The 71,267-nt window shown below is 40.6% G+C and overlaps 1 protein-coding gene across 2 annotated transcripts; it reads left to right on the top strand.

Moving 5' to 3' along the window:
• Positions 1 to 19,896: 19,896 nt before the first annotated feature.
• Positions 19,897 to 54,071, top strand: SLC19A2 (solute carrier family 19 member 2). Of its 2 annotated transcripts, XM_069094738.1 has the most exons (7): positions 19,898 to 20,338; positions 28,874 to 29,473; positions 40,879 to 40,920; positions 47,866 to 48,088; positions 49,719 to 49,911; positions 51,060 to 51,201; positions 52,059 to 54,071. In XM_069094738.1, exons 1-7 carry the CDS (start codon positions 20,120 to 20,122, stop codon positions 52,185 to 52,187), a joined length of 1,548 nt encoding a protein of 515 aa, XP_068950839.1. In that variant the 5' UTR covers positions 19,898 to 20,119; the 3' UTR covers positions 52,188 to 54,071. The 2 variants fall into 2 exon arrangements, with proteins under 2 accessions (XP_068950840.1, XP_068950839.1); XM_069094739.1 differs by lacking the exon at positions 40,879 to 40,920 and having other exon boundaries at positions 19,897 to 20,338.
• The last annotated feature ends 17,196 nt before the right edge of the window (positions 54,072 to 71,267 follow it).

Genomic DNA, 71,267 nt, shown 5'->3' with positions numbered 1-71,267 from the left:
TCTCTGTCTCTCTCTCTCTCTGTCTCTGTCTCTCTCTCTGTCTCTGTCTCTGTCTCTCTCTCTCTCTCTCTGTATTTCTTTTTATTTACTTATAAGAGTACATATTTTTATCATTCTCATCTCCAATTCATTTTCAGTAGGAGCTGCAAAGTCTTGAGTAATCTTAACTGTAATTTTTTGTTGCTTAAATTTGTTCTTTCTGGATGTTTGTAGTGGATTTTGGCCAAGACATTCCTATAACTTTTTCTTTTGGTGTTCTTTTAAGATGATCAGTGTATTCTTACTGTTTTTACCTTCTAGTTCTAAGAGATCTGGGCAGTTTTTATTTATGAATTTTTTGAAATACAGTACCCAGACATTTTTTAATCACAGTGTTCATGGATCCCATTTATTCCTAAATTATCTCTCCTTAACTGGTTTTTCAAGTCACTTGTATTTTATAGCTGATACCTTACATTTTCTTTTATTTTTTTCAGTCTTTGGAAGTTGTGCTACTATTTCTTGCTATCTCACAGAGTCACTGATTTTTATTTGATCTATTCTAGCTTTCAGAGATTCCATTTTTTGGGTAAGTTTTATAAGTTTTTCTTCAGAGTTATTTATTCTTCCAATTTTTCTTTCTTGTATAGCTTTTATTTCATGTTTTATCTCTTGTTTACTTTTTTCTATATATTCATAGAGTCCTTGTGGAATTTGTTTCCCTTTGAGTCTCTGCTGTGTTATGGAATTAGATTTGCAGTATTTTTTCAACCAACAAGCATTCAAGTGCTTATCATGTACCAAGCACACACACACATACACACACACACACACACACACACACATATATCTTTGTACAGATACAAAGAAAAGCAAAGGGACAGATTCCTGAGAGCAGTCACTCTGTCTTCATTCAACTCTCTAGCCAGAGGGAGAAGAAATCTAAGGACCAGGAACCTTTGTCCAGAGAAAGACTATCTGTACCCCTCCCCTCCACTATTTTCCTGATCCACTCGGAATACTGGCTACAGAAAGAACTTTCCGGGGACAGAGTCAAGATGGCAGAGTAGAAACCGGACTTCCGTGGGGCTCCAGCTCACAACTCCTCCAATTCATGTAAAAGGTGACTCTGAAGAAACTTTGGATCTACAGAACCCACAAAATGACACAGAGAAGCTAACCTCCCGCTGAGGACAGCCCGGCAGGCTGGCAGGAAGTGGCCAGCACAGTGCTCTGGGAGCCAACACCGCCCTGCAGGAGCCCGAGGTTTTAGCCCTAAGGCAGGCCTGACCAGTTACCTGCTGGAGGGAGTTCAGAACACCAGCAGCTGTGGCAGTTTCCAGAATTATCAACACATAGATGCTAAGGACATAGTGAGGGGTCAGTGCAGTGTGGACTTTGGGATCCAGTAATTGGGAGTACTTTGGCTTTTGCCCCCAGGGCGAGAAGTGGCTGAGGCACCATGGCCCTGCCCTGCAGCCACAGCCACATGTGGCAGCTTCAGCTCCTGGTCTGCAGATTGACCAGTCTGAGGGGTAATTGCTCTTGCTTTACCCTGCTTGGATCTGGATTGCAGTCTAGGGTGGAGGTCCTGGGGTGTGTGACTATTGCCAGAGCATGTGGAGGCTTCAGAGAGGGCACCCAACTAATACCTTTGGCAGCTGAGAAAACCCCACCAGTTGGTACAAAGCTCCCCTGTCCTACTGTGGCAAAAAGCCCAAAAGTCAAGTAATTGAGTGGCAACATGAGCAAACAAAGGAAGCAAAGTAAACAGAGCAACCCAACTCTACACTCCTATTTTGGGGACAAAAAGGATCAAAGCATGGAACAAGAGGAAGACAGTGAAGTCAGAACTTCTGCACCAAAAGCTTCCAAGAAAAATATGAGCTGGTTACAAGCCATAGAGGACCTTAAGAAGGATTTTGAAAATCAAATAAGAGAAGTGGAGGAAAAATTGGGAATTGAAATGAGAATGATGCAAGAAAATTATGAAATGAGAGTCAACAACCTGAATGAAGAAAATATTACCTTAAAAAATAGACTAACTCAAATGGCAAAGAGGCTCAAAAAGGCAATGAAGAGAAGAATGCCTTAAAAAGCCAAATTTGCCAGATGGAAAAAGAATCTCAAAAGCTCACTGAAGAGAATCATTCCTTCAGAGTTAGATTAGAGCAAATGGAAGCTAGTGACTTTACGAGAATATCAAGATACTGTTAAACAGATCCAAACAAATAAAAAAAATAGAAGGCAATGTGAAATATCTCATTGGGAAAACCACTGACCTGGAAAATAGATCCAGGAGAGATAATTTAAAAATTATTGGACTGACTTAAAGCCATGATCAAAAAGAGAACCTAGAAATCATCCTTCAAGAAATTCTCAAGGAAAATTGCCCTGATGTTTTAGAACCAGAGGGCAAAATAGAGGTTGAAAGAATCCACCAATCACCTCCTGAAAAAGATCCCAAAAAGAAAACTCCTAGGAATATTATAGCCAGGTTGCAGAATTCCCCGATCAAGGAAAAAAAGTATTACAAGCAGCCAGGAAGAAACAATTTGAATATTGTGGAAACACAATCAGGATAACTCAGGATCTGGCAGCTTCTACACTGAGGGATCAAAGGGCTTGGTATACAATATTCCAGAGGTCAAAGGAGCTGGGATTAAAAGCAAAAATCACCTACCCAGCAAAACTGAGTATAATGTTTCAGGGAAATATATGATCATTCAGTGGAATAGAGGACTTTCAAGCATTCTTGATGAAAAAACCAGAGTTGAATAGAAAATTTGACAATCAGATACAAGAAGCAAGAGAAGCATGAGAGGGTAAACAGGGAAAAGAAATCATAAGGAACTTATCAAAGTTGAATTATTTACATCCCTACATGGAAAAATGATAATCCTATATGAAACTTTTCTCAGTATGAGAATAGTTGAAGGGAATAGAAATATGTGTGTGTGTGTGTGTGTATACACATACACACACACATACTATATATGTCTATACAGGATGGTATATGGGCGTATTAATACATATGTGAATGTGTGTATATATGTGTACAGGTATACATAGAAAGAGGGCACAGGACAATTTAATAGGAAGGGATGATACTTAAAGGTGATATTTAGAGGTGAGAGAGGAATATAATGTGAGGGTATAGAGAGAGACAGAATGGGGTAAACTATCTCACATAGAAGAGGCAAGGGAAAATGGTTACAATGGAGGGTAAGAATAGGAAGGCAAACAACCTTATTCTCATTGAATTTGGCTTAGGGAGGGAATGACATACACACTAAATAGGGTATCTCACCCTACAGGAGAGTAGGGGGGAAGGGGATGAGAGGGGGGATGATGGAAGGGAGGGCAGGCTCGGGGGGGGAGGAAAGTTGGAAGCACCCACTTTTGAAAAGGGACAGGATCAAAGTAGAGAATATAACAAGTGGGAGGTGTGATAGGAGGGAGGGAAATATAGTCAGTCTTTTACAATATATCTACTATGTTAATGTTTTGCATAGCTACACGTACAACTATACTGAATTGCTTATCTTCCCAGTACGGGTGGGTGACAAGGGAGGAAAGGAATGAATCTGGAATTCAACATTTTAAAATCAAATGTTTAAATAAAATAATATATATACTATTATTAATATTATTTTACATGTAACTGGGAAATAAGACATACAGGCACTGAGGCATAGAGATCCACCATGCCCTACTGGAAGGTCGGAGGGGGTATGGGAGAATATATGGTAGAGAGCAGATTGTAGGAGGGGATATTTTGGGGTGGTGGGTAGGGGAAAAACAGGGAGAAAATTTGTAACTCAAAATCATGCATAAATGAACGATGTAAACTAGAAGTGAATAAAGCATTTGATTAAAAGAAAGAAAAGAAAAGCAAAAACCAAATTATGATAAGAAAGCTTCCTTGGTGAGTATAGAATCAGAGAAAATGAGGATTTGAAGCAATATTTTCACCTGTTACATTAAACATAATAAATAATTATCCAGCTAAGAATTTTATGCTGAAAGGCAAGGTATAGATGCATAGGTATTACCTCTCTGGGTCTAAGTAATCCTTCTTGGGCCAGTGAGTTGCTTGATACTCGGTGGAGTTTTCTTTGATTCATTCATCTCAGAGTTAGTTATCCTTTTTAGCATCTAAGGACAGACTTAGAAATCTTAGAACCCTTGAGCTTGGGCCCTCTGAGTCTGAGATAGGTCCTCTGATTCATTGGTCACTGCCTACCTTGAGCTTCCAAAGACCCTGGAGCATTCTGACCTCCACAGGGTATCTCAGGGGAGTCATCTATTCTTATTGACTCTAGACATAGAGTATTGCAGGCTACATATGTCCCTAGCTATTTCTGATTGTGTTAGGATGTTACCCTTCACTGGTGCTGATTTTGCTGGGTAAGGGTGTTGGGGCACTGTGCAGACCTGGTATAGATGCCAGTTACTCTAGTTTCTCATTGGATTCCTTGATCATTATTGATCAGCACAAACTTTAGGGTTTTGCTGTGGGAGTTGGGCAGCCATCTTAGCAGTGTTACAGTCCTTTTAAAAATATGTGTTCATCTCTGAGCTCCTCATGTAGCCAAATCTGTCTCTTTGGAGAGTTCCCTCTTTTTTGGAAAAGGCACTGCCTTTGGTGACAGAGGATTTGGAGTTCTAACAATGACTTTGCTGTTTATTGCTCAGGTTACTTCACCTCTGTTCTTCAGTTTCCTCATTTGTAAAATAAGGGACTGGACTTCCCACACAGACTAGGAAGAGAAAGAATGCCTAGGGAGAGTTGGAGTAGTTGCTATGTATGGGCTACATATATGAAACAATACAAAGTAAGCTCAAGAGGGATAGAACATTAACAGAGCTGTAAGGTGGTATGTTGATGGAATCTGGAAAGACTCTTTTAGGAGGTGGTACCCAAATTGTTTTGAATACAGCTGGGGGTTCTTCGAAGTAGGGTTCTTCTTTCAAATTCCTTCATAATCGAAATGTAAAGGAAATAGTCAAAAGGAAGGAATCCCTGCTCCTTTTCAAAGGTATCAGAGAATGGTGGGATATGCTACATTTCTATATAAATAAAGTCTTCAAGAGAAGAGGTAAAGCAAAATAGACATTCCTAACTTTAGGATTTTTTTAGTAGAGTGTGGATTTTTTTAGAGGCTGAAGAAATTGGAGTAAAACTAGGGAAAATCAAAGACAAGTCTGTCTAGACAGAGTCAAGGTGATCAAGGAAGAAAAACAGGTTAGGCAAGAATAAAGGTATTTCCTACAGACCTCTTAGAGTGTATAAGAAAAGGGACAATGTTAGACTTAAGAGAAAAATATTGCAACAGTGTTGAAAGAGGAGCTGAGAATAATGGGAGTGCTTTATACAACTATTTCAATGGCAAGAAAAAAGAAAGGGTATGACAATGCCAAAGTACCAAAGGATTAAAAAAAAAAAAGTGAATCAATAGACAGCATCATAGGTCAGGAAGCAAGCACTGCTATCAAACTGGTGAAGAAGGAAAGTGTCCTTGGGTTTGATGGCCTTCTTGCTGAGTTCAAGACTTTCAAGAACTTCCTAAGACCTTTAGCTGCTGCTTTCAATGTGACAAAGGAGGAGGAAGAAAAAAAGATTGGACCATTGAAGAGCTTAATATTTTTAAGGGTGGGAGGAACCTAGCTATTAGAAATCACAGGCCACTAACACTACTAAAAATGAACCGCATGAGTTTGCAAGAATACCTAGAATGATAAAAGAAAGGTATATTACACAAAATGTAGTCACTAAGGTGTGGAAAAGCTGCTTAGTGTTAGGTTGACTTAAGAGAAACTAGTGGATATGAGGAGATGGGGAGATAAGAAGGTTAATTATTATGTTTGGATCACAAAACAAACAAACAAAAACACCTTACTAGACAAACCCTGACTTCCTCCTTAAAGCAGAAATGTATTAGTCCACATAAGTTGCTGAAATATATGATGACGTTTTAAATAGTAAAGCAGAGAAAACTCCTATAATATATAGCCCCCTCTGTTTGACTTCTGAAGTCCTATATAACCTGGCCCAAATCTATTTTTCCAGTCTCATTGATTATCATTTCTCCTCCCATGCTCCAGCCTAAGTGTCTTTCTCTATGCCCCTCATACCACACTTCTCCCATCCCCATGTTTTTGCATTGGAAGTCCCACAGGCATGGGATGTATTTCCTCTTTAACTCCATTTCAGATTTCCCCTCTTTCTTTAAGATAGACCAAATGACATCTTCTGCACAAAGCCTCTCCTGATCCCAGCAACTGCTTGTGCCCTCCCTCCCAAATTACTATTTCATATTTCACTACTTTGTACATATTTATGTTAATAAATTTTATACATATTCTGTGTATTTTATATGTTTGTGTTGTCTCCTCCATTATAATGTAAGTCCATTGCACTAAGTAGAGAATGTTTTATTCTTTGTATGTGTATCTCCTACACTTAGCCCAGTACTGAGTATATAGTAAGAGCTTAATAAATACTATCCTGGCTACCCTTCTCTGAATTCACTCTCCCTTATTGGAGGCCTTCTTAAAATATGATACCCAGATCTGCACACAATACTTCATTTCCACTATCACCTTCTTATTCCTAGAAGATATGTCTCCCTTAGTGCAGCCCAATATCACTTTAACTCATTGTTTTTTGGCTGCCACATCACACCATCCACTAAGACCCCAAGTTCTTTTTCAGATGAATTGCTGCTTAACTATACCTCTCCAATGTTATACTTGTGTCCAGTAAAAAAAAAAAAAAAAAGGCACAGTACCTGGTACATAATAAGTGATTAATAAATGCTTATCGACTAACTGACTATTTATTATACCTGTGCAGTTGACCTTCTGAACATAAGGGTATGACTTTACCTTTAGCCTTATTAAATTTCATCTCATTTGATGAAGCTCAATACTATAGCCCAGAGGTATTAACTTGCGGTATGTTGGGCTGCAAGAGACCTTCAAAACCCCCTAGTGCTGTCAGAATCATATTAAAATGTAATTTAGGAAATGCTTAACAAAATAAATAAAAGTGAAATACCAACAAAGATAATGTTAATTTGTAGTTTTCTAATTCAATATGTGGCCCTGCAGGGATCTGTTTCTATCTGAGCTCTAATCTGTAGGTCAAGATCTTACTGGATCCTGATTCTATCTTCCAGAGCATTACTTATCTCTTCTAGCTTTGTGTCATCTGCAAATCTGTGCATGTTGATCAGATTTGCAAATTACACCAAGTTCATAACAGGCTAAGCAGCAAGAGGCCAAACCCAGATTCCTAGACCAAGCACTCCACTGGAAACCTCCTTCCAGGTTGACCCTAAACCATTAACAACTACTCTTTTTTTTTTTTTTGACAAAAAGTATTTTTATTTTGACATCTGAAATAAGTGTTGACTCCTCAGGACATGCATAGCCTTTGGCATCTTTTCCAACTTATTCATCAGCTTGTTGCACTGTGCCTTTCTCAGAAACATAGATGCCATCCAAAAAAATTTCTGATATCCTTGTTTTTGACTGGTCTGTTGGATCAGGGCAGCTGAATTTGAAACTAGTTCAATATCATTTCCTCCAAGACTTAACTCATCTTTTTGGGCTTGAGAAACAGCACAAGCAACACCTAGTGACATGCACACTTTTTTCACCCAAGAAATTTCTGATTTCAACAAGCAATCCATTCTCTTGAATAACAATATTGATGGAGAAGTGAGCATACACAGACCTCATCTTGTAATGAAAACCCAGGGTAATGCCTTTGATCATGTTTGATATGTGGCTACAGATTGTGTGCACAGTTGCAAGTTCTTTTCTATCTCCCCAACACTTGTCTACCTGAAGCCTTCTTTTCTTCTTTCCAAGGAGACTGAGCTCAACATTGATAGAATTGAAATCCCTATGGAGGATAGCTCTGGGCCCCTTCACAATAACTGTCCGACCCTTAAGAGAGATGTCAACATTTTCTGGGATGTTGACAGTCTGGTTGCTTACAGTGCTCTTCATTCTGGTAGCAAAAGGGCCAAAAAGAGCAACAAGTGCTCTTTAAGTCCAGTCAGTCAGTCCAAAATCCATATAATAGTACTGTTGTTAGGGGGCGGCCAGGTGGCTCAGCGAGTAAGAGCACCGGCCCCAAAGTCAGGATGACCTGGGGATCAAATCTGGGCTCAGATACTTAGCACCACACCCAGAAACAACTGGCCGTGTAACCTTGAGCAAGTTACTTAACCCCAATTGCTTAGGGGCGGCCAGGTGGCTCAGCGAGTAAGAGCACTGGCCCCAAAGTCAGGATGACCTGGGGATCAAATCCGGGCTCAGATACTTAGCACCCACCCAGAAACACCTGGCCATGTAACCTTGAACAAGTTACTTAACCCCAATTGCTTAAAAAAATAGTACTGTTGTTCTAGTCCAGGTGGATGAGAAGAGTCAAAGATAAAGCTATGGTTAAAAACCTGGGAGACCAAATAAGTAATGGTGGCACAGACATGAATTAGTATAGTCAAAAGGACTGCTATAGGGGGATGATTGGGGAAAGGAGAATGAACCCATTTTGGGATAGGCTGTTTGTGATACTAGAGGGACATTCAGTCTTTAATATATAGAAGGAAGTTAGATGCAGGTCTAAAGTCCAGAACAGAGTTTGGACTAGGAATGGAGATTTGGGAATCCTCTGCCTAAGAGTGGTCATGGAATCCCTGAAAGTACCTGAGATTGCCAAAGGAGAGAATATAAAGAAAGAGAAGTGAGTTAAGAACAGCCACAATATGGAGAGGAGAAAAGGACGATGAATTAGTGAAAAAGACAAAGAAATTATTAAAAAGACAGAAAGGGAGGGGAGAGAGAATGAAAATAATTATTAATGAGGTCACTGGATCCCTGAGGAGATGTAGAAAAACCATTGGGAGAGGGAGAGAAAGCCAAAGAAAAGCTGAGGCTGGGACTTCACTGACTTGACAATGCTTCCTCAGTTTGCCATTGGGATGGGGTTCTGGGTATATCCCTGCTTACCTTCCTTTCCTCACTGAGTTTTCCCCATCCTTAAAAAGCTTTAATTTGCTCCTGCCATCCCCTTAAGTTATCATCCTATAACTTTCTTCCCTTTCACAACCAAATTCCTAGAGGAAAAAATATCTATTTTTTTCTGCCATGACTTCTTCACTCAGTTCCTTGCAATCTGCATTATGACCCCATGATGTGACTGAAACTGTTCTCTTCAAGATTAATAATCACCTCATAATTGCTAGATCCAAAGGCCTTTTCTTGGTCCTCATCTTCCTTGACATCTCTGCAGCCTTTTACACTACTGACTATTCTGTCCTATATAGGCTCTAATCCTTTGTCTTTCTTGACAGTGCTCTCCAAGGGTTCTCTTTTTACCCACCTTAAAGCTCCTTTCCGGTACCCTTGGCTGGATCCATCTCTCACCTCCTAAGGACAAGTATCATCCAATTCTCCATCCTCAATCTTTTTTTTTTCCTCCCTCTCTCTACAATCTTTCCCTTGGTGATTAATTACATCAGTGCCTACAGATTCAGTTATCATTTTTATGCATTTGACTCCCACATCTATACATTCCACTTTAATCTTTCTCTTGAACTCCAGCCCTGCATTGCAAACTACCTTATGGATATCTCCACTTGGATATCCATCTTAAACTTAACAGGTCCAAAACAGAGTTCACCATCTTCTCCCTATCCCTGTAACTTCTGCTAACTTCCCTTTCTCTGCAGAGGGCACTCCCAACCTATCAATGACCCAGATTTACAAACTTTGAGTCATTTTAAGACTTCCTATAGAAGGTGGGATTTTAGCTTGAGACTTAGAGGAATTTGGGGAGGTTAGTAGCCCTAGCAGAGAAGGGAAGAACATTCTAGGCATGAGAGACAGACATAAAAGATGCCCAGAACCAAGAGACAGAGTATCTTGTTCATGGAACAGGAAGCAGACGAGAATCAGTGGATCAAAGAATACATGTCAAGAAGTAAGGGGTAAAAAAACTGGAAAGGTAGGAAGGGGCTGGATTATGAGTCACTTTGAATACCAACTTGATCCTAGAGGCAATAGGAAGTCATTGGAGTTTATTGAGTGGGAGGTTGAAGCAGATTGACATGATTAGACTTGTGCTTTAGGAAAATCATTTTAGCATTGTTATGTGGGTGATTTTAAGAGATAAACAAAGGATTAATTAAGGGTTGGCAAGTTTTCCATATAATCTTTTTTTTCTTCTTAAAGTTATCTGTGAATTCTTTCAATTGATGTTTCATTTTCTGTGTTTAGAAGTTCTGCGAAGTTTTCTTGTATTATTTCCTGCATTATGATGTTAAGGTTTTTTTGTCTTGTTTTCTAGGAGCTCTTATGATCTTTAGATTGTTTCTATGTATCCTATCTTTGAAATCAGTATTTTGCTTGCATGTTTTTTTCTATTATAGAGGGTTTTTTGCTTTCTCCTCTTTTAAATTATCTTTTACTTCTATATATTTGCTTTCCAATCTATTATTTTCTCCTTTCTTTCTTTAGTGAGACTTGCCATCACATATTCCAGTTTTCTATTTCTGCCTCTTATTTTTGCTGTGTAGCCCACGAAGTCTACTCTCACAATTCTCATTTCTCTTTTGAACATCTCAGGAATAGAATAGCAGGTTGTGTGTGTTCTCCTCTCATTCCACAGAGTCCTCTGACTCATAAGTGTTGGATCATTTTCCTTTGTTTTACAGTACTAATTCATAAATTTTACTTGTTAATTAGATCTGGAAGTCATATTTCTTTTTGTTGTTAATAGTTTCCCTTTTGATTTATTTGCTTATCTTTAAGGTCTTTGAGTTTTCTTGTTTTCTTCTTCCTGAGAACTTTGGTAATTTTTGTAATTTTGTAATTTCCCCCCCTAATTTTCAGCTATTAACTTTCTAACTCTGTCTCCTCTGATGGTGGTTTCCTTGGAGGCTGAATCTCAAGGAGGAGGTCTCAGTCTCCTCTCACACAAAGCAAGTCACAGTTCACCAGCCTAGGTGCCTGCCCACAAGTAACTTTTGGGTGGTTAGCACTGGACCCAGCTGGATGCTGCGCTCCTTCCCTCAAGCTTAATCAAACTCCTTCCCTCCCTCAATGCTACACCCCCCACACACACACACACATACATACACATGCACACACAGTATTATGTCCTGGTATTCTGTTCTACTCTCTTTGTTCTTTAGCTCGCTGACCAGAGCTGCCACACTGGTGTTGTGGACCACAGTTCAGGGCTTTGCAGCTCTGATGGTATAGGGTTGTGACCTGGGCAGGCTTTTGCTCTTAAAGGGTTGCAGCCACATTGGCTGTCTGTCCTGACCAGGCAGACTTCCAGAAAACTTTTGCATCCTGGATCCAGGGCACTAGAAAGAGGGAGTGGGGGATCAAGGTATAAGGACAGGTTTTGTTGTAAGTCTGTGTCAGGTCCTTGGAGTTGCTGGTGCAGGCTTGCTGCCAGCAGTGGGAGAGGTAGGAGAAGGGTGCTGAGTGAGCTCAGGATAAGAAAGCATCAGTTCATGTTTGTTTGTTTGTTTACCTTCTTTTGGATTCAGAGTGTCCTAGACCATGGAACAGTTAGTTGTTTTATCTTTGACATACAATTTCTGTTTCGTAGGGGTCTGAGAGGTCATGAAGATCAGAGAAAATATCTAGTCCTTTATCTGCTCATGTTTTCTTTCCTACATAATCTTCCTTGGAAACTTCCAAAATAACTACTTTTATATTTAATACTATTTGTATTTGTATTTATTGCTTACAGGTGATAGGGAAAAGGGCACATAGACTGGGTAGACATATTACTCCTAGGAGTGAGAGGAAGCCTCACAGAGACACATTAAACAGTGAAGACTCTTTGGGACAATGGTGAATCTGACTAAGACTTCCCAAGGGGAAGGTGCTGTAGAAGGGAAAAGAGTGGGATAGCCTTAGATGTCTATGCAGAGACTGAAGCTGTGGGGCATTGATCAGCCCTGGTGATTTAGGGATAAGAGTGGATTCTTACCCCATAACCCTTATTAGGGACTAGGAAATTTCATTCAAACTGTCTGAAAGGATTTTTTTTTTCTGAGCACTCAATTATGTATACTATGCCCCACCTAGGCAAGAAAGGGATTGTTACATTAGTACATGGGAAAAGTGGAGCGAGGAAGGAGGAACTTGTTGAATAAAATGCATTTGATAAGTAGGACAATGTCAGAGAAAGAGTACCATGGATTAGGATCATAAATATTTAACCTCAGATGGCTTTATCTCAGTGTCTGTGAGAATGTTAAAACCATAACTGAGACATCATCTAGGTCAATCATGTCACCACAAATGAGCAATCAATGCGAGAAATCAACACACCCTTAACTCAGTTTCTTTATGGTTTTCTAAACATGTGACTCATTCATACATGAGCCTGCATGGCCTGTTTGGATGTTGTCATAAGCAACTGCATGGATCTATCACAAGGACATAAAGGCATTATAGGAAAAACAATGAGGCATTAATATATGCTTTTATTATGGGTACATTTTGCCCATATATTTGAATATATATGTTTTTATTGGGGGTATATTTTACCCACCAAAGATTTTTATTTCCATTATATAATGAAGATACACACACCTATGACAGGGACTTAATACAGTGCCTGGCACATAATAGCCTTAATAAGTGTTTATTGATGGATTGACTTGTGATTTCATTGGTATAGGGAATTAATTCTACCAATGCAGATTGGCACCTTCAGTGTACTTCCTAGTCTTTTTTTTTTTTTTATTAAGCAATCAGGGTTAAGTAACTTGCTCAAGGTTACACGGCCAGTTATTTCTGGGTGTGGTGCTGAGTGTCTGAGCCCGGGATTCGATCTCCAGGTCGTCCCAACACTGGAGCCGGTACTCTTACTCGCTGAGCCACCTGGCCGCCCCTAAGCAATTGGGGTTAAGTAGCTTGCTCAAGGTTACACGGCCAGGTGTTTCTGGGTGGGTGCTAAGTGTCTGAGCCCGGGATTCGATCTCTAGGTCGTTCTGACACTGGAGCCCGTGCCCTTACTCGCTGTGCTACCTGGCCACCCCAATGTACTTCCTAGTCTTAAAGAATTGCTTAGACTTTGTCGTAAAACTCAATTAGAGACTATACATGCTGGCTAGCTATTGATGTAAAATATCACAAATTAACATTGTCTTAAATTGTGTTATGAGACCACCTAGGTGGTACAATGGATAGAGCACAGAATCTGGAGTCAGGAAGATCTGAATTAAAATCTGTTCTCAGACATTTACTAGCTGTTAAGTGACTTAGTTTTGCTAGTCATGAGTTTTACACCTCTGATGTAGAGAACAGAGATGTTAAGGGGCTTGTCCAGGGTTAAGGTCCTATACAGGGACATACTAAAGTTTGACTACACCCAGAAGATGAAAATACAGCCTCTACTGAGTCATAGGTAGGCCTGACTAACTAGTCAGGTGAATGGGCTGAAGTATCATGGTTGCCTTTCTGCCTTCTATATGCCCCAGATATTCTGGGGAGCCTTGTGGGCAGGCCTTTCACTGAAAGCCACATCATTGTTCAACAAAATCTTTTTTTTAAAAACCTGAACAAGAGGGTTTTATTCTTTTATTCTTTTCCTCAGTTACATGTAAGCAAAAGTTTTTTTTTAACATTGATTTTTAAATGTTTGAGTTTCAAATTCTCTCCCTCTCTCCACATCTTGAGAAGGCAAGCAATTATCCACAACAAAATCTGATAGTACCTGCACCCCTGGAAAATTATATTCCCATTACTAAGCCTTTCCCATGGAACATCGACTTCCCAACACAACCAAGCTACATCGGTTTTCATGACCCCCCTCCCGATTTCTGTCAAAGCAGCATAGCTGTTTGTCCTAACCTGCTGGGATAGGGGAGAAAGACAGCAGTGAGAGTGCCAGAGATGAGAGATATGGTTGAGGCTCAGGCAGCACAGGGAAATGATTGCACCCTTCCTCCATTCACATCCAATAGGCATACACATTCCTTTTTATTGACCATCCCACGTGTCACACTCTGCTGGCAAGAGTCAATGGTCAAGGCCACTGGTGTTGGGAAGTGCCCCGCCATCTGACCGCCACACTGAAATTTCCTCTTTCCAGTTTGCCTGGCATTGTTTACTACTTTGGGCAACTTACTTAACTTTAACCTATCTTAGTTTCCTCATGTATAAAATAAGTACACTGGATTGAATTCTAACATTCTATCTTATTCTTCAGCTTGTTTTTACTGGTTGCCTATAATCTCTCAAATGGATCAAGTTAGAATCACATAATTTTACACCACTCCCAGTGGATCAACAGCACATAATCAGATATTACCCATTCAGTATATTCTCCAAGGTAAAAGCCATATATTTGACGGGTTGTCCATAACCACAGCTGGAGTCTCAGTGGGCTGCTACAGCCCCTCTGCCTCCTTCACCTATCCAGACTTGATTTCAAACAATAACTAAATTTGGGGCAGCCATAGATCTGTTCTCCAACACTGAACTTATTTGCCCCACTAGACCCAAATGATATGAATGTTTTGGGGAATTTGTGAGTAATACCTGCTGGAAGGAAGGAGAAGTAGGTGAGAGGCACACCCTCTCCTGCATAGTATCAGGCACCTCCTCAGGGCACTTTCCACAAAGGGTTATGTTGGTATAGCAACAACCTGATTGTTCACTTGGGAATTCCCAAACTCAATCAGCTTAGAAGGCCAATGGAGGTGACTCCACCATGGCTGTGGATGCTGTTCGTCATACATTTGAGAAACAGAATGGAAAGTCACTGGTGGGCTGAGTTGGCCTTTTCAGAAATAGCTTGAAATTCATATGGTAATTTTCCGATTGTAGAAACACAACTGGCTTATGTTTGAGAAATAGGTCATCCATTCAGAGCATTTTAGTGGTCACAGCTTGAAACAGAATGAATAGATCAGACTCCACTACCAACTGAGAGTTACTTGAGAAAGTTTACATCACATACAAGGATTGTGTCTATCTTCTCCCCCACAGCATCAATCATAGTGTCTTGCACATAATAGGTATTGAAAGATATCTGTCAGCCTGGTGAATGAATGTGACCTCGGGGGAGTAATATCTCCCTGTTCCTCCATTTTTTTCATCTGTAAACTGGCAAAAATTTAATATGTGCCTTCAATCTACCTTACAGGGGGTGTTGTGAAGATTGGTGACATAATGGAAATTTCTAGTTACATAAAATGTGAAAAGTCGTCACTGATTTGTAGAATTGTATATAGTGATAACAAAGAAAACTAACAATAATAATGGCTAACATTCATACAGCTCTTCAAGGTTCATAGAGTGCTTTACATATATTATCTCATTTGATGCTTACAACAATTCTTGTGGGATAGGTGCTATTATCACCTCTATTTACAGATAAGGAGGCTGGGACTGAGGGAGCTTAAATGACTTGCCCAGGGTCACACAGCTAGAATCAAAGCAGGCTTCAAACTCGTATCTTCCTGAATACATAGCTATAACTCTATTCTCTATGTAACAAGTCAATCTGATAAAATGCTTTGCTTTTTATTCAATATTGTCATTTCTATATTTTATTCAATCTTGTCATGGACCAAAGTTCAAACCGAGATGATGAAACCCAATTGCAATTTCATCACGATAATCTGTAGGTGTCACAACCTTTTTGAAGAATCATTGAGTATGAATTCAAGTGTGTGTGTGTATAAAAGAGGGAGAGAGAGAGAGAGAGAGAGAGAGAGAGAGAGAGAGAGAGAGGAAAAAAGAAAGAAGAGAGAGAAGAGAGAGGCGAGAGATTGAGAGAAAATGAGAGAGAGAGACAGAGAGAGATTTAGGTTTTAATTTGGGGGGGGGGAGGGAGTGAAATTGTGGTCCAGAGGACAGTTTGCCTTGCTGAGCCTTTATTTCCTTGCCTCAAAAACAGGTTATTGGAGGAGATGATCTATAAGATTCCTCCCACCTCTGAAACAGACATGATTCTATGCAATTGGCAGCCTTTTTTTCTAGTCGTCCAGTGTGAATTAGTATATGCAGTGGGCAAGTGAATTATTATCATCTAGACTGACAGAAAATATTAAAATGAAAAACAGCTCCTGTTACAGAGAAGATTCAGGAGTGTCATGCTACTCATTGCCACCTCCAGGCATCATGCTTAGGAAAATGAAATCTATTCCTTGGTAGCCAGCTGGCTGAGATTCTTACAGTTTTCTTGTTTATCTTTTCTGTAATTATTTAGAGAAGAGAATACAAGGTTCTGGTATGTTTGTTAATTACAAAAAAAAAAAAAAAGCATTCATAGTTGCCTATAATGACTTATCCAAGAAGTTGCAGAAAAATTATCATTTAGGAAATACATGATTGGCTAAGGAGGTTGGTGGGTTATGTAGTGACAGTAAGAGAACACCTCATGAATGGCTTAATAGCTATGTCAGTAACCACAAAAAGGATGGTTTCTAGCACTTGAGGCAGTTGCTCTTTGGAGAACTTACAGAAAGATTGGCACAGGATGAGAAGGCACAAATGGATGGCAGCTAACACCTTCAGAGTGAATACCCACAACAATATCATTGACGTCTTGATATAGAATTACCTTCTATTAACTGAAGGGTTGCCATGTGGAAGAGTTTACAACTTTAGACCTAGAACCAATACACACATGGAAGTTTCAGGAAAGCAGATTTTAGTTCAATATAATGAATTTTCTAATAATCAGAACTGTCCTACGACAGAATGGTATTAACTTGCTACCACAAGACAAGAAAGATTTTCCTACCTTTCCTACAATACATATTATTTTATTATTGTTATATTTATTAATAATTTATATTATAATTGAGATATTAAGTTACCTATTATTACTTTTATTAATTTAATATTATTACTATGTTATAAATTATGTTACATAATTGCATTATCTTATTATTGTTATATATCATTGCTATGTTATATATACATAATTCTATTGCATAATTACATTATACATGATAATCTTATTAAGGTTATATATTGTTACTATTTGTTATTACTACATATTACTAATGTTGCATGTTGGACAATCTGCTACATTTATTTGTTATTGCAGTTGATAATTCTTCTTAGATGATGTCTACATAAAATTTTACTGGCTGCTAGAGATTGGAAATCATACTGTATGGATAACCTGCCTACCATGTATTATTGCAAATCTGATGTTCCTAATGTTTGGATTTGTTTGTTTTTAATGTTGTACTTCTCTCTGGCTGTGTGAGGATGCAAATACAGGGCCAGGACATAATGGCCAATCCCACAGCACAAATCTGCCTGAGATACTACCACTAGTCAGCAGGTTCATCTTGGCAGCATTTCAGCAAGAGGCCTCAGTCATGGTCGTGGGATTTTCAGCTTTCTCTCACCTCATTTCTCGCCACTCCCTTCTGTCTGGACTACAACTGAACTAGACTATTCATTCCCCTCTCCTCCAGACCCTGTTTCCAGTGATTTCCTGTATCCTTGTCTCTACTCACATCATTCTCTTTGCTGGAAATGCCCTCTCTATATTTTAGCCTTTTGAAATCTATCTGTAATTTATGACCCTGTTTAAATGAAAATTCAAGTGATTTTGCTGCCCTCCCCCTCCCCAGTTCATAGCATTTTGAGCTGGAAGGGGGTAGTACAACCCCTTCTTATACTGATGAGGAAACTGAGTCCCAAGGTCATACAGCCAGTTAGTGGCAGAGCAGAGACTTAAACCCTGGTTCCCTTCCTCCCAGTCTCACCTGTTACGATTCCTATGACCGTCTTTTCAGAACCATGTGTGATTTATCTTTATAACCCCCAGAGCTCCCAGTCCATGACTCTGCATATTCAATAAAGACTCATTAAAGTTTCTTTGATGGCTAGATGGTGGAAAGGTAGATGAGCCCCTCCCTACGATGAAGACTTAGTCATTCTGTCTTTCACAAAGGCTACAGCAAACTCGAGAGTGACTGAGGCGCAAGTCACTCTGGCACAGCCTGCTCCTTCCCTTAAAGGCAACTTGTTTTAATGGAAGCAGCCCTACTCTGGAAGCAGAACGGCAGAATCCAGGCTCTGCCATTCACCAGCTGCCTAATAGGGATGGCCCCGGACCAGTGAGGAACACAGATTTATTAAGTCCCTATTCTTCACCAGGCACTGCACCAAGTGCCACAGCCTCTGCTAGAGACATGAGAGGCTAACTGCTCCGAGGTTAACTGCCTTCTCCAGGGGGTCCCAACAAGGTGGAAGGGCAGGGGGGTGGAAATATACCACTGCAGGCTGCTTTCTGCACCGCAGGGAAACCTTCAGTAAAATGCTGGACCTTTCTGAGCCTCCAGTGGGACCATCTTACCTTATACAGGGATTGTGGTCTATAAAAAGACGATGGAGTCCGAAGAGCTTCCTAACCTCTACAGTGACATATGTACACATATGTGGATATATACAAATGTATATATGCACACAAAAGTGATATGTATGCATGTACATAAAGTGACAGTGCATACCACACATATATACATGCTTGTATATACACATGCATACACATACATAAACTAGTATGTAGTAATATGTGTATAATATAAAGTGCCACGTGTTGCAATACACACGTATATACACATATATGAAGCGATGTGTGCATGCACACATGAATATTTGCATAAATTTTATGCAAATGACCATATATGCACAATACATGTGTGCTTGTGTGCTCACACAGTGTATGTATGCATTGTGTATACACATGTGTATTCTTGAAGTAATGTGTGCATATGTGCATAAAGTGATGTGTATCACATGCACATATGTGTGTACATTTGTGCGTGTTCACATATAAAGTGATATGCATGCACATTTGTATACATATAATGAAGTGATATGTGTATACATGTATCCACATGTATTTATATACACATGTGCAAATGATGCCTTGCACACATGCAGACACATGTGAATGTGTGTATACACACAATATATATGTATACATAGTAATGTGTAAGCATATACATACCTATAAAGTGATATATGTATACATTCATATAATGTATATGTATACATGTATTAAGTAATATGTGTTTACAGGCAGCTAGGTGGCACAGTGGATGGAGTGCCAGACCTGGAGTCAGGAAGACAGCTTCCTGAGTTCAAATCTTGCCTCAGACTCTAACTAGTTGTATGACCCTGGGCAACTCCTTAACCCTGTTTGCCTCAGTTTCCTCAACTGTAAAATGAGCTGGAGAAGGAAACCGAAAATCATTCACTCTAGTAACTCTGCCAGGAAAACCCCAAATAGGATCATGAAAAGTCGGAGTTGACTGAAAAGACTAAACAACTAAAAATGTGTTTATGTATCCGTATGAATGCATACACACAATTCAGTATTATATATCAAGGGATCATACACATTAGGCTATATGTGTGTGTCCACATACACATCTGTGAAGACAATGTAAAGAGTGCACATTTACATTTGTGTGCGCACACACAATATGTATATATACACACTTGCACGCGCACAACATATGTCATCGATGTATACGTTACTTATTCCGCAGCAATGTTCTCCAGGGAGTTTCCTCCAAGCAGAGGCAGGCCAGGACGCTAAGTCCAGACAAGGGCGACCTTACGCACTCGCCCGGGCTGGGTGCGGGACAGAGGGCTCCTGGGGTCGGCCGCCTCTCTCACTCCCCCATTGCCCTGCCCCCGCATACAAAGTTGCAATACATCTTCACTCTGGAGGGAAGACGTTATCCAGCCGCGCGGTATTCTAACGCCTCTTATTGGCTGCTCTAAAAGGAGGCGTGTAGACAGAGACCAATAGAAAGACTAGTAGGAAGCCTTCGCCCGTGTCTGATTGGCTCCGAAGAGACGGGGGGGATGACTCCCTCGGCTCGGGGTGCCTGTGACACGTGGGGGCCGTGGCAAAACGATCTGAGCGGAGCCAGCTGTTCCGGCCGGCGGGCTGGGGACCGAGCTGTGGGTGACCCCTGGGCGGCGGGACCTGGGAGGAGGAGCGACCTTAGGTCCATGAGCCGCGGCTGAGCCTCCGAGAGGCGGGAGGAGTAGCGGGAGGAGCAGGAAGGGGTCGGGCCCAAGTCCCCGCCCCGCCGCTCTGCGGATGGATGTGCCGGGGCCGGGGGCGCCCAGAGCAGCGGCGGCCACGGCCACGGCCACGGCGGCCACCATGCTGCTGCGCACGGCCCGCGTGCCGCGCGAGTGCTGGTTCCTGCCCACTGCCCTGCTCTGCGCCTACGGCTTCTTCGCCAGCCTGCGGCCGTCCGAGCCCTTCCTGACTCCGTACCTGCTGGGAAGCGACAAGAACCTCACCGAGAGAGAGGTAGCGGCCCCGCGGGGGGCGGGGGCCGGGGGCCAGGGGCCAGGGGCCGGAGGGGCGCTGCGTGGACGTCCCCGCCGGGCTCGAGGGCTTGAGCCGACCACTTGGTCTGGGGCTAGGGGTCCGTGTGCTCGGCCGCGGGCGCTGGCTGGGTGTGCGCCCCGCACTGGGGACACAAAGAAGGGTAAAAGTGGGGTCCCCAAAAGTGGGGGGCTCACAGTCTAAGGGGGCAGGGGGCGCGGGGACGGAATGCATGCGGCTTTGAGCCGGCAGGTGCGGAAGCATGTGTTGATAAAAAGCTAAAATCAGTGTACTCTTTACCCCGAAACTTGTAGGGCTCACCCCAATACTTCTGAAAGTAGTTTCCAGCCTCCCCCAACATCTCCCCCCTTCCCAGGGGGCACAAAGAAATCCAGACACCCACTTTGGGTTTGTCCTGGCTACGGCGATGTGCCCAGTGAAATGAGGACAAGCCTGAACTTGATTGAGCCGACTTATTAAGTGGGTTCCCAGGGACTTCCAGATTTTTCCCTTTGAGGCCCAACCTCAAATCAAATATTTTCAATTTTGCAATTAACTTCTCATTTAATTACATTTAATCTTTCTATCCTTTAAGTTGTTTCAAGTGAATTAATTTGGTCTTGCCAGTTAGCTTATTTATAAGCCCACATGAAGAAGACCCCGTTTTCTCCTCATGTTGGCCACCCCCAGCAACTCTCTGGTCTTGAAATAAGTACCTTTCCATAAAGTACTTTGATAGGTGTAGTCTGGAAAAAGATGGCCCAAAGGGCTTTATCACTCTGAGCCTGATGCTTTTGTGTGGAGGAAAGACACTCTAAATCAGAGAGGGAGATCCTGCTTCCTGGAGGCCACATGAGGTCCTCTATCTAGGTCCTCAAGTGTGGCCCATTGACTGAATCCAGACTTCATGGAACAAATCCCCTTAATAAAAGGATTTGCTCTATAAAACTTGGACACAGTCAAAAAGGCAGAATGCAAGGACCCAGAAGGCCACCTGTGGCTCTTGAGGCCACAGTTTCCCCACCTCTGCTCAAAATTAACCCAGTAATTAAATCCAAAGTACTGTGGAAAGTCTAAAAGGATAGAAGCAAGGTAGAGCAGTGGAAGGAACACAGAACTTGCCATCAAAGCCTGTGGATTCAAATTTTACCCTTGTGACCTTGGACAAGTCAACTACTCTGTGCTTCAGTTTCCTGATCTGTAAAATGAGGGAGTTGGACTAGAATAGAATGCCTCTAAAATCCCCTCTGGTTCTAAATCTATGACTAATTAAAAAGCATTTATCATGATACTCTTTTACTGGGGCACAGTTAATGGTGATGATGGTCTTGAAGGCTCCCCTCCTCCCTCATCACCACCACCGGGTGAATAGTAGGGACTTAAAATTCCTTTCTTCCCTTTCCCTCATTCTGCTCTTCCCACACACCCCACCCCCGTCCTGGGATGCTATGAGATAATCCTCCCACTTAAACCTGACTCTTCACCCATGACTGGTCACCTCTTAACTAGAGATTCAGTCACCCAGCACAACAGGTCAGGTTAGGAGTGGCACAGTAGGATAATTTATAAACCAGCAGGGTGTAATTACTCCCATTTGTCAATGGCTGTTAATTTTTCATCCATCACCAAAGTGGGTGTTTTGCTGTTTGGTTTTTTACTTTTTTCTTCCAGGTATGTTTGAGGAGAGGAACTTGAGAAGCTGAGTTGCCTGTCATTGCCGCACAAAAGGAAAATACAACATTTTAGATAAGACTCAGCCTTTGCATACATCTCACAGCCTTATTATTCCCCTGAAAAGAAGCTGTTAAATTCATTGCTTGTCTTAATGTTTAGGAAAAAAAAATTATTGAGATGAAAGGTGCCCATAATGAGTTTGATAATGTATGTAAAACATTTTCAAACTTAAAGGCACTATATAAATTTTATTATCATTACCATATTGAGGATTCAGAATTTTCTGCCCAGTATACCCATTAATTACAACAGGAGGCCTCAGGTATAAGAAGCCTGTTTTGACTCTCTTGTTGATGTAGAGGACATGCGATCACAGATCTGCCTGGGACTCATTTCCTAGAGCCAGATAAAATTTTAGAGTAGAAGGATCTTGGAGATCATTTAACCCAGTCTTCTAATTTTACAGGTGAGGAAACTGAGACCTTTGGAGGCAAAGTAAGCCTCTGAGGGAGTATTTGAACTGGTTCCACTGACTCCTTTGCAGGTTTTCTTTTCACTTTCCCACATGTTGCTGACCATTTCATAGAACCACATACAGTTTTAGTGTGGGAAGGACCTTGAAAATGACCTGACTCCCCTCACGTTTCTTGAAATGACCAAGACCCAGAGAGCAGTATTACTGGAGAGCAGCCGTGGAATCAGCACTAGCCCAGTGCACCTTCCATGACAGAGCTATGCAGTAGGGTCGGGGAGGGAAGTGTACAGCCCATCAGTGTTGATATTTCACAACTGATCTGTTGGATCATGTGTCTCGGACACGGGCTGTTCTGTGGTATGCCATCATGTGCCCAGTGTTGTTTTAGAGCTTCCTGGGGTGAGCAAGGCATGTTTGGAGTTGAGACTTCAAAATAGACCTGGAGTGCTGAGCATAGTGTTTGCTTTTTGTGTAATGAGAGCACACCACTCCTAGTGCAGAGTGGATAAGGAAAGGAGGTGCAGGGTTTTACCAGATGTAGCTGGGGGAGGGGCAGAGTGCCTGCCTAGTAAGGAAGGTTTCCAGGATCATTGCATTGAGTCATTTCTGTAATGACTGACACTGTGCTGCTCTGTAAGACTTTTACCACCTGGAATTTTTGAATAGCTATTAACTGAAATGAAAACCGCAGTGCTTCCTTCTTCCCTCTTTCTCCCCCTCCTCTCTCTAATATATTGTAATCATCAGATATGGGCAGCTAAGCAAACAAACAAAAAAATGTTACAGAATTCCTAAGTAAAAGCATTTGTCATCATTTGCAAAATCTTGGCAATACTTTAAGAATTAAAGCATTTCTTTCTCCCAGTTTTTTACTGGATTGCCAGGGTGGATATTCGAAAATGGAACTAGTGTTTTTGTCCAAAGGGGATAAAAAGACAGGATTTACCTGTCATTTCATCAACCTTCAAAAAGTGACCTTTGGGCCCTGGAGTCAGGAGGACGTGAATTCAAATTCTGTCTCAGACACAACACTTACTAGCTGTGTGACCTTGGGCAAGTCGGTTAACCTCAATTGCCCTGCCCTCCAAAAAAAAAAAAAACAACAACACACACACACAAAAGTGACCTTTGGATGGTCAGACATCACCTGATGAGAACCTGTTTAAACCCAGCATTTCAAATGAAATAAAATAGTACCTGTCAGCTGAAGGGGAGAGAGGACCCAGGTTTAAATGCAGATTACTGTAATGTAGTTTACTGCTCCTGTGTGCCTCAAGTTTGTGATATGGAAACAAGGGGGTTAAACTAGATGACTTCTCAAACTAAATGACTTCTCTTTCAGTTCTAAATCTGAACCTCTAGAATATAAAGAATTAGTCATCTTTTAGAAAATGTTAAGTTTGATATACCATTAAAAAAAAATAGATCTGTAATTTCATTGGTGTGGGTGAGGATCTTTACCAAGGCAAATCAACATAGTCTTAGACAACTGCCTCAAGCCCAGACAGTGCCAGTCGTTTGCCCAGGATCACACAGCTAAAACGTGTCTTCTTTCCAGGCCACTTCCGTTCTCTAGGCCAGAATGACTTTTACTATCACACTTTGCTCATTTGGGCATTGGTTCCTAGTTTTGTGAGTTGGTTTGTTTTATTTTCCCTTCCAGAAATGACAGAACAATATCCAAAAATGGACCCTAAAACTAAACCAAGATTCTAAAACTGGTCATCTAGTTTGCCTTGGTGTATCTAGTACAGGAGGGAGAAGGCAAGCTTAAATCCATAGACGTGGGTTAGAGAAAGATAATTTCACTTGGTAGGGTAGATTTTACCTAAGACACTCTAGTGGGGGAAATGAGCCTTTAAGGAAGGAGCTAATACAATTTGTGCATTTTGCCTGGGGGAAAATTTCCCTCTCACACTTTCCTGAGATTCTGGGTCACTTTTTAAAAGCAGTTCCTGGTCTAAAGTAATTTCTTCCTGAACACTGAAGGGGAAGAACTTTTCTCAGCCACACAGCTGTGGCAAAGCAATCATCAAGGGCTCCAGAGGAGGAAGCGTCTTCCCCATCATTCTGTGAATACCCCCAAAATATTGCCTTACTTGTGAATTACAGAAAGAACCAAATCAGGGAATTCCCTCTTGCCATGAATGCCCTGGTAATTAATTAACTTACTCCTGGTCAGGATGAATTAAGAGATGGCAGCCTGATCATTATTTTTGTGAGTTCTGTTAGGCTTAGTGGTTGGTTACACAGATGGTTGATATATTGCTTTTAATCACTTTGCTTTATCTGCCAAGCAGTGATTGTATTTAAAGGTTAGGATAAGAAGCTGCTAAGTTCAGATTTTGAAATGATGGTCAGAAGGACTTGATATATTCTATCCAAAATTGATCAGTTAAATTAAGTCTTCAGGGATAGCTATTACTATATATGTTATCTAGGTCCTGAAGACAGTGTTAAGAGTGGAGGGCAAGACAGGCTTGAGGTGAAACAGAAGAGCTTCAAAGGGAATAAATAAATACTAAAGGGTATTTTTTTAAAGGAACCTGACAGTGCTCTGTGGTGTAAAGAAAGTCGAGTAAGATGTTTTGAAGGTAAAGAAACAGTCAGATAAGGGGTAACGTTAACATGTGAATTAAGTTCCAAGTTCTAAAAACCTTCTCAACAGGAAAGGCTGGTGAAGCCACAGATCCAAACATTCATCTTCAGTGCCTTTACCTGCTTGGAGTGGTCTTGAGGTTGTCCCTCCCTCTTCATGTGATTTTCTTCATTTTCTAGGTGAACTGCCTCCCAGTGTGGCATTATCAGCCATTTTGTTCTTCATCTGCAAAAAGTTCTCTGCTTTGGCCTGAACATTGCAAAGCACTTGATAATTTTCTCATTTATTCTTCCGCAAGTTGTAAATCTGTGATTGACAAAACAGACAGAGACAGGTTCAGTGAACTGAGGGTGGTTAACCTGCCCAATGTTTGCCGTTAAGCTTAGTCGCAGATGAAGTTTGGAATATAATCATTTTTATAACTACATAGGATAATTATGCTTTTATTTTTATACAGGCCATTTTTATAATCATTGGCTTTATTATGCTTTGATCCGAGATATGGTTTAGTTCTGTTTTATAAAGGAGCTGAAGCCCAGGATGGTTTAAATAGGAGAAAAGATTAGACTGTTCAGAATTTCCAGGCTGTTCAACCACCTCTCAGAAAGAGCCGGGGTTCTTCTCATTGTCAGCATTGTGCACTGGAAGGACTGCTGGATCTGGCCCAAGAATCTGGCCTCTCATCTTGGCTTTAGCCACCTCCTACTACCACCTGTGTAATCTTGGGTGGGGAACCACTTCCTCCTCTGTAAAATGACGAGGTTGAACTGAAAGGCATCTGAGGACCTTTTCACAGCTTTGGCTAGGGGACAAATTTGTAACCAGGTAAGAGAGAAAGGTGATTACAAAGGATAAAATAAATAATTTCACTTATGTTAAATTGAAAATTGAAAAGCTTTGCATGAACAAAATCAATGCAACTAGGATGAGAAGGGAAATGGTTGACTGGGAAAAAAATCTTTGAATGAGGTATCATTGGATATCATTGATAAGGGTCTGATATCCAGGTAACGTATAGATAACTGACACATATGAGGCACCTAAACTCGTAAAAGGGTATGGACAAGAAAATGCTCAAAAGGAGAATTGTAAATTATTCACAAAAAACACACTCCAAATCACTCAGTATAAGAAAAATTAAAATTAAAATAGCTTTGAGGTTTCACCTCTTACCCAGCAAATTGACCAAGTGACAAAAGAGGAAGGTAGTCACTGTTGAAAGAGTTGGAAAAAGATAGATGCACTAATGTACTGTTGGAACTATGAAACAGTCTAACCATTCTGAAAAGCAATTTGAAATTATGAGAATAACTAAAACCTCCATTCCCTTTGACCCAGAGACCCCATTGCTAAGTAAAGGCCCATGGATCAATGATACAAAGAAATTGCCCGTGTATACAAAAATATTTATAGGAGCACTTTTTCAGGTAGCAAAGAACTAGACAGAAAGTTGATGTCCATCAATCTTGATAAACTATTATACATGAGTGTAACAGACGATTACTGTGTTGTAAGAAACATCGAACATGATGAATACAGAAAAGTATGGAAAGACTTACTTATGAAAAATGAAGTATGCAGAACCAGGAAAACATTGTGCACAGTGATTATGACAATGGGAATGGAAAGAACCATGATAGGAAAACCAAACTGAATGGAATGAAATGGCAATGACAAAGGTTGGCCCCAAAGAAGAGGTGAAAAGTCACATCCTGTACTTCTTTGCCAAGGTGGCCTGGGAGACTTGGAACATTACTGACTTTTTCCTAGTCTGATATGTTGATTAATTTTTCTGGGGGGTTATTCTCTTTTATATTCCTTGTTATAAGGGATATCTTTTTTAAAATATCAATATAGGGGCGGCCAGGTAGCACAACGAGTAAGAGCACCGGCTCCAGTGTTGAGAAGACCTGGAGATCGAATCCCGGGCTCAGACAGTTAGCACCCACCCAGAAACACCTGGCCGTGTAACCTTGAGCAAGTTACTTAACCCCAGTAACTTAGGGGTGGTCAGGTGGCTCAGTGAGTAAGAGCACTGGCTCCACTGTCGGGATGATCTGGATCAAACCTGGGCTCATACTCAGCACCACACCCAGAAATAACTGGCCGTGTAACCTTGAGCAAGTTACTTAACCCCGATTGCTTAATAAAAAAAAAAAAATTAATATAATTTTGTTCTAAAAAAGCAGTTAACACCTACTTATTTACACCCTGATGGCCCCTGCATGGCCTACACCCCTGCCAGAAGTTAGTATGAATACAAAAAAGCAAAAATAATACAATGAAAATATAATAGCTGTCTTGAATGTTAGGAGATTGGGGACTGTCAGTTTGTACAGTTAAATGAGAGTTAATTCATATTTCACAGATGCACTTCCTCTTATATTCTTTTTCTCCCCCATTTTTAATCACTTACAAGTGAAGGAAGTAACCTGTCGGCAATGCAGAGCTAAGTGTACCATGCCTTTACCCTTAACCCCTTTCTACTTCAAGCCTCTTCTAGTCCTCCCCTATTGCTTCCCTCTAGCAATGCTAGGGCCAGATCAAAGAGTTGCATTTGGGGCTAACAGGGGTATGAGATTTTAGATGTTTTTAATTGATCAGGGTTAGCATAACTTGTGTTATATTTATGGTGTCCTGAAAGTTTGCTTTAGGAATGAATGGATGATAACACAATTATATTTAGTGTTAAAAGACCTTAAAACCTATCTTGTCCTACCTCCGTGTTTTACAGATGAGAAAACTGAAGCCTAGAGAAGTTAAGTCACTTGACCAAGGTCATGTAGTAGTTAGTACAAGGGGCAGGACTTGAACTCCGGTCATCTGACGCCAAAGCTCTTTTTACTGTACCACACTGACAATGAAGTCTTGCTCTGATGCCTTATCCTTTCCTGAAGGTTACCCTGGGGTTCTCAAAGGCTGTATCAGTAGAACCCAAGCCCTGCCAGGTTCTCCTCAGCTAGAAAGGCTTGATGATGGGCAGTTATGCCTGCCCTTTGTGAACTAGTTTGAAGAGGCTCATTACCTTAGAGGAAGATCTTTTTGAAAGCACTTATTGAGCACCTACCATATGCCAGGCATGGTGCCAAGCACTTTTACAAATATCTCATTTGCTTCTCATGACAACCCTATGAGGCAGGTGTTATTATTATCTCCCATTGTTAAGGTTGAAGAAACAAGCAGAGAGAGCTCAAGTGACTGACTGCAGGATCACACAGCTAGTAAGAATCTGAGGCCAGATTTGAACTTGACTGTTCCTGACTCTAGGCCCGGCCCTCCATCTACTGACCCATCAGCTGCCTCTGAATTCTTGTGCTTTAGCAGCCCTGAAAAGTCATCTCTGCCATATTGTAGGAGACTGTAATGTGTTGGGGAGGGGAGAGGACCCACACTACAAATCATGGATCCCCAGCCTTTACCCCAAAGAAGACAGTTCTCAAAAATAATGCCTTTTCCTTCCTTTTTTGCAGAGGTAGGGGACTGTGGTTATGGAATATGGCATATTCTAGCAGACCCAGTTGATATCTTGGGTTAGTTTTGCAAACTACTTTTGGGGATCTTTTTCTCTTCTAATTTTTGTTGCAGGGAATGGCTTCAGGTAGAGGAAGGATAGAAGGATATATCTGGAAATTAAGGTGATGTAAAAACATAAGATATTAATAAGGATTAAAAATAAGAGAACGTTATGGATCCTCGGGCATATTGAAGTAATGATGAATAACCAAGGTCCTAGGATGATAATTATGATTTCTTACTGTTCTCCTACTAGGTCTTTAATGAAATTTACCCAGTCTGGACCTATTCCTATTTGGTGCTGCTGTTTCCTGTATTCCTCGCCACAGACTACCTCCGATACAAGCCTGTCATCCTGCTACAGGGATTCAGCCTTATTGTCACATGGTTCATGCTCCTTTATGCCCAGGGACTGCTAGCCATTCAGTTTCTGGAATTCTTCTATGGCATCGCCACAGCCACAGAAATTGCCTACTACTCCTACATCTATAGTGTGGTGGACCTGGATATGTACCAGAAGGTTACTAGCTACTGCAGAAGCGCCACCCTGGTGGGTTTCACTGTGGGTTCTGTCTTGGGCCAGATCCTAGTTTCTGTGGCGCACTGGTCTCTGTTCAGCTTAAATGTCATCTCCTTGGCCTGTGTATCAGTGGCTTTTGCGCTAGCCTGGTTTCTGCCCATGCCACAGAAGAGCCTCTTCTTTCACCATGTTGATTCAACCCACCAAGGAGTGAATGGCATCAAAGTGCCGAATGGTGGCATCAGGAACCCCCCAACTTCCAGTCATCTTCCCGGGTGGGAGGACATGGAATCGAAGATCCCTTTAAACATGGAAGAGCCCCCTTTGGAAGAGCCGGTAGGTGGGGCCAGTATTGTCGGGGGGGAATATGTGGGGAGACACATCTTCTGAGCAAAGCAAAGCTGAAAATACTGTTTCAAGCATTTTTTCTTCTGATTTTGTAAATGGAAACACACACCCCCCCGCCCACAACACACACACACACACACACACACACACACACACACACACACACACACCCCTTTTCCTCTGACTTAAAAAGTAAGTGACTTACTTTGAATCAGGTTGAGGTTTCTATGAGACGGATAGGAGTTTGGGAAGAAAGTCAGAAAGCACCTTTTCCCAGGCCTAATAATTTCCTTCTTGTGTAGCCCTTATTCACTTTCCCATTAGCCCCTCTAGGTATCCTAAAACTCTCCTCCCCTTCATTGCTAAACTTTTGGAAAAGTAGTCGGTGCTTCCTCCCTGCGTTTGTGCATCACCCACTCTCCTGAATCTCTTGCCACCTGCTTCCCACCAGTCTGCCCATAACTGCCTTCTCCAGGGTTGCCAATGATCTCATAATGGCTCAATCCCGATTTCTGTCAACACTACCCCTGCTTCTCCAGGCTTGAAAGCAGAGTTGGCCTTAAGGCCTCTCATGAGACAATATTTGTCAAGTGTTTAGCATGGTGCCTAGCACATAGTAGGTGCTTACTAAATGCTTGTGTGTTGTCATCCCCCCCCACTCCCTTTTCCATCTCTCTCCCTCTTCCTTTCCCTTCTCTGTCAAGTCTGCTTCCATAATCTGTCCTATTCTTCCTCTGTTCTACCCTCATAGGTGCCAAAAGAATCATCCCACTTTGAAAGTCTGCTCTCCAGAAAAGGGAAAGGTATATGACCTGTAGGGCACCCTGCAGTCAGTGTCAGAATTGGCATAAATGGTGTAATTATAAGGGACAGATTAAGTGAACAAAGAACAGCTTGGGTTTGTTTACTGCACATGAGGCCTGGGGAAAAAGGAAATGTTTCTCCCCTCTCCTGTCTACTCCCCGACTATCTTTGCAGATGTGTGGAGTATTTAATAAAATGACAGCACTGTATAGCCACTGTAGTGACTGAAAAGGTTATCAGCATCTCCTAGCTCTTCACCTTGTATCAGAGCTCTTTATCTGTTAGTAGCCTTCAGCTTGGGCCTAACTGAATCAGTCCCAGCTTTCTTTGTACAGAGTTGGGAAATAAGCCCATTTACATTGCACTTAGTTGGACTGTATTTACCTGCAGTAAAACAGACCTGTCATTTCTCTGGCCGCAGAGGAGCGGGGCTGCTGCTTTGGGTCCTCGTCACAGCAAGGTAGGCCAGGGCTGTGAGCTGGAAGTTGCTTTATCCAGGCCCTGCCCTTGTTTTCCCTTGTCTGCTGTTGCTGGTTCAGACTCCAGCTGCAGTTGTCTGATGCCTGCCCAACAGCCTGGGCCACATGAGATGGGTGAGTCTGAGTGACTCACACCTTGTGAGAATATTAGCACTAGGAGGGTGCTTAGGGCTAAGCCAGGTGAAGTGATTTGTCCAGGTCATCAGCTCATGATGCTCATGGTGAAATGCTTCTGATGACAGAGCTGTGAACAGCTGCAGTCAGACTGACAGGGGTTTGAGTGATCAGTGAAATTGAGACCTTCCTTCTGGCGGGTGGTGTAGAATTAAAGGCCGGAAATCAATCCCTCATTGTACTAGGGACAAAAGCTTCCAGCTTGAGCTGTGTGTGGAATGCAGATGATAAGTTATAGGTACAAGGACTGGAGCAAAATGTGAGCCTCCTAGAAAGGGTACATTTTAAATAGTGAGGCATTACTAGGATGACAGAGTGAACCTCACTTGCTCCAAACCCCCTCTCTGACCCTGAAAACATAGTAACTCTTGCCCCAGGGCAAAACCCTCTACTGTAAAGGCTTGGGATCCTAGAGGAAGGGCATGGCTAGGACCCTGCCTCAAAATGGGTAGAAAGCAGACTACAAAGACAAAGACTCTGGAATCCTACTGTCCTCAGAGGGAGGAATCAACCTCAGAGGGAGACAATGCAGACTCCACACCCAAAGCTGAAACTTCAACAGGGAACAGGTCCCAAGCACAGAAGGGTCTCCTAGATGAGGTCAAAAGGAACTTTGAAAACAAAATGAGAGAGATAGAAGACAAAATGAATAATTCTCTCAAAATGAAAATAGCAGAATTAGAAAAACATTATAATGAGGAAAACATCTCTCTAAAAAGAAAAGTGTATGATATGGAAAAGGAGCTTCAAAAATTAACCAAGGAAAATGATTTGCTAAAAACCAGAACTAACCAAATGGAAACAAATAACTCTATGAGGAACCAAGAATTAGTCAAGCAAAACAACAAGAATGAAAAGTAGTGAGGCATTACTTGGGTAGGTGGGAAGGGAATCCTTGTTTAAGTCGGAGTTGTACTGATCATGCCTGAGGTCCTTTCTAACTTCCTGAGATTCTATGATTTGAACTATTGAGAGAAGCTAATAAGTAATTAGCATAAGATGATTATAAATTACTATTGTTTAAATAAACATTACTATATTTACCTATTAGATGTCCTTTTTAAAAACCAAATGAATAACTAAATAGTGGGACACTGGGCTCTGTCACAGGACTTTGGAATATATGGTTATAAAGGTACAGAATTACCACATAGTACTCAGTTAATAATCATAGAATTAGGATAGGAAAGACTTTAAAGGAACAAGAAAGGGAAAAAAAATACTTAGGCTAGAGGCCAGAAACCTGAGTTCTGGTTTGGCTCTGCTGTTAGGTAACTTATGACCTTGGGAAGGTCACTTGATCTCTAGACTTCAGTTTCCTCATATGTAAAACAGCAGATGGAAAGGAGAGCATTGTACTGAATAATGATAAGAGTCTTGGAGAGAAAATTGACCCTCGGGGATGAATGAATGAAGTTTTTATAAGCATTTACTATGTGCGAAGCTCTGTGCTAAATGCTGGGGTTATAGTTAGATAAATAAGATAGGCCCTGCTCTCAAGAATTAATGTTTCAGCATCAGAGAATTGGCAAGTGACTTGCCTAAAGTCTCACAGCCTATAGACTAAGAATTGAAAGGGACCTAAGAGTTCATCTAGTCCAGTCCTTTCATTTTATAGAAGAAGAAACAGATTTAGAAAAAATGAAGGAATATGCCTAAGGTAGGATTTGAACCCAAGTTCTCTGACTCCCAAATTGAGCATTATTTCCACTTCTAGATAGGAGTCTTCCTGCTAAATAGAGTGGGTTGGGCTACATATGCATGTATATACACATGTGTGTTATATATATGTGTGTACACACACTTATATGTGCATATATAGGTAATATAAATGTGTGTACATACATATTATATGTATACACACACTTTAGTAGCTTAAAACTGTATTATGGCTTTCAAAACATGCTTCTATATTTTTCCAAAGCTGATAGCCAAGGCATCGTTTGAAGAAACATACATGATGTATGTGCTTTCCTCCCCAAATCTGTTCCTTGGCCTTTAGTTGTGGGGAGAAGTGCTCAGCTGACCCCTTCTGGCCTATTGGCTACCTTCTTCCTGTGGGCATTGGGATTCTGCTGAACACAACAGTATCCCCCCTTCAGCTTTGCTGTTTGGCCCAAGGCTTCAGACAGACTGAAGTAAGTATGAGGGACAGACAACGCCTCAAGTGTTGCTGGGTTTCTCTCAGGACGTAAAGGGGGTAGTGCTGTTTTAAGAAGACAGAGCCTGGAAATTGACATGATTCCTTTTCATAACTCAAGTAGCGAATTCATTTTTGCTGAATAATTTGTTGTTCAGTCGTTTCAGTCATGTCTGACTCTCCCATGACCCATATTTGGGGTTTCCTTGGCAGAGCAGTTTGTCATGTCCTTCTCCATCTCATTTTACAGATGAAGAAATTGAGGCAGACAGGGTTAAGTAACTTGCCCAGGGTCACACAGCTAGTCTGAGGCAGAATTTGAATTCAGGTCCTCCCACAGGTACTGTGACTGAGGGGCAAAGTCTCTTCCCTCTCCCCCCACCCCCACCACCCCAAGAAATTAAAAATAACTAGAGACTTAGTTACTTGTAGGTTCTTTTCAGAAGGGGCCTATTGTTTAGGGTCCATAAGTTTGCCTTAAGGGGTTGGTTGTGTGGAAGAGGGGGGTCCCCTTTTCACAGGGCATCCAACTTAGACTGTAGAATTAACTGTAGAAGTGTGTCTGCTTCTTTCAAGTCGAATCTTCTCCCAGAGCCATAGAATTTTAAGGTTGGAAGGTACTTTAGCAGATCTTCTAGAAATAACCTATCATATTCCTATTTAGTAGTTTATGCCTTAATGCTTTTTTAAATGGAGAGCTTGCTACCTTTCAAGGGAGCCTATTCCATTTTTAGAAAGCTCTGACAATTAGTGATTCTCTATATTAAGCTGAAATCTGTCCATGTAACATGTCCCCTGGCCCTAGTTCCTCCTTCTGGAGCTACACAGAATTAGTTTGCTTCTTCTTGGGAGTAGGGGGTTTCAAATATTTGACAGTGGTGGCAGCAACCATTTTTTTTCTCCCCCATCCCCCATTCAAATACTCGACATATTTTTTTGAGTCAGCATCACCAGTCCTTACAGTCAGTACTCTCATGCACATCCTGGTTGCCCTCCTTCCATTTTGTCAGTGTGCCTGTGACTGACCCCACTGCACATGGAATTTGACCAATGTAGGGTGTGTAGTACTGCCGGCCTGCTGCTTTTAGCTGCTTTGTCTCTATTGATGCAGCCCAAGAATATATGACCTTTTATCTTTTGATAGTACTATCTCATTGTTGGATCACATTAGGCTTATAGGCACCTTAAACATCAAAGTAGTTTTCATTTGAATTAATGTTAAATCATTACTCTAATTCCGTGTTTGTGTGACTGACTTTTTTTTTTAATTTTAGTGTGGAGCTTGATTCCCAACTTTTATTTGTGTTACCCTCTTCAAGCCTCAATTTCCTCTCTGTAAAATGAGGTGCTTTGGATTAGATGACCCGTAAGATGCCTTCCAACTCTAGATTTTGGATCATTATGAGATTGTGATCCTGTGATATTACATTTTTTCCCATCAAATTCCATTTTATTTAAGTTGGTCCATTGCTTCAGGTTTATAAGACCTTTTTAGACCCTAAATGTGTTATCCATTGTGTTAGCCATCTCTGTCATCCACAAATTTGAAAAGCACACCATTAAAGTCTTCATTCAAGTCATTAATAAAAATGGTAAACAGGGTGAAGGACAGAGCCCTGTAGTAATGTTACTGAGAGATCTCCCTCCAGATTAACCTCAAGCTATTAAACAACATTTTGACATTTCATTTATTATTCCTCTTCTAAATTATCTTGGGTGCAATAATCCTGCTCAATTATGACAGGACAGGGCATGTTTGTGAATTTGTTCCATGTTATTATACATAATGATAGCAACAAAATGTAATTTGGAGGATTTCCCTCTGGGGAGCAGGGCCTAAGTACGCCTAGTCACTCATGACTTTGAGATAAGGAAATGAATGGGATAAAATTGAAAACTTCTCAGGTAACATTCCAGAAATCTGAATAGAATTGTAGTAAAGTACCAAAGACTTAGTAACCTGGGCTGGGACTTTTGCCTTGCTTACCTGGTCATAAGTTGAAGTTCTTGCTAAGCTTAGCTAAGCATAGAAAGGGAAAGCACAGAGTCTGCAAATCTAACCACAGGCCCAAATATTCCAGACTCATTTTCACTGACCACCATCTGACCTGTACAAATATAAAATTGGAAATCCTATTGCAGAACCCCTGGCAGGTCACCATGTCCTAAAATCCCCATGATTCATAAAATATTGTCTGCTTTCATATCTATGTTGATATTGTTAGAACATCTATCTTCTGCTTTTATATTTAAGTTGATACTGAATGCATAGTTTGTCTGTTTTCATGTCCTCTAGACATGTACCTTCTGCTTTTTGATATTACTGACATTTCATCTGCAAATGCCAGTAGATTTTTGCGGTTAAGATTGTGTGCCTCAGTTCCTAATTAATGGGAACAGGACAGGACAAAGTGGGGGAAGAAGGAGTGGCTTTTTGGGTACATAACCAAGCTTTGCATTTTGTGTTTTGCCTCTCCTACTGGACTTCCTCTAGTAGCGAGACTGCCCTTCTTGCAAGAAGAAATAAATAAATCTTTTCTGTCTCTACTTGGAGATAGCTTTGCTTATTTTATTTTGGGCAAGGGTCATTCTTGTCCCACACAGAAATCATTGGATCGCTGACTAAGAACTATTTTTAAAAAAAAATCTCTGTTGTCTCATAAATATTGGCTTAGCACTGCCATTTGAGTACTGGGGGGCTGACCCACCTGGGAATGTGAGTTCAGGCTAAGAAAGCAGGTAAGTCTTTGAAGGTTATTAAGTCACAAATAAGAAACACCTCATAAGGGCCTGAAGTCTCTAACGGTCAGTTCTGAACTGAGTTAACACCAAGTCTTAGGCCAGGAACACATTTAGCAGGAGGGACTCAAGAAAGGGGGAAGGAAGGTAGTAAGTATTTGTTCAGCACCTGCCATGCCTGGATACTTTAGAAATATTATCTTTGGGATAGCTAGGTGGTGCAGTGAATAGAGCACCAGCCCTGGAGTCAGGAGGACCTGAGTTCAAATCCAGCCTCAGATACTTACCACCAAAACAAACAAACAAACAAAAAAAACCCTAGCTGTGTGACCTTGGGCAAGTCACTTAACCCCAATTGCCCTCCAAAAAGCAAAGAAAAGGAAATATTATCTTGTTTGACCTCTGCAGTAACCCTAGGAGGTAGGTGCTGTTATTCTCCCATTTTACATTTGAAGAAACTGAGGCAAACAGAAGTTAAGTGACTTGTCCAGGGTCACACAGCTAGTAAGTATCTAAGTTAAATTTTAATTCGGGTCTTCCTGACTGTAGGCTTAGCTTATACCATCCAACTACCTTAGTGGCAAATGTGACTGGAGGACCAGAATTTGAAAATATGAAAACCTGATAGGGTGTGAGAGTTGAAAGGGACCATTTCATGTTCTCCTGTGGTCCTTCCTTTTAAACCCTTGAGAGGTACATGTGCTGTTTCTCAGTAGGCAAGGGAAGGATGCTTATTGGTCGATAATAAATGAATAATTCTCTAAGAACCTGAGCATCAGCATTCATACAGTGTTCTTTCTGCCAGGAGAGAGGCAGAGTGTTATAGTGGAGCCCCGAAGGCCTAGGCTCAGGTCTCCCCTGCTCTCTGTTGGCCGGGTGGCCCTTGCCCTCCAGGTAACCCTGGTACCCAGGTACTCTGGACTGAGTTGCAAAGGTGTTCCTATGTATTGGTAGGAGTTTTCTCACCCAGGAGGCCCCTGCCTGTACTAATGAAATGACAGATCCATCCACTGTCCCTGCCAGCGTCTATTAGGGATGAAATTAGTAAGGCGTCCATGAAGCCAGCCCTACCTGGAGCATCAGATTCCTCATATAGAAGAAGGCAGGGATGGCAGCCGTCTGTCCAGTTTGGGTTTATTTCTAGTCATGTTGTATTCTATTTTGAAAAACAGTTTAATGGGCTTCGAAAGCATTTATAAACCAAACTGATTTTTTAAAAAAGTCTTAAAATTAAAAATGCAGCGAACCTAAACAATTCTCCAGAGTACTAAGAAATATGCCAAGTAAAGGAAAAAGTCAAAGTCATTGTTAAGTTTCTTTAGTGATAAACCCCATCCAGCACTTTTCCTGGCCCTGAAACGTTGAATTGGTGCCAGTTAGTCATTTCCTTTCCACCCTCAGTTCATAATATTGATAGAATTGGTTTTTCCTCTTATCAGCTTCACCTCTATGGGTACCATTGGCAGTATGCTTTTTTTTTTTTAACATCTCTTTAAGAGCTCTAGCTTCAAAGGGTTTCCCATTGTTAAGGGTGTCAGAGCTGACTCTGTAAGGGTGATCCACATGGCCACTTTGGACAGGAAGAAAGAGCTTTCCTCTTGTTACTGGCACCTGGAGTCCCTTCTCCTGGATTCAGCTTTGCCTCCCTCTGGTTCTTATTTTAATGATGCTGTGACTGAGTGTGTTCCGTTGAACACATTTTTTAATGTGCCTCTCTGTATCCCACAGAGGAAATTAAAACATTCAAAAAACTAGCACAGTCCAGACTCAAATAATTAAGTTAAAATAGGGCATATTTAGGAAATGAAATGAGACTTGCGGGAGCTTGAGCCAGCCTTCTGAATGTTTTGGTCATCATTTAAATAGAGATTGTTTTTGGCACCATCTTATTTCCCCCCGTGAGTCACTAGAATGACCCTGCTTTTGCCTTCCTTTTCAGAGGTGTTGGGGAGATGGATATAGGGAGAGGGAGGGTGTGCAGTGTGATGAGAATTCAGGAAACCATGCCATCCATTAGTGTATCATGTGGAGGGGGTGGCAGTTGGGAATGGGGGATGTCAGCCTGAAGGAAACTTTAGATGGACACAACCACTCTTTTCAAGTACATTGAAGGACTGTTATATGGAAAAGGAAAGTGGAGCCTGCTTGGTCCCAGTGTGGTAAGTTTGCCGAGCCAGTTTTCCAGGAAGATTTTCCTCATTATTAGAGCTCTCCCAAACGGGCCTGGCCTCCTTCAGGTTGGGTAGTCTGTTAGATTGTAAGCTGCTTGAGAGTAGGGCTTGTTTCATTCTGTCTCTGTGTGTGTGCCTGGCATGTAGAAGAGACTTCAGAAATGCTTGTTGAGAATGTGAGGCCCAGCCATGTGAAATGCCTAGGCCTAGATAGCTTCATGTGGTCACAGAATGAAAATATCTTGGAGACCTTGGAGATCATCTAATCTGAACCCCCATTTTACAGATGAAGAAGCTTGAGTCCCCAACCAATGAATAAAGTGACTTGTCCCAGATTATACCATTGTATTAGGGACAGAACCAGGATTAGGCCATATCATGTCACTCTGGACCCAGTGCTCCCTCCATGGCACAATGCCTGTCGTGGGCCGGAGAATTTAGAGGCAGAAGAAATTTGGGATCTGAGAGAGAAAGTCATTTGCGCAAGGTTGCCAAGATTTGAACCCACGACTCCAAGTCACTTTCTTTTCCCCTATTCCATTGCTGCCTGTTATGTGAGGTCTAGATTCTTCTCCTTGGCTCTCCGAAGTCTTCTAGGTGTCTCATCCTACCTTCTTTCTGTCCCAGGTATACAGCAGACCCATTGTCCATCCCACTGCCCATTTAGGTAAGAGCTTTGCTTTGCTGGTTCCCTTGCTGCTGTCCTGGCCTAGACAGCTCACACTGAATTCTCTTCACCAACCCGTGTCTGTCTCCCTTTACGGGCTGTTCTCTCTTCCCTCCTTCTACTACTCCCTTTCATCTCCCACCCAACTCATGCTGATTACTCCTTATCCTGAACTTTCTCATTACAAATGAACCCACACAAATAGTTGTTTAAGGCACTGAAGTCCAGCCACACCAAGGCTTTCTCCATCCCTATCTCTTCCTCCTCCCCCCATCATGTTCAGTGTGGCCCATAATATGGGCCCTATCCTCCTGTCTTCCATCATGTGGGGGGAAAGTAATCAGAGTGGAATTGCTAGGTCCATGGACTATATGATATCTATCTGAGATCTGTCTTCTGAGAGAGTTCAGGAGGCCAGAGGACAGTTATTTAAAGCAGTATGGAGTTTTGCATGAATTTAAAATCTCTTCCCAGAAAGAGGAGTATTGGATTAATCTGAGCACTGAGAGTTCTAATTTAAGAGTAATTAAAAATGCCTTATTATAGGGTCTTTGCACAGGAATTTCTCCTTCCTGAATTTCTAAAAATTCAGTGGACTTTGACTGTTGGGGTAAGGACTTTATCATTTAAAGTTACTTCTTATTCATCTGCCTATTGGGCCCACCTTGTTTCTTTCCTTATCCTGCTGTCCGCATTCTTACTGTACCTTCTCCAGGGAAAAGGTGCTCAGACACCCTGAAGTTTCTTTGTGCCATTTAAAAGTTTTTTGTACAGAGCCTTGAGCTCTCAGAAAATGGAAACCCCTTAGAATTCTGATACAAGGTGCCTTCCCCCCTCCAAAAAAAAAGTTTGGGGTGGCTAGGTGTTGCAGTGAATAGAGCACCGGCCCTGGAGTCAGGAGGACCTGAGTTCAAATGTGGCCTCAGACACTTAACACAAAAACTAGCTGTGTGACCTTGGGCAGGTCACTTAACCCCAATTGCCCCCCCCCCCTAAAAAAAAAGAATTTGATACAAGGGAATGAGCATTGTACAAATATGCAGCAGACACCTTCTGGATTTTCTTTTGAAGAAAGGGGAGAGGCCATGCATACCTAAGACCTCTAGAACTGAGTCTAGCACCTACTAATTTGTTGTTAACACCTTCTATGGTAGACACTAGCACTTTAAAATCAGACCATGTTTCTTCGGTGACACAGTTTTTGTCTGTGGTAAGCTTGCATTTTTTTAAATTTTAAAAAACTTTTAAAGTTAATGGAAAATCCTTCCATTTTCTGTATTTTAGTGTGGGGTTTTAACATAAAAGACTCCTGCATTTTTATCAAAGATCTTTTCTCCCTCCATTTTTATAATCTTCCTCTGATATGATTTGTTATACTGATTGTTTTACTAATATTGAACCAAACATTCCTGATATAAACATTAGTTGATCGTATTGGATAAATTTTTAATTCAGTTCAATAAGAATGGATTCAATAAGCATATATTAAGAGCCTGCTATGTTCCAGGCACTGGGAACTACAGAAAGATAAAAACAAAACATCTATGGAGATAAATATTAAATAAATGCCAAGTCATTTGTGGGTAAAACACTAACTACTGGGAGTAATAGTAAGGAGTAGTCTGTCATAGGAGGCAGTAAATTCTAAGATTCAGAACTGGGGAGGGAAGGTGTGGCAGACATGGGCTGTAATCTGTGGGAAAGCTCTCAGGGGGGAGATGGAATTTTGTGTACTCTAGTAGGTCGCTGAGATGAAAACATAGGATACACAAGGAGGAGTAATGGGAAATGAGTCTCAAAAGATCCAGAGCCAGATTGCTGAACAGGAGTTTGTTTGAACCTCCAGACAGTTGGGAGTGACCGAGGCTTCTTATGGAGGAGAGTGACATTGCCAGACCTGTGCTAAGAAAGGTCACCATTGGTTATCTTATAAGAGGCCCTTCATTCCATTGCTTATCTTAAGAGGCTCTTCATCCCATTGTTCAACAAACTGAAGTTGACTTAGGGAGTTTATTATTAAGCCCTTTCGTTGTCTGTCCTCTTTTGCCAGTATTTTATTCAGTACTTTTGCACTAGTAATACCTATATTCAGTACCTTTGCACTAGTAATACTTACCTATATCCAATACTTTTGCACTAGTAATACTTACCTATAGTCAATACTTTTGCACTAGTAATATTTACCTATATTTCTCTTTCTTTTTTTCTCTTCTTGCCAGGTTTGGGGATCAGAACGACGTTTGACTTCTAGAAAGAATGAGGTAGAATATGATCCCTCACCCTTTTTTGAAATCAATTTGTGTGGGATGGGGCTAAGTTTTGGAATATTTGAAGGAATACATTTGTGCCTCAATCTGGCCTTAGGTCTTTTTTACAGAGCTGCATATTAACGACCCATCTCATTTCTTCTTCTGAGAAGGATGAATTTAGATTGTCTAAATCTTCCTTCAAAGCCTACTTTAACATGTTCTAGTTTTATAAATATTTGTCTTTCTTTTAGAGCCTCAGTTTTGTTTTGGTATGAATAGGACTACAGCACATAGGCTAACCAGGACTTAGAACATGTAGTTATGTGGTACATAGGCTGGCATGGTGGAAAGAGCACTGCCTGCTACTCACTGACCTCTCTGAGCCTCAGTTTCCTTGTCTGTGAAATCGGGGGCTTGTGTTACACGAATGCTTAAGGCTCCTGCCAGCGTCGTATCTGTGATCCTATGTCCCCTTGACAGTTTTTATTTCTTTTCAATTTGTTGTGAACATCCACTTGTTTATTTCTGTTTTGGGTAATTTGATTTGCCCTTCTCCCCCTTTTTTTTTGATGAAATAACTTTAAAAATTTTCTATTTTATTGACTTTTCCACTTTTAACCATTTCCTGCTTTGTGCTTGTTTTTGGTGTATTAATTTGCTGATGTTTCTCCACTTTCTTTGAACTCAACTGACTGCTTTTCACTTTCTTTTTTTAATGTGTTCAAGGGTATGAATTTGCCTCATAAACGTTGTTTTGACTGTATCCCATCAATTTTGGCAGGAAGATTTGAGAAAAGAAACCACTTAGGAGGGAAACAAGAGGGCCCAAGCATTCATTAAGCATCTAAATGCTATGTACCAGCCTGAGTACTGGACAAATATTATCTCATTTGATTCTCACAACAGCCCAGTGAGGTAGGCATGATTATTATCTTCATTTTACAGATGAGAAAACTGGCAGACAGAGATAAAATGACTTGCCCAAGGTCACACAGCTAGTAAGTGTCTGAGGCTGCCCACCCCCCAGCTGTTATTACATATATATTACATACATACTTAAAAATGCACAGGTTTGTCTCCATGATTGCATGTAAACTCCTCAGGAACAGATACTGTTTTATTATTGTTCTTAATGTACTCATAGAGAGTCTGAAACTCAGTAGTAGGTCCTTAATAAATGTTTCTTGATTGATTTATCTAGTCCAGCCCACACATGAAAAAGAATCCCCATCACATTGCCCTCAGCTAGTTGCCACCAAGACTGTGCTTGAAAACCTACAGAGAAGAAGAATCCACCTCTCCCAAGATCGCCCATTCTACTTGTTTACAGCTCTAATTTTTATAAAGCTTTCCTTGAATCAAGCCCAAATCATGGAAAATTACATTTTTTTCTTTCCTAACCTCTAACTGAAAGTTAGCATTTCTTTCAGTTAGGAACATAGGCAACAAGCCACAGTGGTATTCTTCTCTAGAGTGACAAGGGGGTCCACGACCCAGAAGAGGTTAAGAAACCTTGGTATAAGTGATCCTTAAGGTTTCTTTTGCTTCTAACATTCTATGACTTTAGGGAAAGATGTTCTTAAGAGTCACTGTCTCATCTGAGCTTACTAGGAACCAGTTCAGTGACCCCTTCCTCTGTTAGTTTTGCCTTCAGACATACCGTGATCCATAGATGAGTCCCAATTAATATGAATGATAAATTCTCCAGAAGTATTGCATGTGTTTGAATTCGCACTATTTGAAGTTATGATTATGTAAAATATAGTAATTGATGGCAGTGCAATGGAAGTATGCAGTGAGAATTTGATTAGTCTAACCATTTCAGGAGATTCATTTACATTAATTGGGACCTGGCTATATAAAAATCTGAATGTACAAAATAGATAATTTATGGTGGAGGTGGTGTTCACATTATAAAAGGGTTCCTTTAAATACTGTTTTCCTAACTATTTTAAAAAAACCAAATCTATCTCATCATAACATTTCAGAAATATTGTTTCTGCTTCTCTCTTTCATGGGAGACAGTCCTCAGACTGAACATGCCTTAAGGACCAGAACAGTCTTGCCTTTACTTGGGATTGATTTAGCTTTGATGCAGAAGGGGTATTAGGGGCATTTTCAAGATCCAGTAGGAGGAAGTTTGCTTCTTTGTCCTATGAAGTCTTGACTGGATGGGTCAGAATTCTTGTATCTGTAAATACTTCCTGTACATTACTGTGCTCATTACGTAAATTATTCTGGTTTTGTAGCTTTGTTTTACCTTAGCTCATACAAGTTTTCCCAAGTTCCCTTGTGCCCTCCATGTTTATTATTTCTTATAGTACAGTAGTATGTTCAGCCTGTTTGTTCATCATTTGATGGGCTTCTGCTTGGTTTCTAATTCTTTGCTACCACACAGACCAAAAAAATGCTGCTACAAATGTTTTTGTATATATGGGACCTTTCTACTGATTTGTGCTCCTTTTGGTTTATGCTCAGTAATGACCCTTGGGTCAAGGGGGTGTGTACAGTGTTGTGACTTTCCTACTATTGCCAAATTGGTTTTTCCAGAATTGTTGGCAAGTTCACAGTTCCACCAACATTGCATTAATATGCCTTCTTCCTATAGCCTCTCTTAACACTTTTTTTCCATCATGGCCAAACTGATCCATGTGAGGCAAAACTTTTAAGAGTCCGTTTGATTTTCACTTATCTTATCATTTGGAAGATTCTTTCAGATGATTGTTGATGATTTGCATTTCTTCCTTTTGAAAATCACCTATTCATATCTTTTGATAGCCCTCTCTAACATTCAGTGATTTTAGTAATGGATACAAATCTTACACTTGAGTTCAAAAAGTCAGCTACAAAGTGTATGAATGAGCTGTACTCAGAAAGCAGATTATACCCAAAGGGCCTCGGGTTTTAGTGGGCTACACTATTACAGGACAGAATGTGGCCTTGGAGGTGACTGGCCCACGCTAAGGCAGAGAAGTAGCGTGCATATTATAATAAGTGCAGGATTGGACATCTTCCACTCCCGGCATCACTTTGCTTTCTGATTCAACAACAGGACCTTTTTGCCTGGTCGGCTTAGTTCTTGAACTTTGAACAAGATGTAGGAAAGAGCTGGTTTGTGTGTAAGTGGAGCCGCAAAATGAGTAAGTAGATGGCTTTTGTTCTTGTATTTGTATCAGTTTCCTGTACATCTTGGATATCAGACAGTTATTAAATAAATTTACACAAAGAGTTTTTTTTAATGATAGTTTCCTTTCTTATGCTAGTTATATTAATTTTTGTGTAATTTTTTTAAAAGTTTGTATAATTAAAATGGTTTTTTTTATAATATTCTCTGCCCCTTGATTAAGAATTTTGCCATGCCATAGTTAGACAAGATATATTTTTCCCATCTCCTTCAATTTTTTTTTTTAGGATTAGACTTTTTTATGCTTGATTCACATACCATTTTGAATATATGGTAAAAGATACTGACCTAAACCTTACATTTTCCACCAAACTGCTTTCCTTTTCCCCTTATAGTTTTGGGTAATAGGCAGTCTTTACCCCAGTAGTTTGTATTCTTGGGTCCTGTGACCATTTTATTTTCTACAGCCATACTCACATTTAATATGATTCTTAGTTATACAGCTGTTCTTTGGGGCCTATCTTACAGTATGTTCTGTAGGCAAAGAGGTGGATATGAGAAAAAGTGAAGCTTGCATTTCTCTCAAATTTTACAGTAAAATGCCTTTCTAAAAAGCTAAATACTTATAAAAATAATAAAGGATCTAGAGCTAGAAAGGACTTTAGGTAGCTTAGATATCTAAAGACAGCTTATGGACTGGATATCATCTAGTCCAAAGGTGTCAAACATGTGGCTCTTTCATGGAGCTGGAGCCAAATTAAAATGTAATTGACTGGGACAGCTAGGTGGCGTAGTGAGTAGAGCATCAGCCCTGGAGTCAAGAGGACCCGGGATTGGTTCCAGCCTCAGACACTTAACACCCACACACAAAAAAACTGGCTGTGTAACCTTGGGCAAGTTACTTAACCCCAATTGCTTAAAAAAAAAATTTGTAATTGGCAAGTATTTAATGATAAATAAAAGTACAATAAAACACAGCTAATGTTACATTTTAAAACTAAGCCAGCATGCACCTGCAGGGAACCTTATGTAGTGGCCCCTGTTCCTAAAGCCCTTAAGAGCTATTGTAAAATCCGCTGGAAATTTCCTTAGTAACCCATTAGTTTGATTTGTTGATACTGTGGCAGATGGCAGTTAACCATTGTAAGAGAACAAACATTTACTTGGTGTCAGTTATATGCAAAACTCTGTTTAAGATACAGCGGCTGCAAAGGCCAGACAGAAGCCAGAAACTGTCTTGTCCTCAGGGAGCTTACATTCTGCTTGTAGGGATACATTTATACAGATAATTTGAGGAGGCAGAGATCATTAGCAAGTAGAAGGATCCAAAAAGACCACTATGGGGGGGATACCTCACTTAGGGGAAGCCAGGGGTACCAAGAGGCAGAGGGAGTGTGTTGGAAAAGCCTATGCCAAATGGAACCGTGAGTCAGACATAGAATGTGGGAAAGTGAGAGTGCAGAGATGGTGTGGAGCCACACTGTGAGCAGCGAGATGTGCCCTTGTACCTCGTGCACTGGAGTCAGGGAAGACCAGAGTTCAGATTCAACCTCAGACACTTTCTAGCTGCATGACCCTGAGGAAGTAACATAGCTCCTGTCTGCCTCAGTTTCCTCATCTGCAAAATGGAGACAATAATAACACCTACCTCCCTGAATGGCTGTGAGGATAAAATGAGATTGTATTTGTAAAGTACTTTGCAAACCTGTTATTAAATAATCACACACACAGGCAGGGTGTATCTGAAGCAGCCAGGACTGGTAATATAAAGGAAGCATTGTCTGCTGTATACAAGGTACCAGGCTAAGTGCTGAAGGGTATAAATGCAAAAAAACCACCAAAACATAGCTCCTACCTTCAAGGAACTTATCATTTAATAGGACGGTTTCTACTATATACAGAAATAATAATAGTACAGGATATGATGTGGTAAGGGCCTGGAACACATTGCTCTCATTGGGGAGGAGGGAATTAAAAAAGGCTTCAGGAAGGAGGTGGCTCCTCAGCAGGATTTCATCAATAGAAGTGAGGAGGAAGTTCATTCCAAGAATGTAGGGCAGCATGTGCAAATGCCCAAGTACTCAGAGACGAGAAATGCAGGACCAGACGTGGGAACATCTGGAGTCCAGCTTGCCCTGAATGTACCGTGTGAATTGGAAGTAGAATGAAACGAGTCAGAAAATGTGGTGCCTTCCCTTGCTACATGTGGGCTGCTGTCCTTAAGCCCTTTTCTTTCTTATGTTGATAACACCCTCTCCCATGGCTTCCATTATTAACTCCGGGCCATAGGCTCACACTTCTGTATTTCTAACCTGAGTCTTTATTTTAAAGTCTGGCTCCACATCTCTACATAGATTATTCTGTGATTTAGAACTTTCAAGTTGGAAGGAACCTTCCACATCTTCTGGAGCCCAGTCCCTTTGTCTTATAGAATAGGAAATGGACTCAGGAAGGTTAAATAATTGGTCCAGGGTCACATAAGTAGTAAGTAGGAGAGCCAAGTTTCAAATTCTGGTTCTCTAACCCCAAATGCATTATTCTTGATACTTTGTCCAAGAAGACCAGGCAGGCCAAAGGGTCCTTCTGTCATTGAATCAGAAAGCAAAATGAGGCCGAGAGTAGAAGACAGTCAGTCCTGCCGATATTAAACTGTTGCCTCTGCTTCTCTGCCTTGACTAGGGTCAGGCCACTCCATTGGATCCTTTAAAAAAGTCCAAGAATGCTAGAAGTGGAAGGGACCTTATTAGAGACCATCTAATACTGAGGTTTTTAAACCTTGTGTGTGTGTGATGGGTCCCTTTGACAGTCTAGAGAAGACTAATACTACTGTGGTATGTTGCCTGCATTCACAATTGAAGGAAATATGAAATTTCACCCAGAGGCTGGCAGAAATAGTGTAAATTTTTTCTCATGCATGTTCATGATTTCCCTAAATTCTGTGCTCTCAGGGTCCACAGACCCCAAGGTAAGCACCCCTGATCTAGCAGTTGAGAAAACAGAGACAGACTGGTTAAGTGTCTGGATTACCACAGCTGAATACTGGTAGACTTGATACTAAGACCCACATCATGACTCCCAGCGTGATACTTTCCCCACTCTGCTGCATTGCATCCCTGCTTTTACTGCACTGTGTCGTGCTCTCACTTCTAAACAAACAGTTGTTCCCCTTGCCCCAGCAGAGTCTATATAACAGGAATAGCCATTTCTTGGAACTCCTTTTTACAATGAACTGACAATACTTTCCTAGTCAACGAGTATGCTTCTCATAAAGGACAGTGGAGACCATTACAGTCTCATTTAGTAGACAAGAATCACACTTGTTAACTTATTTTAATGTTGTAGTTTCATGAATAGAAATGTCAAGATGTGCAACCTTTATAAAGACTGACATTATTGATGGTATTAACTTGTAGAGGGTATTAGTTAAGTTCTGACCAGGAAGATGATAAGGAGAGTTAGTGTGTGTGTGTGTGTGTGTGTGTGTGTGTGTGTGTGTATGCTTTGTGTGTATGTATATGTATAGATGCATAGTATTTTACATATGTGCATTATATACATGATATTATATTTATTATTATAATAATTGAACTAATTGAATTAATCATATTATGGTGCTTCTAAGCACAAACTATTGGAAGGACAGGAGACTGCAAAATGCTTATTAGTGTAACTGTTAGTGAGTGCTTGTTTCAAAGAAATAGACCCTTGGATTTTTCAAGCCACCAAAAAGTTCCAGGACATTAGAAGACAGGAAGTTGTCAATGTCTGTTGCCATGCCAGCTCATCATGTTTGGTCTTGTTTCCTGTTCTTCCCGTCCCCTTTGCTTGTGTAGAAACTGAAGCCAGACCTCCTTCTCGTGCTGAAGGTCTTGTGGAAAGATTTCCTGCTGTGCTATTCCTCCCGCCCTCTGCTCTGCTGGTCGGTGTGGTGGGCCCTCTCCACCTGTGGCTATTTCCAGGTGGTGAACTACACACAGGGTCTGTGGGAGAAAGTGATGCCTTTTCGCAATGCTGCCATCTACAATGGTGGAGTGGAGGCAGTTTCAACACTGCTGGGTAAGTAGGTTCATCCATATTCCTACCCAGCATCTGCTGCCCCCTCATTTCCCATTTAGTTCCAACTGCTCTCTTTACTCTTTCTTTACAAATGCCATCTTAATTCCCATTTTGAAGCTCTTCTTCATGTTCCCCCTTCCTTCCCATCCAACCCTTGCCTGTCCTTCAAGGCTTAACTCAACCCCTCCCTCTTTGAAGCTCTCCTTGGCTGTTGTAACCCAGGGAATTCCAGTCTACTATTCCTAGGCACCACCACAGAATTTCATGTTAAAGATAGCCTTGCATTATTCACTAATGATTCATGTATGGATAATTTGTCTTTTCAGTTAAAAACTTAAGGGCACGAACTATCTTGTAGAGGCAGCAAGAAGCTACAGTGGATAGAGAGCTAGACCCGGAGTTAGGAAAATTTGAGTTCGAATCCTTCCATAGATACTTACTGGCTGTGTGACCATGGCCAAGTCACTTAACTCCTATCTGCCTCAGTTAATTTATCTGTAAAATGGGAATAATAATAATAATACCATCCTCTCAGGGTTGTTATAAGGATCCAATGAGACCATATTTGTGCATATTTGTAAAGCACTTTGCAGATCTTAAAGCACTGTGGAAATGCTAGCTACTACTTCCTTTGTACTCCCCACACCATAATGCCATGTAGTTAGTGCTCAGGAAGCACTTCTTCATTGATCCATCTCCACGGCCTCTTCCAACTCTAAAATGTCACAGTGATGATGGTGATAATCATCACTTGCACTTACATGGCGCTTTTGGGTTGGTGGAATCCTTTATAATGTTCTCTCTTTCTGTCCCCACCTTGATCCGGGGAGGTAAGTACTGCCAGAGTCCTTGGTGCCATCTGCCTAGAGCAGCACAGTGAGCTCTCTGAGGTTGTGAACTTGCCCATGCTTACACAGCTAGTTAAGTGTCAAGAGAGTTGAACCCAGGGCCCTCATGACTCCAGTCCAGCACTGTTTCCACTGTGCTTTCACAGGAGACGGAGAGGAACATTTCATGGACGATGACATTGATGCACTGAGACATTTAGTGATTTGCTGTAGTTCAAAAAGTTTCTTATCAAGCAAAGTTTTGCATTAAATTCCTCCCCACGCTACCAGTCTATTATACTTTCTACTGGAACCCATTTCTTTGGTTAAATATTTTTCAAATATAAATTTATTTTAAAAAAATAATTATTGCATCTGGATAGGTGTGAATTGAAGTTTATTAAATGTTTATATGTTTATTAGATAGCTGAAGGAGTTGGAAGTGTGTGTTTTTGTTTTGTTTTGTCTTTACCAAACTGGTGGTTTGTTAGTCTGCAGATATGGGCAAAGATGTGCCTAGAAAGGGGTGTTGACACTGGTCTCTACTTTATCCTCTGGGAAAGTCAGCCCAGAGCTGGTACCATAGAGCATGTCTACACCCCTTGCTAGGCATACCCATAGATGTAAGTATGTGTTTTTTTTCTGTTGCTCAGTAAGGCCCAAGATTATCCCAGTTCATCCAAAACTATCATATGCCTCCTTTCTTGATTTTACTCATTTGTGTTTTGAGTTGAATTTCTAGGAATTGTGATTTTGTTTACTTAGGAAAGTGATTAGAGTTGCTGTCCTGCCTTTGTTTTTAGGGGCTGTTGCAGTGTTTGCAGTTGGTTACATAAAAATATCCTGGTCTACATGGGGCGAGATGACACTGTCCCTCTTCTCCTTCCTGATTGCGGCGGCTGTGTATGTAATGGACAAAGTGAATAACATCTGGGTGTGCTACTCGTCCTATGTCGTCTTCAGAATCATCTACATGCTGCTCATCACCATAGCAACGTATGTGTTCAAATTCCCAGAAACCTGGAGAAAGGGCAGGGAGACTTTGTGGGAGGCAGTTGTGGAGAAATAGTGCTTTTGTTTTTCTCCTGTCAGTTTCTTCAAAAACTGGGAGGTTGGGGGCGGCTAGGTGGCACAGTGAATAGAGCACCAGCCCTGGAGTCAGGAGTTTAAATCTGGCCTCAGACACTTAACACAAAAACTAGCCATGTGACCTTGGGCAAGTCACTTAACCCCAATTGCCCTCCAAAAAGCAAAAAACAAAACAAAAAACCGGGAGGTAGATTTAATGTTCTACTTTCAAGACAAAAGAACAGTAACTTTTACATTATGTACAATGTACATATACATCTTTATGTGAATATACACAAAACACACAAAATGTGTGTTCATGTATGTATCCTATCTATAGAACACACACCCTCTGGTGGAAGGAGCCCTGGACTTTAAGCCAGAACCCATGGATCTGAGTCCTTGCTCTGTCACTCTGACTACATGTGACCTTGGGCAAATAATTTAACATCTTTTGAATCTGGTTCCTTGCCTATAAAATTCCTCCTCCTCCCAGGTGTTGTGATAATAAAAAGATAAGATTTTAAAATAATTTTTAAAAGCATAAAGTGATTTAGAAAGGTAAGGCTTCCCACACACACCCGATGATTTCATCTGCGTGGGATATTCCCTTCCCTGGTACAGATTGTCAACTCTTGTGTAAGTTAGAGTCTTGAGAGGTTGAGTAGGGCACGGAAAGGTCAGGGCTTGTGGCCCTGACACAGAGCTATTACAGAGCAAAGGCATACCTTAAGCCCAGTCTTCCTGAGGCCTTCCAAGGCTGGCACTCTATAGTCACTATTCCAACACCATGGAGTATCGTGAGGCATAATTATATTATGACTTATATACATCAATGGAAAAGGATTTATGATGTTCTCACTTAAGAATCCTTTATGAAGCTTTCATACATACATTTGTATGTAAATCCACAATTGTTTTTAGGTTCGTTCCTGTGTGGTCACAAATGTTTTTAATTTGTTTGGGAGGAAGATTGAAGTGAGAAGAGATATGTTGAGAGTTAGTGAAAAAAAAAAAAACTAGCCAAGGAAATAGTCCTTGTGATTTTTGTGTCTTTTTGTGCCCTGTCTCCTAAGGTTCCAGATTGCTACTAACCTCAGCATGGAACGTTATGCCCTGGTGTTTGGTGTGAACACTTTCATTGCCTTGGCATTACAAACTCTGCTCACTCTGATCGTGGTGGATGCCAGTGGTCTTGGCTTGGAAATCACCACTCAGGTAAGACCTGTAGCTTCATTCCCAGTGATGATGCTCCTATTTGGACAAAACAGAGCTGCCAAAATGTCATGCTGGCAGATGGTTATATCTGGAGCCCAGTTTCTCTCAGATCCTTATTTGATGTTGAGGCTCCCCTATTTTATGTTGAGGTCCTGAGTCAGTGTTGTCTAAGATGGGCCTTAGTGAAGAGGTTAGATGGCAGGGCTGCCCTTCATTGATATGTTTCCAATCTTCTGACTTCTAGAAGATAAGTATATGAACTACTCAGTCTTCCTTTTGACCATATGAATCTCTTGAAAAGAGGGAAAAAAATCTGTGCGAATTCCTATAGATAATAAAAACACTTTAATTCATTTAATGGTTGTCCTGTGTCCATAACCCTCTGACTCCAAATCTGTGGATCTAATTACTACTTCTCCTTTCTGCCTCCTGATTCATTCAGGTCTGGAAGGGACCTCAGACCGCAGTTGGTCCAGTCCCCTCATTTTACAGGAAACTGAGGTTACACAGACATTCAGTGTCAGAACCAGAAAACTCCAGGTTTCCAGTGCAGCACATGGGGTGGGTGAACATCCCAGGGCCGGTGAGGGTTGTATGAACACTGTATTGCAGAGTCTTCCCCCAGCCCCTTTGTGTGTAGGCAGGTACTCTGTTAATCTGACTGGAGCCTGGTGATAATGTCCTCTCAGCATAGAGGTTGGCTTACACTGTACTGCCCTCTGTTGGGGAGACATCGCCAGCTCTGATTCCATCTCTTATCCTGGCATTAGGTAGGCATGGCACCTTCTTTGCTTTGGAATAAAGTCTGTTTACGTGCTATGTTTTCTTTTGTCACCGGGCTTTTTTTTTCCCCATAGTTCCTGATCTACGCTGGTTACTTTGCACTCATAGCCATGATTTTCCTAATTAACGGTGCAGTCAGTGTTATAAAGAAGTTCAGAAGAAGGCGCGGTACAGAAGGAGGCTCTCCAGTGACCACTGCATGACCACGACCAGGGGCAGAGTGCCCCTTAGAGCCTGAGCGCTGCTTCACACAGCAGCCTGGACATGAAGTTCATCGTGTTTTCCCTAAGTTCTAGGCATATATTTATGACAGTGTTTGAATGTGCATTTCTCTGCTTCAGAGCAACCACTTATAATCTCTGTTCTTGGTGTTCCATAATTGATCCAAGAAGAAATGTTGATTTTATAGATTATTTATGTGCAATAATTTAAGGATGACTTTTTTCACTCTGTTTTAAATGTCCACGTGCTAGAGTGAAAGCATGGGATCCAGGGAGAGAGGGACCAGGAGGAAAAGTTCTGCATTTAATTAGGAAGCAAAGTGAAAGTTTTTTAAGGTCATTCCCATCCCTGTGCCCTGGGATAGAGGCCATTGGTCTTTAGATAGGATGGAGGTGCCCAGTGGCAGTACCCACCTCTAGACCAGTTATTACCACAGGTTCATGTTTCTTTGGCTACACACACTCACTTGTTCGTGTTTGTGTAAATGATTGTTTCTATCACAAGTGGACAATATTTGCTGTGGTTCTGTTCCCTGAGGAATATATGTTGTGTGTTTATTTTAAATTATTATTTTCAGCTCACTGTAAGTGTTCTCTCAGATATATGTGTGTACTTTCACCAGTACATTGTACATTACTCATTATGCTTCCCAGAGAAGCTCATATAGGTTCAAAGAATGGCGAGCTTGAGGCCGGCTAAACACTAAACTGTTCATTGCCAAATGAGTGGACCTTATCAGAAAATTTAAAGGACCCTTAATTCTTGAAGAAGTATGAAGGACTCTGACTTAATGATGAATTGTAGGCTGTGGTTACAACCAACCCATTTAGTGTCCCTTTAAGCCCTAAACACAAGGAAGATTTTTAAAAACACCTTCACTTCCAATTTTTTTGTTGTCTTCCTATTATCCAAGATAAGATGGGCACCCAAGACCATTCCAAGGTGGGGTTTTTGTTTCGTTTTGCACAAATGGGACCACATAATTTGTAAGACAGGCCTGGGATTGACTGTTGGGTTGTTTACCAGAAATTTGCCTTTAAGTTCAGAAGTGGGTCACCTTAAATATTTGATTAAAATTAGAAGTTGATGGAGGTTTCTGTTTCCATGTTACATGAAGGAAAACAATTGTTTCTACTTGATTTTGAAATGTCTCCTAGGTGGCTGCTAATGTGTATGAAACATATCTGTACTTATGTCACATTTTGAGAAGCCAGTCAAGCTGAGATGGCGTTGCCTTATTCTGGCTACCTCTGAGTAGCTGCTCTTATCTGAGTTACAGTTTGTTTTTGTTTTTTGTAATTTTAGAAGGACATAACTAACCCACATTGGTGATGTAGGAGTAGGGGGAGGAGGGATAAGTGGAAGCTTTCCATCTGCTTTGATTAGGACATATACAACTGGATGAGGATCATAGGTCATTCCTTAGGCCTTCCTTTAAGGTGAAGAGGATGGGCAGGAACAAGGGGGAAATGATTCCTTTGAAGTTTTAGCTTCTGGATTTGGAGATTTCTCACATTATTTTCTCTTGTGGGAATTGTTCATTCTAAAAAAAGCCACAGTTTGTTGTCACAAAGTGTTTTAGGTTATTTTTTTAAATGATGAGATAGATTATGACATAATCAAAATGTCTGGCTACCAAAGCATTTATTTCCCTATTCTCTGAATGTCAGGTAGACCACATAACCCTTTAGTTATATAAGAAAAGGAGGTCTTTACCTGTACAGTGAGTTTTTAGAAGAGTTTAATTTGCACAGATGAACTTACTGTATATGGTTTTGCAAACAAGTGGAAATTATCTGTTGTATGTTTTATTCAATTCTGTATAGATTATAAAATTATTTTTATCAAATAAATATTTTATAGTATGTTTTCCTTTTTTGATTTAAAATATTTTAAAATCTAATATGTGGAAAATAACTTTGTAATCACTTCTCTAAATCTGCTGTCTCAAGTTTCAGATTCAATACCACCCCTGTTTTCTCCCAATTTTACTAACTTTGCAGTTTCTAACTTAGGATCTTTACCTTCCACTGTGTGTCTCTAACTTCTATTTTTTTTCTCATTTTATCCAATGTTCCATTACACTATTTAGTATTATCTAGCTGTGTTTTTGGTCTGCTACTGTTCTTTCTTTCTCCTATCCATTTTTTCAAATAACTAGTTTTATTAATCTTATTACTAAGAATTCTTGAAGCTATAGCCCTAGATCGGGACGAGTCTTCTCTTCTCTGTGTTCATTAGTACTTTTCCTTTCATTGATTTATCATCACCAAAAATTTGGTTAAAATTGGATCTGAACAACAGTTCTTTGTCATCTAGTTCTGTGTTTTTTGTGTCCTTGTTCTCCTGCTCTGTACCCCATTCTCCTTGTTTAGATTATAAGCTCTCCAGGAGGGAACATTTATTCTTTTGTCTTTAATTATGCAAAATCATGCTATTATGAGTGCTACATTGATCTCATCCAAAAAATATATGCTTCATCCTTCAACGAGCCAATTACCTCTCAGTCAGAAGGTGGGTAGGATGCATGCTTGGCCATTGCATTAATCATCATTCTTGTCTTTCAAAGTTGTTTTGTTCCATAGTGGTGTTGTCATCAAATGTTCTCCTTGTTCTGTTCACTCCATTCTCTGTCAGTTCATGCAAGCATTTTCAGATTTCACTAAAACAGTCCCCTTCATCATTTCTTCTGGAGCAATAATAACCAGCTAGGTGGTATAGTAGATCACTGGGCCTCAGTCAAGAAGATAAGTTCAAAACCAGCCTCAGACATGTTGCAGTTGTGTGGTCCTAGGCAAGTCACATGATCTCTGCCTGCCTCAGTTTCCTCAGCTGTAACATGAGGATAAGAGCATCTACCTCACAGAATGGCTATGAGGATCAAATGAGATATTTGTAAAGGACTTAGCAGTGCCTGGCATATAGTAAGCACTTAACAAATGCTTGTTTCTCTCCTTTATTTTCATATGCCACAATTTGTTTAGCCAACCCCCAGCTGATGGGCATATTTGTTACAAAGCTTTCACTTCATTCTTTTCCCCAGTGATTAGGGGTTGGGGTATGCAAGACAAAATTGATTTTTGTTCATTGAAAAAATTACTCAAAAATTAAATCAGAGATTTAAGAAACTGAAAAAAAAAAATGGATAGAAGTTGCAAAGAGGCAAACTTAGAGATGATACATGGAAAATCCTGGCGAAGAACAGAACTGTCCAAAGTGGGCTACGTGGATAGGGAGTGGATACTCTCTCACTGAAAGCCTATAAAGGGCTGGTTGACTTGTTGGCCACATTATAGAAGTGATTCTCGGTCAAGTATGAATTGAACTCAGATCCTGTGACTATGGATTGTGACATTCTCTGGAGGTGAATGAGAGGCAAATAGTGTTTTGGAGTTCACCAGACATTTTATTCACATTGCACAGAACTATTTAACTTAAGCACAGACAGTATCTGTTTTTGTCGAAGTTTGATGAGAAAAAAAAGGCATTTCTCTGTGTATTGTTTCTTAAAAAGGATATACACTCAGCAGGGAAGTGATTTTCAAGTTGAACTTCTTAAGAAGGTGTCCAACCTAACAGGAATGAAGAGTTACAGGGTTACTCAACCCCCCAGGCTGGGGAATTCTGAACCTGAACACTTTAGCCAAGGATATACTAGTTAAAAATGGGCAGCTAGGTGGTACAGTGGATAAAGTGCTGGGTCTGGAATTAGGAAGACATCTTCTCGAGTTCAAATCCGACCTCAGATACTAGCTGTGTGACCCCAGTGTTTGTCTCAGTTTCCTCATCTGTACAATGAGCTAGAGAAGGAAATGGCAAACCGCTGCAGTATCTTAACTAAGAAAATCCCAAATGAGGTCACAGAGAGTTGGACATGACTGAAGAACAGCTGAACAGCCAAACAGCCATACTACGAAAGTAGAGGTAAGTTCTCTCAACCAACCAGAGCAGGAAGTATGCTGGAGTGCAGTCTTTTAATCCTATCGGGAATGATGCCACTGGAATTATACCATATGTTCTTATGTTAGCATGAGAACTGTCACTGTCTGTGACTTGATACACTTTTAGGAATCAGAAGCTGAAGAATGACCCTACTTATGATATGTGAATGGATTGAGAAGTATGGCCAGTGTCTGGAAGGTCAGTGCAAGAAACCAGTATCTAAATACTGGGCCACCTCAGTTCATAACATACAAAGCACTTACAAAAATTAGGACCTAGATAAAATGGGATAATGAAATTAAAAATCTTGTAGTTTATGCAGAAGCGTAACATTTTCGTGAAACCAATATGGAAATGTATCAATAGACAGACCTGATTAGATCACACAGAGATACTCTATGATGAATTAAATTATACGTGGACTGGAGAAAGCATACCAAAGATAACTTCATTCCAGTGCTTGGCATAGCAACTGGTACACAGTGGGAGTTTGATTAATGCTTGCTGAGGTCCCAACAGAAGAAATGCAAGCTTATTAACAGCTATCATGAGATATGGATTCAAATCACATTCTAAAAGAAATGCAAATCAAAATAATTCTGAAGTTTCACTTCACTCCTAGCAAATTTTCAAAGGAGTTAAAAGTAGAGAATAGTCAGTATTGGAGAGATTGTGGAAAGACAAGCAAACTAATAACACAAGGTGAAGAAATGAATTGGTTCGACCATTCTGAAAAGCAATTTCCAGTGATGCTAAAAAAGTGACTAAAATGCCCATACCCTTTGATTTTTTTAAGCAATCAGGGTTAAGTAACTTGCTCAAGGTTACACGGCCAGTTATTTCTGGGTGTGGTGCTAAGTATCTGAGCCCAGATTTGATCCCCAGGTCATTCCGACACTAGAGCTGGTGCTCTCACTCGCTGAGCCACCTGGCCGCTCCTGACCATACCCTTTCAATGGAAAGATCCCACTTGTAGGCAAACACGCTGAGGAAGTCAAATGAAAAAAAAAAAAGGTGTCATATACATGTAGGCTCATAAATTTAGAACTAAAAGGATCATCAAATCTAATCCCTTCTCTTAACAGATAAGGAAAGTCAGGCCCATAGAGACAAAGGGGTTTGCTGAAACTCAAATGGCATTATGTGACAGATGCAAGATTCAAACCCAGGTCTTCTCTAAAAACCTATGTCCTTACCACTATATGTGGAACCTTTCAGACACTTTTTGTAGTAACAAAGTAACACCTATTGGTTGGTGCCCACTGATCAGAGAATAGCTAAACAAATTGTAGTGCATGAATGTAATGAAATATTACTATAGTAATACTGTCTTTGAACCTCTTGGGGTATATGTCTATACTGTAAGAAACAATGGATGTGAAGATTTCAGAGAAGCATGTACTGAAGGAAAGGAAAGTAATCAGAACCAGGAAAACAATATACACAATGACCACAATTATGTGAATGAAAAGAGCAACAAAAAAAACTGAAACCTAATGCTATGAAATTACAATGACCAAACTTGGCCCTAAATAAGAGATGAGAATGCAACTCCCTCCATTAATTGCAAAATTGCGGGAGGGGAAGCAAGAGAGGGACTAAGGATGTAGAAGCTGCATATATGATATTGGTTAGTTATGCTATTTTTTTCCTCTTTTTTTTAAAAATCATTTCCATGGCCTCTGGGGTTTAAAAAAAAAAAAAAGGTCCCGGAATAAGCCCTCACCCAGAGCGATTAAAGAGGAAAAGGACTCATATATGCAAAAAATATTTATACTAGTTCTCTTCATAGGAGTTAAACTAGAAAATAAGAGGGTGCTCACCTATTGTGGAATAGCTGAACGAACTATGGCATATGAATATGATACAATGTTATTGTGCCATAAAAAAGAAGGAAATTTACAGGTTTCAGAGGAAACTAAGGAGACTTCTATGAAATGATGCAGAGTGAAATGAGTAAAACCAGGACAACTTGTACAACGAAAACAATATTATAAAGAAAAAAGACTGAAATACTTTAGAATTCTCATCAATGCAATGATAAACTGAACCCAGAAGCCAGAAGATGTGACACCTACCTCCTACCAGAGAGGCTACGCAGAATGAGACATATATTTTTGGAGACTGGCAATGTAGGAATTTATTTTGCTGGACTAAATATATTTGTTATAATGGTTTTATTATTTTTATTGTTCAATTGAGGTGCAGTGAAATGGAGAAAATTAATGAATTAAAGGAATCTATCACTGTAGATAAAGTGTTGGAATTCCAAAGACTTCCATGCTTGAGTTGAATCAGAAGGCAATGGAACTATCTGATGTCATAGGGCTACTGAGGTTGCCTGGTTCTTCAGGATGTTGTTGCATAAATTAACTTAGGTTGGCGAGTAATGGAAGATACGGCAGTTAGATCTTGTCTGGAGAAGCCTTCTTGGAGCACATTGGATTACTGTGAAATGGATTCATTCTTTAAGTTACTTGAAAAACTCAGCAAGACCTCAGCAAACCCCCTATGATCCTTGGAGTAATTATTTTTTGAATAATGGAGATCTTGAAGCCCTACAGAGCTTCCAGCATTTCAAGAGATTGAGATTATGACCTAGTATGCTATTCAAGACACTTCTGTGAGTATTAAAGATATGCTCAATTACAACAGGAAAGTGTTGCCCCAAAAGTAGTGAGTCAGAACCAGTAGGCTGATGCTTCAGTGTTCATCGAGAGGAGGCAACTTGAGATTCATGTACCTTGGGAGATAGGTCATCCTTTGGAATCAAAAGGTGATGAGTACAATTTTCTAAAGAGAAAATACTTAAGGCTCTCAGTTATTTGTGGGAAGAGAATGGAAAAGAATGTAGACCTGGAGGTTGGGTGAAGGAAAGAGAAGTCTAAATTGAGACAAATGGGAAAAGAGGATCTGTAAAATGTTGTTATACTAAATGGAGTACTTCCTTTGTATTATATAAATCAATCATATACATTAATTAAGCACCTACTATTGTGCTAAGCATTGGGGATACAAAAATGCAACAGACAGTTCCTGTCCTCAAGGAGCTAACAATTTAGTGGAATTACAGAGACTGAGAATTTCTTGTGGGGTGATTAAATTTTTATGATAACTATCAAAAATGTTATAGAATTCAGAGAGGATATAGTCAAAACTTAACATCTTATGGCTAAAAAAATTAAAGAGACCTATCAAATTCTATAACTAGCCTAACATATGATAGTACCTGTGCTGAGTCTCTTTAAATAACCTTTTAATACCTTTTATTTTAAATTAAATGCCTATTAAAAGATATTTTAACTTTCTTGGATTCTGTGGGGGCCAGAAATAGATTAAAAATCATTAATCATTACTAGCAGTAGGAGAATCTTTGGAAACTTGCTAAGTGTATTCAAGGAAGAATCTTGGGTTTGAGTTAAGTCTTCTCTGATCAGTTTGCCAACTATAGAGAATAATGGAATCTGATTATTTTTGTCCTTAAAAGCCAAGGAATATTTGATTTAACTGAAAGGAACTGTGGATTGGGCTCTTCTCTCTTGGCATTTTAAAAAGGTTTTTTGTTTAATGTTGACTATTACCATACTAGCTATTTTAAAAAGCCTAAATGAATCTCTCAAAATAATTTAAGTAAAATGAAAGGAACACTGACATCTTGTCTGCTTTTGTTATAGTATCTGAAGAACTGTTCAAATACATGTCATTTTCCTTGCTCATTGTAGTCATGCTATATTTCTTAGGGACTGAAGACTACACCTACAGTTTCATTGGTACATTAAAAAAAAAAAACTCCCAAATAAGGGAACTTCCCATACCAATGCAGGTTGGCATTTTCCCTTTAACTAATAGTGAGGAAGTGGCCTATATCACAGGGCAGTTTAGTGACTTGGCCAGGGTCACACAGTCAATATGTTCACAGTTCTATCTGGATTCTGTCTAGCTGCTCTGCCACTGTTTCTCTTAACAGTTTTAATATATCACTGGAGTTAGAGAACAGCCATTAAGATAGGTGAGTGAAACTAGGACACATTCCCATAAAGTGTTATAACAGCCAGACCTTAAGACAACTGAAATCACATTTCCTTGAATTATCTGGCCCTAAAAAATTTTCAAGAGCAGAAAGATTTTTTAAAAGGTCGGGGTAACAAAGTCTCTTTAGGAAATCCTAATTCCTAGTTCTTTGAATGTGGAAATTCCAGCAAATTCCATTTCCTATTGAGCCAGAGAACCACAGAACTATCTGGTATTACAGGGATTGATGAGGTCACCTACTTTCCCACAAGCTTTCGAACATTTCCTATAATGGCAAGAAGTCCAGACTGTTCCATATTATCAAGTTGCTATCTATGGGGAGCTGGGCTTCATCATGATGATCCCTCATTCAGTTTCCCTGTTGCAATTCGTGGTTTTGAAAAGTCAGATGCCATTATGTAACTAATTTGTTCTATCATATTGCTATTGATGAACTGGTTAAGTAAGTAGTGGTATTTATGTCAAAAGGATGTGCAATGGTCATTAAAGTTATATAGGGTTATAGTAAAAATATTTTAAAAGATGAACAGATGACTAAAAGTTGAGTAACATGCCAAGAACATGAAAAATGAAGATGGGTTAAGGACTTTTTTGGTACCATTATAAACAGTCAGTGACCAAAAGGATAACTTATAAAGCTGAAAAGATAATCAGCAAAAGACTAGGAAGACTTCTTCCTCCATTCCAAGCCCCCATACCTCATGAGAACATACACTACTAGCACTCACCAGGTAAAGATGGTAACAACTTTCTCCTTTGTCACAGTGACTCTACTGTCAATTCTGATTCTCCTGAAATTTTCACTAATAGGAGGTTGGCCTTTCAAAGGTAAATCAATGAAGCAGGTATCAAATATGCCAAATAGTAACATAAGCCAAAGTGGTATAGTGGAAAGAAGATTCACTGGCTCTGGAGTCAGAGGACCTGGATTATAATCTTGCTTCTGATGTTTACAAGTAGTGTGACTTTAGACAAGTCACTTAATCCCCGATTTTCTCATCTGGAATCATGAGGGGTTAGAAGAGATGGCTCTGAGGTCTCTTCTAACCCTAAATTTAAGCATTTTTGATCCTTTGATAAGAAATATCTCAATGACTCCTGGCCAAGTTGAAATTCATGATAGAAAATGGCCCTAGGCATTTCAGTCACAGTTCACCTGGGGTGATGTCATTAGGTAATTATATCTTCTCAGCAATTTCCCAAGGCTTTGGATGAGTGACAAACAACTGGAGAGAAGATATAGAAGATTAAAAGTAGGAGGAGGAGAGAGAAAGAAGAAAGTCCTAGGACCAGTGAAATAAGAGATCTGCCAGACTGGTTCCTTGTCATTAAATAAGGCAACTCAGGCAGCTAGATCATGAAGTGGATAGAGAACTGGGTCTGGAGTCAGGAAGACCTAAATTCAAACCTGACCTCAAACATTTATTTACTAGCTCTGTGACCTTGGGCAAGTTTGTTAATCTTTGTTTTTCTGATTTCCTCAGCTCAGAAATAAGGATAACAACAGCACCTACATCTATCTACCTCACAGGGTTGTTGTGAGGATCAAACGAGATCCTGTAAAGCACTTAGCACAAAGTAGGTGCCATATAAATACTATCTATGATAATTATTGCTATTATTAGAGTCAAAAGGATTAATCTGTGAGAAGTTAGGGATGACAGCTAGAGGAAAGAGAAAAAGCATTCATTAAGGTGCTTATCATGTGCCAGGGACTGTATTGAGCACTTTACAATATCTCATATATCTTTGCAATGACTTTGGGAGGCAGGTGGTATTATCATCTCCCATTTTAGCATTCAGGGAACTCAGGCAGCTAATTCTGGGTCTCACTTTCTCATCTGTAGAATACACAGGTTGCACTAAATGATATCTAAGGTCCCTTTAAGTCCTAAAACCCCTTTTTTCCTAGGTGTTTCTGCACTTTACTAGGATTTAGAGCCTGACAGGGCTATGGCTTCATGAATTATATTAGGTGAAGAAAATATATTTAAAAATAATCTGACATCATGACATGAAATTAGGAGAATGAATTGGATGGGGCAGATGTGGTAGCTTCTAAGAGAGGAATAAACAAAATAGACACAGTGTAGACACATCTAGAGTAACTGCTCAACAAAAGCTTGTTAATTAATTTACTGCTTTTGAGAAATTGTAATTTTCTGGAAGTGTTTATTCCCTTCACCAATGCAGATTACAGGCTTCCAATGACTTAGGAGGTAGTCTTTGAGGCAATTTTTGGGGGGATGAAAAGAGCATTAGATGAGGAGTAAGATGACTTTCTTTAAATCCTAGTTTTGCCACTTAAGATATACATAACGTTGAACCAGTCCAACAACATCCATGGGACTCAGGTTCCTCATCTGCAAAACGAAAAGGTTGGCTAGATGATCTCTGAGGTCCCTTCTGTACCTGAAGCTATAATGTGTTATCACCTTCAGTGAGTACCCTAGGTGCTGAAAAAACATTCATCATCCTGTAGCCAAGCTGGTGATGAGTCTCTGAACTCAACCTGATCCTGACAATATATTTTACCTCAATCACCTGGCCCTCCAAACCTTTCCAGATTGGAAAGACATACCAGGGCTTAAGCCAAGATAACTTCCATATCATCATGCTACATTGAAGATATTGTTTTCCTTAGCCCTTTCTTTTCCCCTTTGCCATTGGGCTATAGGATCCCCTCCTCTGCTGCAAACATAAGCAATGTTATTGATTCTTCAGGCTCTTACCAATGGTCCTGTTTACAACAGAAGAGAAGATTCTTTAGCCTGGTGTCAAAAAGGGAGCTAATGAAAGTGGTATCTCTGACAAGGACTTTAAGAGACCAGAGGTGTGTCCCAAAAATGGGGGAGGAAAAGAGCAAAGAGAATCCAACATTCCAAGGAGAACAAGTTATTCCACAGTTAGAATGATGGGAGTCACTGATTATACAACTCTTTAGCCTTCCTGATGATTTCATGGGAACATAATAATGTTGTTATTGTTGATCCATTTAAGTTATGTCTGACTCTGGGACCCCATTTGGGGTTTTCTTGGCAAAGATACTGGAGTGGTATGCCATTCGTTCTCCAGCTCATTTTACAGTTGAGAAAACTAAGGCAAACAGGGTTAAATGACTTCCCAAGGTCACACAGCTAGTAAGGATCTGAGGCCAGATTTGAACTCAGGAAGAGGAGTCTTTCTGACTCCAAGTCTGGCACTCTATGCACTATACCACCTAGCTACCCTTTAATAATATTAGCAGGTTCGTGGCTAATGCTCATTCTATAGGATGAACCATTATTTCCCATAGATTAATAGGGATGAGGACAGAACTTGTGATTTCATGGGTGTAGAGAGCTCCTGGTGAAGCCAATTCCTCTGCCAATGTCATTCGGCACCTTCTTTGCCACTGAGAGTCATAGAAAGTGGTATGGAGCACTGAGAAGTTAAGTAATTTGTCAGCATCACATAGTTTGTGTCAGGGACAGATGTTTAACTCACCTGGGTCTATCCTGGCTCCAAGGCTGGTACTCTCTCTCTCTCCACCATGGAACACTGGCTTTCTCATGGCATAATACACTGTGGAAATGTTAATATTTATGTTCTTTAAGAACACTGCTTAACATCTGCCTATGGATAGTGGCTAGGGAGAAAGAAGAATCTGCATAGAAGAACAAGGGAAGAGAGAATAAAAGAGGTGGGCCCTCCCCCCATATTCAATTAGTTGATGAGAGGCTGCAGAGCAGAGTAGAAGGAACACTAAATTTGGAGTCGGAGGACTTGATTCAGTTCAGCTATTTGCTTGTATGTAATTGGGTAAATCACAACTTCCCAAAATGAAGGTGTTGTACTAGATGACCTCTAAGGTTCTCTTCTAGTGCTAAAATTGTCATTCTGTGATCCTGTTATTACAAGTATGTCCCCCTTCCATGATTCTCATATTAATTTTACCTCTATAGTAGAAAGCTTCCACCTCTCCCCTTCTCTTTATTTATCTAGCCTCTACTGTTAGACCCTCTCTAATTCACCCTCCACAAGGCTGCCAAAGGGATATTACCCTAAATGCTAACCCTACCACTCCCTTACTTAATAAATTCCAACAACTCCTGCCTCTGGAATAAAATACAAATTCCTTTTTTGACATTTAAAATTCTTCCAGCCCTTCCTTCCTGAGTCCAGCCAAACTACTTTGTTGTTCCTTGAACATAATACTCCATCTCCCTTCCCCATGTCTTTAGCCTGGCTGTTGCCCCAGCCTGGAATGCACTCCCTCCTCCTCTTTGCCTTTTAAAATGTTTCATTAAAGACCACTCAAGTACCAACTTCTCTTTGAAGGCTTTCCTGATGGCCCAGGTCCTAGTGTCCTCCATTCAAAAACTGCCCCATATTTATTTTTCACATAGGAGTCACGTGGAGTAGGTTTAACCCTGGGAAATACTGGCCCTGAAGAGATGGAATAAAGCTTATTCTCATAATCTCTGATTTATGCCCACTGAGTGAGCTTCTTTTTCTCTTTAGTTACCAACCATCTTTGACATAGCCCCAAGTCACAAGGACCATGGGAACCAACTAGAATTCTCTGATTGCAAGTATCCTTTAGCAAGGGGCCCATTGGAAGAGACCATCGAGTAGGACCAACTCCATGCATGTTTCATAGCGTGATCCCCACAGATGGCTGGCTACTAAGTGACAAGATTTTTTCATTCATGGCAACTGATTAAAGTCTATTAAGATATGGAGGAGTTATCTGCATTGGTGGGAGACAGACTCACATAGTTGAAATCTTAGAACCTTTATTGAAATAGAGCTAGCTCTAATTCCTGGCCTTAGTACAGTATTTGTATCCATTTATTCTGCACAGATTACATATTCTTTGACCATAAAAGACATGCATGGTCATGTTTTATCTGTTTCTGACACTTAACTAGTTATCTCATCTCTATGCTTAAGTGGTCTAAGTATTTATTCAACTTGAAATACCAATCAGCTATATCTTTCATACTCTTGAAATCAAAGTATTCTTTTCTAATGTCTTTATGCAATAGAAAAGACCTTTAATTTTGTGCAAATATTTTTCATTGTTCATATGTTTGCTTTTTCCTCTATACTTGAGCTACTGGACAATGGTGGTAATTGGGAGGAAATGTCTAACAGCATAACCCTAAGGTGTCATCTGAGACCATATCAATTATTCAACAGTAATAGGGCTTATGTGTGTGTGTAAAAATGTATACAAAAAAATATACAAACAAAAAAGAAGGTAGACTAGTTATGTGGATAGATCAAGAGATTACCGATGAACAACCCACATATTGTATTGGTATCCTTGCAATGTTGACTGTGAGAAAGGCCACTGGCACATTGGGTGGACCTCCCTATGATCAACTTATGGGACTTTATGGACAAGACTCACCCAGGATCTACTTTGCTATAACTGAAACCTTCATAGACAAAAATCATAAATTATAATAACATAGATTTAGAGTTGGAAAGAACCTCGGAGTCCATCTATTTCAACCCAGTCATTTTAAAGATGAGGAAATTGAGGTCCTGTGGATTAAGACTCACACAAAGTCATACAGGTTATAAGTGTCAAAGCGAGGATCTGGTTCCAGACCCTCTTCCTCCAGAGCCAGTGATTATCCTTGGCATTGAGCCAAAATCAGTTTGAGTCACTGGATTTTTAAATCTAGCTGAAACTCTGACTGGGACTGAATCAAGGTGTAGCAGGGGGGAAACTATTCCCAGAAGAAATTAGTGATAACTACTAAGCCATTTTCAGCATAAAACAATCACAATCAGCTTCCACCTAGGTGGCAAGATAGATGGAGTGCTGGGCCTGGAATCAGGAAGATCAATCTTCCTGAGTTCTGATCTGGCCTGAGATTCTTAAACTGGGCAAGTCAATTAATCCTATTTGCCTCAGTTCCTCATTTGTAAAACGATCTGGAGAAGGAAATGGCAAACTATTCTAGTATCTTTGCCAAACAAAAACAAAAACTCAAAACCTAAATAGGGTCATGAAGAATTGGACATGGGGCACAGTGAATAGAGCACCGGCCCTGGAGTCAGGAGGACCTGAGTTCAAATTTGGCCTCAGACACTTAATACTTACTAGCAGTGTGACCTTAGGCAAGTCATTTAACCCCGATTGCCCTGCCTTTCCTTCTCCAAAAAGAAAAAAAAAAGAGTTGGATGTGACTAAAACAATTGAACAACAATTATTAGTAATTTGGAGCATTTTTTTCATAAGGCTATTTGATGGCTTGGATTTCTTCTTTTCAAAAATGCCTATTCATATCCTTTGACCATTTATCAATTGAAGAATGGCTTTTATTCCTAAAATTTTGAATCAGTTCCTATATATCTTGGAAATGAGACCTTTATCAGAGAAACTTGGAGCAAAGATTTAGTACTTATTTGTGTCCCTTCTAATTTGCTTATACACATGTATGTATGTACATATATATATATTTTTTGAAGTTGGCTTTTTTAAGCATTAAGAGATGTAGCATAAAAGCATTATTATTACAAGAATATATATTACCAGAAAAAGCAGAAAGACTGATCATATAGTAAGAGTGATAGTGGATATTTTCATAAATGCCCACAAAATATTAAAAGAGCTGAATCATAGGAAGTTCTTTCAATTTACTAGGTGAGTCTTCTATGGAGGTTTTAAGGAAAAACCTTAACAAAAATTACAGAGGATGAGAAGGCCTGGAGGGGAGTTGGAATCCGCTCTGGAGAGAAGGAATACTCACATTGATTAGAGCTTCGATCCATTGAAGTGTTTAAGGACAAAAAGCAGAGGTAAAAATATAAGTAGATTGTACTTTTTAAAAGTATAATTTTCTGCTATAATTATAATATATATCACTTATGATGAATTACTAAATGTTTCACAACTTTGACACATCATAGAAGAATGCTACTGATACCCTTTGGTGTGAAACAATACCTTTTTATTCTGTCATAAACCAACAAATATACATTTCTGTAGTTGGTTGTTTGCAGCTATGGAAACTAGAGTTGTTTAATAAGAGAATATATGGTAGTTTATTTTGTTTTTTGTTGACTGTTTTATTCAAAAGCAGATATGACACCTACCTTTAGTTGGCATCACTGTAGTAATCCAGACAAATAAAATTTATATGTGATTAAAACTCGTTTTTAAACCTTGACATTTTCTTCTATCAAACTTCAGGTGATAGAAATACATAATTCCCTGACTTTTTAGTCAAGATTATATTGACTTCTTATTATCGAACCTTTTTCAGTCTATAATGATCGTGAACATTAATTTAAACAACCAGCAAACATTTACTTCCTATGATGTGCACAGCTTCTCTCTAGATACTTTAGGGGATATTGGCAAATATCCTCAAGGTGCTTTAATCTAGTACTTTGCTTTCTGAAGGGTGCTTCTTCAAGAGTGTTCTCAGAGGTTACTGAGTGTTATATAGGACCATTTGTTCTTAGACTAAAAAAAAGTCTGGGACTTTGGTGAGTCATGATTGGTATTATTCTGTTTTATCCCAGGGAAGGCTGGCTTTGAACTGAGGTCTTCCTGACTCTCTAGGCCAGGGGTGGGGAATTTGTGGCCTGGAAGTCACATGTGGCCTTCCAGGTCCTTGGGTGCATCCTTTTGACTGGGTCCAAGTTTTACAGAACAAATTTTTTTTATTAAGGGGATTTGTTCTGTGAAGTTTGGATTCAGCCAAAGGATTACATTTGAGGATGTAGAGGGCTACATGTGGCCTGGAGACAGCAGGTTCCCCACCTGTAATAGTAATGGAATTTAAAGATCTCTCTGTATTGGCTTGGTTTTTGGATTGATTGTGTTAAAACCCAGAGCCTGTGAATCCCACTTGTGGGATGGACTTGTTTATGAAAAAAGAGAGGGCTGAACTGGGAGGAGCTGGTGACGTAAATTTAGAGAGACATAAGCAAAGAGAGAGGCAGAAGAACTTTTTGGAAGCAGCATCCTGGAGGCAGAGAGATGGAGAGGATTGCCGAGGGCCAGTTTGAATTGTCCAGGACTTTTGAGAGCTGCCACCCAGAGCTGCCAAGGACTGAGGAGACACGGCTGTTATGCTGGTACTTTGTCTGTCTGTTTTGAGGTTGTTTTGCCAGATTTGTTCACTGGTGAAAGACAGTCCTGTTGTTGCAGAGGTTCTTGAACCTTGCTGTTGGTTCAGAGCTCCTGAGACTGTTCTGCAGACAGAGAGTGAATTGTGCCCACTGGTGAAGGCCAATGATGTTGTTGCAAAGGTCCTGGAACCTTGCTGTTGGTTCAGAAGCCCTGAAGAAGGATTTTCTTGTTGTATGTTTACAGAAATCCTGGAAGAGGGTTTTGCTAATGTTTTCAGGGGTCCTAGGACTGTTCTGCAGACAGAGAATGAATTAATGAAGACACTGGCAATGTATCTTGTGGCCTTGCTAAGCTTTGTCTCCCCGGGAACAAACATTGCTGAGAACTTGCTTTGAGTCACTATGAAGAAAAGATCTTTCTTTGGGTATTAATTGCTGTGCTTAAGCTTGTTGTAACTCTGGGGTAGCTTCAATTGTGATCCAAGGGTGGGGAACTTTTGACTTTTTTTTGTGCTCTGTGATTGAACAATGAATGTACTTATGATTGGAGACTAATCTCCATTTGAGAAGAGGGGCTTTGTGGTTGACTAAATGAATGTACAGCCTAGGGTGGAGTAGCACTTAGAAGAGGGTCTTTGGGATTGACTAATTGAATTATAATGTCCAGGGGTGGAGTAGTAATTGGAGTTTATTGAATTATACTTGGTGAATGCTGTATTTTGAATGATGCTATATTTTGATTTTCTCTGTTCTTAATTTTTCACTGAACAAAATGGAGAGCACCTTTGCTGGTATTTTGAACCTTGGGAAGTTGCCTTTGCTTGGCATTACACCACCCCTGCTCTAGGCTAAGCACTCATTCCACTGTGACACCTAGCTGCCCCTTAAGTGGAATAGTATCCTATTTATTACTTATCCCAAATTTATGAATCATCCATTTATAAAAACAGAATTCAAGTCACAGGTATTGATACATTGTCTGACAAACTGTTTTTTCCAGATTGTAAATACAGTATATGCAAACTGGCCAGAAAGTAATAGACTTCATTACTCAGAATATCTATTTATTTTTTTCTTTCAGAAGTCCTTACATTAAAAAAATTTTTTTAACTTTGGTATTTTAAAGAATCTCAAAACTATTTTCATTTTGAAATGATTTTTTTTTTTTTAGTGACAACGAGCAGGTCATTTAACCACTTATTGATAAGCTCTTTCCTAAAACTATAAATTGAAGAGAAGGTAGCCAGGCATTGGTGTTTTCTTCACCTGGGAAATGCCCTACCTGACTAAATCTGGTCCCCAGCTCAATTTATCCTTTTCTTTCTAAATAAATCTTTGAGAACCTGTTTCCTTTTTTGCATGCTTTATGTCTTTGGCTTGGGCAGCAAGATTTTATTTTTCAAAAGACCTCCCATGAATCACGGAAAAAAAAGGAAAAAAAATTAGAAAAATTCTCCTGGTCAATTTCAAACATAATTTTTGTTACACATTACTGAGCAATAAACTGCACCTCCCCAAAGGAAGAAAAACTTGCACCAACTTGATAAATACATGTATTTAGTTAATCTTAGGGCAAAGTACTAAGTACCATATTAAAAAAAAAAATCTGACATTAAGACACTAAAATAAACCCGCCCATAAAAGTTCGCACCTATATTGATAAATATATATTTTAATTAACCTTAGGGCAATGTAACTAATTATGACATTAACAAACTCCCATATAACACTGCAGAATAAAGACTACTGCAGAGGAAACTGAGAATCACTATTATGAGCAGCCAAACTGAGTCATTCTAATGATTGCTTTTTTCCTTCTTCTATATTATCCTAGCATTTGGTGAATGTTTAATTTAAAAATTCATAAACCCCCTAGAGGAAAAGTAATTATTTGAGAACGCCAGTTGTTTTTAATAATGAGAGCAGTTTCTAAGAATCCCTTTTTGCATTTTGGGGGGCGCGGGAGGAGGAAGGATGGAAGGGGGCATCTCAACGCTTTGGCACGGGCACCTCACTTCTCGGCTTCCAAGGAAGGCACCGTTTAGAGGAGAAATTCGTCACGTCCGACCCTATTTGAGCCCCGTTTGGGCTCTGATTGAGAAAACTAAAAAAGGACTAAAACATGCCAAAAAAAACCAACCCCTAACTTGTCCTTCCTTAGGTAGAAGCCGGACCAACTTGCTGCTTCTCGTGAGTTGAGAACTTGTGGAATGGCTTTCTATGAGACCAATAACAAGAGCGGAAACCGTCTGCCACGCCCCCAAGGTGGCCGGCGATTAAGTCCCGCCCCCTCCGCGAACTCGACCTCGCTACTTTGTTTCTCTGGCTGTCTCCTTGGAAACCGCGTCTCAAAAGTAAAGTTCCTTCCTGGTCCGACAGATGAGTCGCTTTAGGAGAGGAGGGCGCTGCGGTCTGCGCCTGCGTTGTACTGAGGGTGGGCGTCCCCGTCTGTGAAAGGAAAGGCCCCGGATAGAAGAGGCGGGGTCCCGCTGTTGCCATGGCAGCCCGGTCTCAGCCACCGCAGCCGCAGCCTCTCTGCCGCCGTCGCCTCCTCCCTTCGCCTCTGCCACCGCTGCGGTTGCAGCCTTGCCTTCCTTGCCTCACTGTCAGAACAGAGCCAAGAGGAAGAGGGGAGGACCTGTCCCGCCCTCCGTCCCATCTCGTTCCTTTCCATCTCAGTGACCCCAGCCGCAGCCGCCGTCCTCGACCTCCACAGGCAGGAGGGGACGTCCGGGGAGGGCTGGGGGTGGGGTGGGAGAGGGCTGGACCGAAGGAGGGGACCCCCGGAGAGCAGCTTGGGGACGCGGCGGGGCGGGCGGACTGGGGAGCCCTCCGCGGGGCAGCTGTGCTGGGTGCCGGGCAAGGGCGCCCATAGTTGGGAAGAGCCGTCCTGGTCCCTGGCGCTCGAAGCACTTGGGAGAATTGGAGTTTACAGGAAAAAAAAAACCGGTGGTGTTTATGTGAACTTTCCGTGTCCATCCGCTGCCTGACAAGCACGGGTTCTCACC

This window comes from Petaurus breviceps, unplaced genomic scaffold (assembly GCF_028583685.1).
Source record: "Petaurus breviceps papuanus isolate PSGF00001 unplaced genomic scaffold, PetGlider_PUasm1.0 220, whole genome shotgun sequence".
Taxonomy (NCBI): Eukaryota; Metazoa; Chordata; class Mammalia; order Diprotodontia; family Petauridae; genus Petaurus; species Petaurus breviceps.
This window is presented reverse-complemented; position numbering and strand designations above follow the sequence as displayed.

Coding starts and splice junctions, on each gene's coding strand:
- SLC19A2 (XM_069094738.1), top strand. CDS start 20,120: ATGGATGTGCCGGGGCCGGGGGCGCCCAGAGCAGCGGCGGCCACGGCC. Junction 40,921..47,865: donor TGACTTCTAGAAAGAATGAG/GTAGAATATGAT, acceptor TTGCTTGTGTAG/AAACTGAAGCCAGACCTCCT. Junction 51,202..52,058: donor GCTTGGAAATCACCACTCAG/GTAAGACCTGTA, acceptor TTTTCCCCATAG/TTCCTGATCTACGCTGGTTA.